A 72,089-nucleotide genomic window follows, 5' to 3' on the forward strand; every position below is an offset into this window, starting at 1 on the left:
TGAGAATTCACACTGTTCTGTCTGACAGTGTGGATTCCAGATTTTGGCCGGTTGCCGTCCATGGCCCTTGCTCACCATTGCTTGCCCATTCATTGTCCTTCTTCCTCTGGGTCCATGAGAGAAAGGTTTTGCAGAGTAGATGGGTGGCTTCTTCTTCTTGCTCCTGTGCCTACCTGTCCATTCAGCTAGGGCAGGTGAGCAGGTGAAGATGAGGAGCATGGCCCTCTGGGAATTGTCAATGGGCCCTGTGCTTGGACAGAGGTCCTAGGGGCTGCCCAGGGACACCAATCCCATCTGCTGCATCATGCTCGTTCTCCGCCATGACATTAAGCTCCAAAATGAAGAAGTGAAAAAGGTTGCCTGGCATTCTGATAGCTGAAGGGGATCTAAATTTGCCAGGTCTGTTGCCCTTTCTCTTCCGAATGCCCATGGTGGGTCTAGCAAAGGGCAGTGTGTTGTTCTATGAACATCTTAATCCAGACGGACGGCATATTTATTGCCCTGACCTTTCATTCTTGTTGCTTCCCATATCTGTCTTGTTTAGGAGATGCTCATGAAATTCTTCCAAGCCAAGGTTGGAGGACGAAAAGAGACAAGAAACTTGGGGAGCTTGTTTTGTTTCTAATCTATATCTCAATGGCTCGCAGAAGCTCAGGTTTCCCACTCCGCTAACTCCATCCTGCTGCTTTGGCCCATGGGGTGGGTGGGAGTTGGAGGCTTCAGGGACGGAACTGGATGAGGCAGGGGGAGAAGATCTGCTTCGGTGTCCATCTTTTCCCTGCCCCCCGAGAACTAATAGTGGTACTAATATTTTGGTGGGTAGGGGAAAGGCTCTCACCATCTTTGGAAACACCCCTAAATTATTCCGTTACCTTTTTGTCTGGAAGAACTTGGGTTATTCCCAGTTTAATTTGTGGGGGGATTTGTGGAGGCTGCTCATCTCTGAGCTTTTTATGGCATGAGCTCATTGGAAACCAGTTGTATCTTGAGTTTTCTTCTGCTGACCATCAATCCGCCAATAATTTGCAAAATACCAAACTCACTTCAAGCAGTACTAGTGACTACAGAACAACAAAAGGGCGTGTGTAGTTTTCAACTTTTCAGTTCTTTTTATGTCTCAGTAATCACAGTTCAGACTACTAAACAACCAACAAACACCCAAGACTCATGGGCAAGATATAGAAGACATACAACAGCATATACTACTACACAATAATAAAACTATTACCCTTAATGCAATCATGTTTGGCATGCTAAGAATTATGATTTCACTTCCATATATCCTTCAGTGGATTAACTTTCTGCCATCCTCTTTCAATTCAATTACAACCTTGTGATTTTATTAATGTTGATTAGCAGTGCAGCGCTATACATGCCAGCAATCCAAGATGAGTGGGAATAAGATTGCTACCTTAGTTCCTTCATGTTAATGAGTGTTCCTTTAATTTGGGCACCTCGATTTTCCAGTATCTTTTATTGACTATTTGCAAGGAATGCATATCAGATTTGACAAACCCTCTGCAGGATGTGGCTCCTCCAGACAGTTTCTGGAGCTTCCTAAGGGGAAGTGGGCTTCCTTTGAAAACCGCCAGAAAAGAAGCACCGTGCAAAAGCTTCCTGTCTGTTTCCTGCCCACAGAATACAGAGAGTTTTGTCTTCTCTCCAAATAGCACCTTTTGGCTCCAACTCCTTAAAAGACTGGGGTGGCTTGTGTGGAGAAGGAGGGATTGTGGCTGAATATAGACATGTCCACCTTCTAATGGTAGGGCATGTTTTACTAGGGGCTCTCCGATTGCTGTGATCTGGGGAGGGCAAAGATCGGATCATCAAGTGCCCTTTCTTTCAGTGTCACTGCATTCTGCTGTGAAAAAACAAACAAACTTTCCACTGGTTTTCATTAAGCATAATTCTCAGCCCTTTCATCTGTCATTCTGAAACTTTCCCATTTTTCTGCTTGGGGATGCTGTCTGTTATTTTATATGCTCCACTTAAGGCATGACTAGAGAAGCAAAGGGAAAGCAAATTACCTCCCCACTGCGCATTTGAGGACTCCCCTCCCACAAAAATGACTGCACTGATCCTTCAGAAACTGTTCAGGTCCCTTGCATAGGGTCACCTCCAGGCCGCCTGTCATATGCCAAAGAATAGTCCCCAGGGAACACTGGGAGATCAGTGTCTCCTCTTTGGGATATTTTCAAAATATAAAGGGTGCTCTTGCAAAAAATGCCTGGACCTGTTCTGAAATCTGGTTGGCTCCATCCCTTCAGAAAGGACAAAGATCACTGATAGCTCAGCCAATAATTTTAAAAAGTCCTTGGCAATTTCCAAAGCTACAGTGTAAATAAACAAAAATAAATGTCCACAAAACAAAGCAAAACAAAACACCAGGCCCTTTTTCTGGCATTAGTCAGGTGTAATCTCCTTTTTGACTATGATCATGGCACATGCCATTTACTTTTGACCAAGATAATTTTTTAATTCCCTCTGAAGTACTCTTGAATCTTGGTTTGCTACCATGTCAGATTGGATGGCCTCACAGACCAACTGAAGCAGAATAAAGCACTGAATCTCTGGCAGACTACCTTGTACGCATTTAATTCCATATGGGGTGTCTTTCTGGGGTCCCTATTTCTCTAATTCTTACATGATCAAAGTAGCTGGATTTCAAATAAATCTGCAGAAGGCCAAGTCTACATCCCCAAAACTCTAGATGCCTCTTGTCTGCCTTCCAAATAAATTTGGACCACCAAAGGGATGAATGGTTTTTTTTTCCATAATGCTACATTTCTGTTCTAATGTTATTTGTTCTTTGCAGTTTCTATTGCCTGTCCATCTACATCTATTATTACTGTTACAGGAAGGGACAAAATATTGAAGACTATGACTGCATCCACATGGCTTATTTCAATCAGTTCAGTAATCCCTACCCTCATTAATATAAACAAACCTGAACAAAAGGTACCTTCTCCACAGCATTTAAAGAGCACTATGTTCTACATATATGACAGTCAGAGAATTAAGATCAATATGCCGATCCCTCCAGTCCCTAAGAATGATTTACAATCAGTGAGTCACTTCTGAGATGGCTTCTTTGCAAGCCACCAAATTAACCTCAGTGCACATCGCTGTTTGGGGGGGTCACTGCAAATCTATCTCCAAGCGATGCAGATAGTCAATCAATCAATAAAGAAGAAGGAGAAACATACAGGTAGAAAGAGCAGGAATGAGCATTTCGGTCTTCCTGCCTCTTTTGCCATAGGGAAGAGACGTCAAGAGATGTGTTTTGCCCGCTGGCCTTGCACTGCTGTGTTACCCACTGAGTGCATCTCATTTCCCATGTCCTCAGGCGATGACTCACTGAACAGGAGATGGCCAGCTTTGCAGAACAAATGCAGAAAGGGAGGACAGAGGCCAAGGCTACCTTTTCAAGTTGACCAGCCGCTCAGTTGAGAACTTAATTAAATTAGACACCCGGAGTCTTGTCCCCCTGTATGGTTTGGGATTTTCCGTCTGGCAGGCAAAGGCAAGCTGAGGAGCTGCTCCGGAAGGCAAGAAGCAGGCGTGTGGTCGTGTGGAGTGAGGACCAGAGCACATACATAAGAGGAGGAGTTATTTTTCCTGTCCTCACTTTCTGCTTCATCTGCATGTATGTAAACCTTCATCCATCCATCCTCACCATCATCACAGGGAATGAAAAAGATACTGAAGCATTGTGACTGCATCAGAAATGCTTACATTGACCTTCTAACCTCAGCAGTAGAAGTGAAACAGAAAGCTTTTACTCCAAGATCTCAGGGCACCTCCTGCTCGTGTTCCTGAAGAGGCCTGAAGGATGGGAGGTCACATCCTGTCACGTGGATGCTGCATCTTCTGGTCTGGGCCTTGTCTTGGACTGATTCCCCTCCCTGATTTTGGTATCCCAGAGAGGTTTTGGGAAGGGGTTGCAGACTTCTTGGATGGAGCATTATGTAGAAGGAGATAACCCATCAGGAAAAGTTAGTGAACGCGCTGGTGCATGTTCTCCGGATTCATCATGTGCCCCCAGCCTACAGCCCCCAAGATGCAGCCTGATATTCTGAAAGTGCAAAATGGCCCAAAACGGCCTGTCCAGGCCAACAGGGGTCAATGATCTGAAGAACCAGCATGTTCCTTTGGGGATAAGTTTGCCCGCTGCCAGCCAGGACTGCTTTTGCAATGCGGTTCAGCTCACAGAGGCCATCTGCCACTCCTTAAAGTTTCCTTAAACATTATCTTTTCTTCTGTGAGCCGTTAGGAAAGGAGGCAATGTAGTTTGCAGAAATCAGAATAATCTGCACAAGGCAAATTGTTCGGCACTTTTTGGGAAGCTGGAAGGGGGGCATTGGCATTCTTTGTATGTGTAGCCTTTTTAAAAGGTGCCCTTGAGGAAAAGAAAGGCAACTGGTAAGCACAGAAATACTTGGGAGTAAATTCTTAGGATCTGCATCTCTCTCTGTGCCTCGATATAATCCATTAGGGTATTTTTCTCTGCAAGCCCCATGGAAAAGAATGGTAGATGCACAAGATGCTCAGTTAGAATATCTGCAGACAGAAAGACCATTTGACGCTGACAAGTGGCATTGAGGTTGTCTGAACTTCTCCTTCTAACCCCTGGGGGAGGGAGGCTTCTGCCCTGAAGACAAGTCCCTCCATCCATTGAACCAGACTACCCAGGCAAAGGAAAATCGGACTCCTCTTCTGTGGAGAAGACTTCCACAGAAGATATGACAGTACAACCCTTCGAACAAACCTTGGAAAGAACTTGCTAAGAATAAAAACTGCCCTGGGGAGCGCCCAGGCTTCCTTTGTAGGAGGCATGGTAATGAAAGGAGAGATTGGAACAGTTAGCCTTTCTGTGGTTGGATCCTGCACCACAGAGCCTGCAAGGAGGTTGGACTCCATGGTGCCTGGAGCGATCTCTAGGGCATGGATTCGGCTGCAGTAGCTCCCTTTAGACAGAATGCTTAGGAAGAAAGGTTTCCCGTGTCAAGGAGGATGTCCAGTTTCTTGAATACAATGATGAAATGCAGAGATAGAATATAAATGAATGGAGGAAGCCTTACATTTCCCTTCTTCGTAGCTGTGTTGGCTCCCTGAATAAGCTCTATGGGTTGCTTGGTGAGTGATGCATCAATTCCTCTCTCTAAACTGGGAGCTGCTGTGGTGCAGCGGTTAAGAGCATGGGTCTGGGACTCAGGCGACCTGAGTTCGAGTCCCTGCTCAGTCATGGAGTCAACAGGGTGGCTTTCAAACAGTCCCAGACTCTCAGCCCAACCTCTCTCACAGGGTTGTTGTTGGGATAAGACTGAGAGCAGGAGGAGGAAAAGGAGGTAGTAATCCACTTTGAGTTCTTTGAAAGAAAAAAGACAGGATATAAATCAAAGAAATAAATACATAAACAAACAAATGAACAACAGACAATGCCTCCTTCCATGGATTTTATGTGAGTCTCCTCCTCACTACCACAGGATCTAACATCCTTTCCTGGGAGTCAGGAGAGGGACAAAGCTGGTTCAGTCAAACAGTTTCATTCTCCCAGCGAAAGTGGCTCTTCTCTGCAGAATGATCGGGGAAGGCTGCACTGCTTCCTTCTCAGCTGCACATTTATGGTCAGTTGCTACGGTCTCCTCTTTTCCTCCAAACCTTTCTTCCCTCGCTGTCTGTTCTTCCTCTCCCCGGTACCCAGAGCCGCTTCTTTTAACTTGCATCCCACTCAGTCATCTTCTCATCTTGGGCTGTTCTTATGGGACAGCCCATTCACTATATTGTCTAAGGGTCCATTCAAATCTAAAATTCCATTCTCTACTTCTAGCCAATGCTCTTGTCAAGCCCGTCAAGGCGGAACGGTTAATATGTAGAATTCTCAGCTCCTGGCAGGCACCGGGAGCACCATCAGACAGCGATCGTACATCTCATTGATTTTCTGCAGAGAATTACTCAGCCTCAGTAATCTACCCATGTTGATTAATTAGTCCTGAGTTTGTACTTAACCACTTTCTGCAAGCCGTTTAATGTAAAATATAATTAATTTACATTTCATAAAATACAGATGCAGGGCCCTCGCATGGAATGCAATGAGATCAGCCTGCCTTGGAAACTGGCAATTGTTTCCAAGGAACTTAATTGTTAATTTGAAAGTCAGAGTGTGTAAGTGTGTGTGTGTGTGTGTGTGTGTGTGTGTGTGTGTGTGTGTGTGTGCTACTGCTCCAGTCAGAAGATATTAGTGGTATGCAGCATATGGGGGAGCCTAGCAGTATATTTGGTTAGATAACTGCAGTAAGATACAGGGGATTGCTTCTTTGTTATGCCCCATGGCATAGAAAGGATAGTAATTACTCAGTTTGTACAATTAAACATGTATATGGCTTTTGCAAGCCCTGGGCCTAATTCTGCATGAGTGGGGACCGCAGGCCTTTGTCCTTGGCTGAGTTCAGTGCTATAGCCCAGGAAAAGAAAAGGAAAAAAGAAAACACCACCAAGTCTCTTCTGTAAGTTCAGTAGATCTTGTCTGGATGCTAAAGCGGGTCTTGTCAGATATGATTTATCAGTTCAGTTCCTTGGGAAATCAAGGAAAGAGATCTTGTGTGTGCTGTTGCATAGCTCAGTGTGTCGCTTTCATTTAGCACCTGATCCACACTCCACTGAAGACATCACGGACTGGGTACTAAAGGAGGGATGAAACGAACCCAGAGCAGGGCTCTCTTATGGCCTGAATCAGCTTTGAAGACCTCATGAACATGGGCAGAACCTGCTGGCCCATCCAGCCCAGCATACTAGGGTGGCTGGCAAAGGGTTATGGGAAGCTCACAACCAGGTCAGGAGTGCAGGGGCAATCTCAGCAACCTGTTGATGTTCTTCAGCAACCAATATTGATAGCATCATGGAGGCAACATGTCCCCAATACTAGGGGTTGTACCACAGCTGGTAGTCATGGATAGCATTCTCCTCATGGATTTGACCAGTCTCCCTTTAAAGCCATCCAGGTATCTTAGGGAATGCCTTATTCCCTACATTCCTGTCCGTTGTTTCAGATCATCAATGGAGGCCCTCCTAGAGGTGCCTCTCCCTAGGGAGGCTAAGGGGAAGGTGGCAAAGACGAGGGCCTTTTCTGTGATGGCACTCACTGTGGAACTCCTTTCCACTGGAGATGCATCACTGAATTGACCACTTTACTGACTTTTAGGTGCCTGACAAATACCTTTCTCTTCCGACACACCTATAGCACTTCATAAACTATTTACTGATGGCACTGGTTTTAGCTTTAATTTTAATAATTATTTTTATTAATTTACATTTTGGTGTTTGTCTGTATTGTCTCATTGTGATTATTTATAAGTTTTTAACTGTAGTATTTTATAATGTTATTGATAGTTATTGTAATGGCCCCCCAGAGAGCATAATGCTATTGGGGTGACTTTTCTATAACTAACTAACTAACTAACTAACTAACTAACTAACTAAATACATACATAAAATTGGTGGTCATTACTACTGCTTCAGAGCAATTCCACAGTTCAACTATGCATAGTGAAGAATTACTTCCTTTTATTTTTCTGGAATTTCCTACCATTCTGCATCACTCCAAGTTCTCATATGATGAAAGAGGGAGACGGTTTCCCCCTACTCAGTTTCTCTTCTCATGAATTATTTTAGATGCATCCATCATGTCTTCAGCACAGATACGCTGCCTTATGTGCTGAAAAGGCATCAGGGTGGTGTCCAAGAATTTAAAGCAATGAAAGCTCCTATAACAGCAAAAATAATTGCATTTGTTAAAAGATCAGAATATATATGAATTTTAAATTGCTCATTTTAAAGGGCTGAATTGAGCAGATGCTTATGTACTGTCAGGGATAAATCTCAGGGGAGCAAGTCCATAGTTTGTGGGCCAGGCATGGGAGAAAGCCCCTGTATGTGTGCCCCCAAAATGGTTTTTTGAAGATGATAGTGCCCTCAAGAAGTCTTCTCTAGAAGATCTCAGCCAAGCTTTGCTCACCTTTTGTCTAAGCTAACTGGTTCCAGATACTGGGATACTAAATCAAGAGAGGTATTACTACCACTCTATACGACTCTGGTGCGCCTGCAACTGCAGTATTGTGCTCAGTTTTGGGCCCCTCCTTACAGAAAGGATATAGCCAGGTTGGAGTCAGTGCAGGGTAGGGCCACAAGGTTGGTAGCCGGTTTGCAGGGGATGCCGTATGAGGCGAGACTGAGGGAAATGGGCCTCTTCAGCCTGGAGAAGAGGAGACTCAGAGGGGATCTGTTGGCGACATACAGGTATGTGAGGGGGTGTCACACGGAGGTGGGTAGAGATCTGTTTTCCCCTGCAGAGGAAGGCAGGACGCACTCCAACGGAGAAAAGCTCAGGGAGCCAAGGTCCATTTGGATGCCAGGAAGCACTTCCTGCCAGTCAGGACCCTGAGGGTGTGGAATGGGCTTCCCCGGGAGGTGGTTGAGGCCCCATCGGTGCGGGTGTTCAAGGACAGGCTGGACGTGCACATGGTGGGCATGTTGTGAGCGGAGCTGGCTGGAGCCAGGGGTCAGACTAGATGGCCTGGGAGACCCCTTCTGACTTGCTCTGCTTCTATGTTTCTATGTGACTTTTCCTCCTTGGGCACGTTCCTTGAATGAAGTACTCCCAGTTGACCCCATTAGACCCCAGTGGCAGTAACGGCAGTGGCAGGCACCAGTGGCTAAGAATGAGTGAGAAGTTTACAACGGCTGAAGCTGAGCACAAAGGAGAATGCTGTGAGGCACCATTTATTTATGTATTAGATGCCTGTTCGGCATTTTTCTTTTTAAAGAACTCAAAGTGGCTTACATAATTCTCCTTATCTCCACAACAACAGCCCTGTGAGGTAGGTTGGGCTGAGGGTCTGTGGCTGCCCCAAGGTCACCCATCTGACTCCATGGCTGAGTGGGGACTAGAACCTGGATCGCCTGAGTCCCAGCCCCACCTTCTTAATCCTTGCATAACATTGACTCTCTTTTCTGGAATCTGCAATGTAATAGTTCCCCCATTCCTGCAAATCATGCCAAAATGTCTACTTCTGAAGGCATACACAAAAATGCATACTTTAAAAATGGTGTTCAGAAAAAGCATACAATTTGCAAAATGCAGCAAAACTGCGGGGCAATCTCATGACCTCCGTGCCACGGACAGCACCCACGGAGCCATCTGCTCGCAGGGATGGTGATGGAGCTTTGGGGCTTCTCTTCCAGTCCACCCCCATTTCTCACTGAAGGAAAAGCAGAGGTCTCTAAATTCCTATCCCAGGTCGCTGACTTGAAGACAGTGCTTTTTCTGAGGCTAGGAGTTATGAGAAATCCTGTCCTGTCATCCAGATCGGTCCATCTGTGGCCCAAGCCTGCTTATTCCCAAGGTGCATTTTTGTTCACAAAATGCATCTTTTAGAAAAAAATGAGTACTGGAAGAAGACACACGCTGGAGAAACGGAAAGCTTGTGTTTGGGTGCGCCCTCTAGAGGAATGTTGTCTCCCCCTTCTGTGGTCTCCATCCACAGGATGCCCTGCAAGGTGGGATTGTGCTGAAGGCGCTGGCTTCCTCAGTCTTCAGGGAAGGTGCTTGAAGGAAGGTGTTACTCCTCTAGCCTCTGGTTTTGGGACCTTCTGACCCCCACTCCAGTCTTTGCAGGTTCCTCATTACTGGCCTTAAACACCACCCTGAGAACCTGGTCTGGTTCTCTGGCCAAGGACTAGTTCTGAGCTTGAGGTTCAGAGGCATGTCAGCCATCCCGACTCCCCCACTCAGTTTAGGCACGCGTCCTCTTCACTAGAGGCAGGGCTAAAGGGTTACATAGAAACAGACACAGAAACAGCGTGAGTCAGAAGGGACCTCCTGGGCCATCTAGTCTGACCCCTGACTCTGCTCATGACATGCCTGCCATGGGCATGTCCACTTGCCCTTGTATAGTTTGCCAGTGTAACACTCTTCTCTTTCTTTATATTCCTCTTTCCCCTGATCTTTCTGTGTTCCACTCTCTCATACATCATGTATGGGGAACTCTTGGCCATACCAGCTGGGACTGATAGGAGCTGGAGTGCCACAACCCTGTTCCCTGGTGCCCATGCAAGGATATAATCTTTTCTGGGTCTTCTTCTTGGAACCTGACCTGGTGCAGGAGTGATGTAAAACCTTTTAATAATCCCACTTTTCAGTGCAAGCAAGAGCTGAGAGCATCATGAGGGATAACTCTTCTTGTTATTAAAAGCTTTCCTTCCTCCCTGAGATTTGGTGCCAGACAGATTTTCACACGTGTTGTCTTCTGACTTTGGTAAGAAGAAAGCAATCTTGAAGGAGGACGTGACCTGCAAATTCTTCCCCTCCAGATAAAATATATAGTTCTTTTTATTGCCCTTTTAATTTTGACTGGGCTCCAGCATGGCACAAGTTTCCCAAATGAGAAAAGAGAGATGATTCAATGGCTGGTTTGCTGACACAAGGGCTTCTGTCCTATTCCATTATGGCCCATTTTCAACTTGAATTAGCTACATCTAGGGATCAATGGATTTCTCACATATCACTGGTTTATTCTTTCTCTTGTTTGCTCCAGCCTGTAAATTTCTTTCCTCCTGGATTCAGATTTAATAAAGAGATTTTGCCTAAAATTTGAGAATTAAATTTATCCATCTATCTGAAATAAGTCTCTTGATTTTGAGGAATATACCTTGGGGAATATAATTTATTTCTTGGTACTCCAAATCTTGATAGAGATCACATGCTACTTTATGTATGTATATTTTAAATGTATTTCAGCTACTCCTACAGTGCTTGGTATCCTACAGTCTATGGGCAGTTTTCATACTATAAACCAGCTTTGAAACCAAATATTAAAATTATAATTACAATAACAGCAGCAGCAGCAAGAACATGTTCTCTTCATGGTGGTCCATGCAAAGACAGGGAAAGCTTATTGAGCCAGCTTGACCATCCCAAAGTCTTGCCCAATTTTCAGTACACTTTATAGTTATCAGCTGCCCCTCTTGAAGGTCTTAGGTACAGGATCCATCCTGTCCTGCTCGCTTGGGTCTCTCAACTAGTGATCCCAAAATCATCCTGGCAAGAGCTCTTTAAGAAATGCCCATCTCAATGTATGGGTCAACGTACATGGGTGTGTCAATGTATGGTCTTCTTGCTAGCTGCTTCAAAACCCACCAGTCAGTTGAGATTTGGATAGCTTTCCAAGGCCCCACGGGCACCATTTTGAAAGAGTCGCCTCGGATCTTTCCATTGTGCCAAATGTCTGCATCCACACCCTCCCCGGTCGCCTCCCTTCTATCTACCTGTGCCAAGAGTACAAGCCTGCATAAGATTATAATAGATGAAGAGACAGTGAGTGGTGACTGATGGTATCATTCAGGAAAGGGTCCTGGGGACTTCCAGCCATGCCTGTGGAGCTCTTGGCCCCCAGCTCCTACTCCAAAAATTATTTTGACTAGAAAAAGTAATGAACACTAGAGGACTGGGTTCTCTTGCCCATTCCTGCTGATCAGCTCTTCTGTAGGCAGGAAGAGAAGGGGGGAGTTGCTTCTTCCTCCTCGTCTTCCTCTTCTTCTCTTCTTCTTCAACCCACATGGAACTTCTCCCTTGGTACTTCTCGCCACTCGACTCCTTTCATCGCACTTTCTCTCCCTTCTGTGTCTCTAGCCTTCCTTCTTTCTCTCCCTTCCAGCCTCTGACCTTACTCTCTTTCCCTTTCCCAACTCTTTAGAATAGCTAGGCCCCCCCAGTAGCTGCACCCTGCATGGGAGCCATTTTGTAGCAGTGCCCACAGCAGTTTCAAATTTGCTCATAAGTCCAGAAAGGTGGAGGACCCTGCTTTAGAACAGCTTGAATATAGAGCCTAGCAGTGAGTGCCTGGGCAACAGTTAAGCACGAATGTTGTTCTCCCCCCTCTCTGGCCAGATAGTTCTGCTCGTGGATGAATGTCAAGTAGTGTTTCCATACCTTTTGATCCCTTTAATCTATGTTTGCTGCATTAAAGCTTGTTCTGCTTTGGAAGGCATTGCAACAACAGCCCTGTCATTATAAAATAAAGCCGAGAAGGGAATGGATTATGTTTCTTATTTATGAAACTGCTGCATTGTTGATGCGGATAATACAAGATATAATAGGAGAACATCTCTAGAAATCTGATACAAGGTTACATTAGTACATTAGTAATTACATTACATTTACAGATTATCACATATATTTATTTTAATGCCTATCATTACAGGGTTATTCTTCACTGTATGTTCTTCGTTATTTTTAATTGTTTATATTTCTTTTGATAAGATTTTAAGGCATTTTATTGTATTTCATCATATTGTTTTTATGTACTGTTGGAAACTACCCAGGCAGTTTTAGCTATTGGGGGTATAGAAATGAAACACCACCACCACCGAGAGAGAGGAGTAATTGAGAATTATTAATTATGTAAATGATTGTTTTAGGATGGAATCCTATGCTTGCTTACACAGAAAAACGTCCTACAACGTGAAGGGAACAAGGCCAGCAGCTGCATGAGGGCATGACTGGGATTTTTCCTTGCATCTAGAGATGAAATTGACCTCAATTCAAGGTGGGCAGAATCCTGTTTATTTCTGTCTTCTATGAAACCTTCCTATAGGGAAAATGATTGATTTCCTATACCATCTGCAGAGCCAGAAACAACTCTTTCTTGGATGTCTCTTTGATGCTGCGGTTGCTCACTCTCCTTGAGGAGAACTCACCGATCATATCAGCAAGTCACTTCACTGGGACCCAAGTTGTGGCTTGGAACTGGAGGTATTGACATCAGTGCTGTTATCTGTGGCCATTGGGCTATCTCTTCACCAGAAGTGGTGTCTCTGCAGACACCAGTTACTGGGGAGTTTGGACAAGGGGGGGGTCTTGCACCATCTTGCTCGAGGGTCCTGTGGGCAGCTGGTTTGCAATGTGTGTGCAGGCTGCTGGCCTGGATGGAGCTGGGGTCTGATCCAGCAGGGCTTTTCTTAGGTTCTTATATTCTTACGAGGTCCAAGAAGATAGATTTACGAAGAGTGGTGATGGCTGTGCCTGGATTTAAGTCAGAACTTCAAGCGAGCTGTGTCTGGTGCTGAACTGATATTAAGGATAGAGTTAAAGCAGATAGCTCTTGTAAAACTCAGGGGACATCGAGGGCAGGCCCACAGGCCTGCTGGCACTGGAGCACCAGCCGCTGCTGCCAAAACCAGCACTGGGCACACAGTTTCAGCAGGCTCTTTGTCTTCAGCTTATTTTCTTCCTAGGCCATGGGGACGGGGTGGGCCGTTTTACCCAGAATGAATGAATTCATTTCTCTGACAGCAAAGATCCTACTTAAAACCCATTTCTGCTTGCATTGAGTACACCTTTGTGACTGTATCGCTGAACTGGCATCGAGGAACATGACTCGACCATCCTATTCAGTAGCCACCATTTGTTAACTAAATTACCGTTAAAAGCCTTGCTTAATTAGGAGAGCTTTTGGAATAATTGGGTTCCAGCAAAAACATTTCAATGCACAGTGAATTGTTTTGCTCATGTCATTTCAATGTGTGTGCTCAGACTGTGTGGCTCTGCGAAGGTAGGGAGAATTTCTTCGATTATTTTTCAGAGGAGGCCGGGAAGCCTGGTCCTCTCCATGTCAGGGGGTGGTGTACCTACGCTGAGCCCCCAGATAAGATTGGCGGTGTGGGCAGTGGCTGTGAGACTCAGCCTGGAATCCAGAGCAGCTCCACTGCCCTGTTGGAGCTATGGGCCGGTAGCACCATGTGGTGCCTTCAAGGGACAACAGCTGCATTTGAGTGCCCTCTGCAACGACCCAGAGCCCAGGAGGCAACTGGGGGCAAATGGGAACTGCCCCAAGAAATTGGCGGCCATTATTCTTCAACGTGGCCTTTCCTTTCAGCATGATGGTGATGGTGGTGAGGCAAGGAAAAGAGAAATTCTAAGGCATTTTCTCTGGGGGGGAAAAAGCCTTCAGAGAAATTTCAGCTCAGCTCTAGTTTCAGCTCAAGATGCATCATGTTATTATTCCCATTTGCTGTTCTAGTGCATTTCATGGCAGAACTCTGGAAAGAAGAGCCAATATTATTGGAACTGACCCAGTTGGCATGAGGAAACGAGTTCTTACTACCATAGAAATGGAGAAAAATCAGAGCGTATTTAATGGACTAAGCACATCTCAGGAGGATTCTTGCACAAGGCTGTCATTTAGAACAACTTCTTCAAGTTGACTCTGGTAACAATCGGTGTTCATTTTAAAAGAACACGCCATTAGCAGTCAAGATAGATTCCGGGGAAAGGGATAACCAAAGCAGCCTGCCGCCCTTCCCAGGGCTGAGGTGAAATTCCTCAAGAGACTTTTCATTTTCCCGAAAACTGCTCTGAGATGTTTCTTTTTCCTGCCTCCATGGAAAGAGAGGGCCATCTGCAGGCCAATGCCAGCTCCCCTGGTGGTTCTTTGACTTTACACCAGACTTGGACCAGGGAGCTCTTCGAGCAGAGGGTGACCAGACTGGAGACTCTCTTCTTCAAGAGAGAGTGCTTCAAAATAGAGAACTGGACAAGCAAAGTGGGGTGGGCTGCAAACCTTCTGGATGATCCCCCTTTCCCCCCGTCCTCTTGCCTGCTGTGCTCTACCCTAAAACAGGCCTTGGCTTTGCCGCTCACTAAGATACTGTCTTCCTCAGACGGAGAGGGATACATCTACTTTTTCCACGCGCGCTGCTAATGCTTCCTTGTCAAAAAGCACAGATGGATGGCTTTTGCGCCAGTGTTTATGCTTGCTTGCCCTCCCTAACCCGCTTCTGAGGTACCGCAGTGGCCCTTCCCTTCCAGGGATTGTAAGCGATGCTCGCTTAATGCTCTTGGCACTGAGCTCGACATCAGCAGAAGGATTGCCAAGTAGCATCAGTCATGTTCCCTTAGGGGCCTCGGTGCCATTCATTATCTCTTCTCCAATATTCTCACAGCCTTTCTCGGGAGCAAGTGACTGCTGGATAAATAAGATGCTGAGCTTAATTAATATTTCGAAGCGTGAGGCCTTCATGGCCAGTCTCTCTCCATGCTCTGGTTGTCAGTGGTTCACCTGACATCCTCAGGAATGAGGCAATTAATGCGCTGTGTTTTGGAAAACAAAACAAAACAGAAATGGAAGCGCAAGAATTCCGAATCACCCGACAACAGTTCCCTCATTTTCTGACACGTACATTTCAGCTTACCTCAGCATTGCATGTTCTTCACCTTTTAAAAGTCACAACTTGCTCATAAATCCAGCAGCAACAACTTACCACACCAACGTTGAGGCGGCAGGAAAAGATTGCACTTCCAACTCAGCAGAACAAGCCCAATTACAACATATTTATGTGGAAGCAAGATCCAGACTGGGCCCAATCCAAATCCTCCAGAAAGCTACAGAAGCTGCAACCCAGCCAAGTCTGTTTATTAATATGCTCCACTGAGCTTTTCCTGAAGTTTCAGCTGTGGGATGGTATAGAAATAGAATAGTATAAATAAAAAGCAAGAGGGTATGTGTTCATCATGGCTACTTTCCCATATCTGGGGATCCAAACAAGAGCACAGAGTTTAAGGCTGTTCAGACACGGTTTTGTTTTAACAGGGATGGCAGACTAGAAGCGATTGCCAATGGAGAATTTTCAGTGCATGAGCCCAACTTCTTGAGGAGAAGTCGTGTTCATCGCATTGTCGTATAGAGTGATGTATGCAATTAATATACACGAAAGGTATACTTCCCAAAAACGGAGGACTGCTTTCTGCATCTCCATTCTTGGTATGTGAGGGGATGTCACATGGAGATGGGTAGAGATCTGTTCTCCCCTGCAGAGGAAGGCAGGATGCGCTCCAACGGAGCAAAGCTCAGGGAGCCAAGGTCCATTTGGATGCCAGGAAGCACTTCCTGCCAGTCAGGACCCCGAGGGTGTGGAATGGGCTTCCACGAGAGGTCGTTGAGGCCCCATCGGTGTGGGTGTTCAAGGATAGGCTGGACGTCCACATGGTGGGCATGTCATGAGCGGAGCTGGCTGGTGCCGGAGGTCAGACTAGATGGCCCAGGAGACCCCTTCTGACTCGCTCTGTTTCTATGTTTCTATGTATAAATCTGACACCATCATTGCTGTCATTGTTATTCTAGCTGATGAGACATGACCATATTTATTAATCTAATTCTTTATTTGGAATAGTTTTATCCCATCCTACACAATCCAATTGTCCTAAGACAGCTTACAATATAAATAGCAATAAATACATAAACAATTAAAATTTCAATATCAAAACAAAATCAAAACAAAATGTATTATACTGAGAACATAATAAAACCAGATTAAAATGATTTAAACCTTAAATTGTTGGGCAAATAAACAGGTTTTTACCTGGGGCCGAAAAGAATATAAAGTCGAACGTCTCTGATCCACCACCATCTGTGTATCTTGCACTGTGGAAGGGCGTTAGTGGAAACATGTATGTATACCTGACAATGAACCCATTGGCCATGGCCTTCCCAGCAACGGCACTTTCGGAGTTAATGAAGGCTCCCACATGCATAGAAAAGCAGAGATCTTTCCTTAATCAATTAATTAATTAATTAGCCTCTAAGCCTCACTGAAGCCTGGTTCAATTAGGAGACAGGTGATATTTGAACTTGCCGAGGTTCTCCGCTTTCTTTCTCAAAGCTCATTTGAGCTCAGTTGTATTCCTGAGCACAAGTACCTTTTTTCTGATTGCGTTGCTGGTGGGGAAACCCACGTTTTAAAAATGTGCATTTCCTGATCAGCACTGCATGCTTTCCGCAAAAATGTGGGCAAGAGGATTTGCGCATGAGAGCATCTGGCACAAATGGGCACATTTGAATGCAAAGGTGAGTTTGGGAAAGCGGGGCAAATTTGCACGAATTGCATTCTTGCTTCTGTTAAGGGTTGCAAATAAGACGGGTCCTCGGATTTGCGAACAGGAACAGAACCCTTGTACACCCCTAGTAGGGTCCTTGCTGTGCAGACAGAAGGTCCCGAGTAGGAACTTTGGCAACTGTGGGCTGGTGAGCAGGGGAATTAAACTCCTGCCTAAAACGCTGGAGAACTGTTGGCCTGCCAGGGGCAGACTACCTCATTGTCTATAATTCCCATCAACCCCAGCCAACGTGGCCAATGGTCAAGGATTATGGGTCTTGAAATCAGAAACACCTAGATGATACTTGACCTAGAAGGGACACTGGTCTATCTCAGGGGGGTCCAGCATGCAACCCCCAGGCATGTAGCCCCCGAGGCCTTGCTCCACTGCCTTCTTGCTGCTTGGAGCCCCCCATCCCCCCGAGTCCAGATCCCAGCAATGGCACAGGAATGATTGTGACAAGCTCTGCTAAGGTGGTCGAGGCTCAGGAAGGCAGTGGGGTGAGCTGGCAGCCTCCCGAGAGCTCGCCCAGCATTCCCCGTGCTGTCCCAGATGAGCAGCATGGACTAGTGCTTCTGCGCTTGATGGCAGGAGTGCGAGGGGCATGCCAGGGAGCCAAGGGCACAACAGGCTAATTGCAAGAAGGAAGGAGGGGGCGGGGGGGGTTGCATGGGAGGATTTCTGGTCAGGAGAAACTGGGAAGAGAGGGATGCAGGGACAACCTTGTTTTCTGCTTATGCATTATGGGAATACATGATTGATGCTGTAGGAACAACCTATTCTGAGAATAACCACACTGACTTCCATGCCTAGCCTGTCAAAATCAGAAGGACTAGAAACTTGAGATGACCAAGGTTACAGATTTGACCTTGCCCATCTTAGTATGACCCACCTTGATGTTAGATCATTCATTTCTAATTCCAGATGGGTCAAGCCAGCAGCAACAAAATTTTAGGAGTGTAAAAAGGTTTGCTGTTTTTGGTCAGCAGGGGTTTGTTTTGTGTGTGTGTGTGTGTGTGTGTTTTTTCATTAGGAGTTGATTTCTGTGGAAAAAGTAGACAAGTGAGTTGGGGATTTTTAATGGCTCCAAATGATTTGAACAAGAGTCATCAAATATTTACGCATGTAAATTAAGCACTGGAGCTAATTAAATTAATGCTGTTGTATTCATGGAAGAAACAGTTTGGTTAGAATTGTCAGTTAGTATATATTAAATAATCAGCATGCCAGAAACTATGGAAGCACAAGAGAGAAGGAGAAAGCACCTTGTTTTCATGATGGCTCTATGAATATTTTTCATGATCAGATCTCCAATGACTTCGTTTTTCTAAGCTGAACCATTTTGGAGGCTTTTTTCAATCCATGGTGCTGCTTGGATCAAACACTGTGAAGCGCTTGTCTGTTACTAGCCCCCAATTCAGTTCCCCTATAAAGTTTCTGTATAGCATGAGGTGCCAGATTCTGCCTACTCTTGGAAGCTAAGCAGTGTCTGGCCTGGTTGAAATCTGGATGGGAGACTTGGGTCCTTCACCGATCAGGGTGTTGGAGCTGATGGCCTCCTAGGCCTCTTCCATCTTCAGATTCTGTGATGCCCTTTCTTCAGTGTTTTTTGAAGTTCCACAACCATGAAGGAGGCCTGCCTTCCTCAGTTGGTGCCTTCCAGATCTGCCAGGTTTCAAGAAGGATGCAGGAACATCACCTTTGCCTCAAAAAAGCCTCTTTTGCAACCCCAACCAAGCATGCCAAAGAGAGTACATCTTCTCCCCAAAGGTGTGCTGCTTTCCAAACAGGTGTTCATGTTGCAAAATGTGGACTTTTGAAAACTGCTTGAAGTTTGAAAGTGCACACCTTTATAAAAATGTCCATCTTGGTTCTAGTCCCCACCTGGCCATGGAGCTCATGGGAGATCTTTGGATCTGTCACTGACTCTTAGCCTAGCTCCTGCTTTGGAGTGGTTTCTCGAAAAGTTTTTTTTCCTAAGGCGGTTGCACTTCTGCAAACTTCTCCAGTCAAGCATGCGGAGACCTCTGACTTGTTTCTCAGAGGCTTCAGCTTGACTCCATTTCTAGTGGCACAATCAGTTGGACTTAGAAAGAAGGAAGTGCTTCTCCCAGTCGAATGCCGGGAACTGGACCGCCTGTGTGGTTGGAGCACTGGGTGGATCAAGAGGTCCAGTTCTAGCCCTCTTGTGGCCATGAGTCTCACTATGTGGGTTAGGGCCAGCTCAGTCTGAGCTACCTTGCAGGGTTATTGTGATGAGAAAACAGAATGAAGGTGGATTATGTCAGGCACTGTGGGCCCCTTGCAGGAAGAAATGATGGGCTATAAACATGATGGATGCTGCTGCTGATGAAGCAAAGACAACCTGGCTGGATATGAAGCATGCCCGTCTGGACAATGGAGATTCTCTGTCCCTTGGCAACACCAATTTAAACACCAGCCAAATCTTCAGCTTCATTTGGCCTCACAGTTTGGGTCACAGAGCCAAAATTCAGTGGCTACATTACAGTGTGACTTCTATTTATTTTCTTAGATTGTTCGTCTCCCATCATTTTTTACCAAAGTGTACTCAAGGTGGCTCATCCTAAGCCAACAACTGCTGATAGCTACCAATAGACAAATACAGGCCAGCATTCCCATTATGAAAAAGGGCAGGAGCAAGAGTGTCTGCAGAGAGGACAAACGAATGGTGTTGGAATAAAACTGTGAGGACATCAGAAGAAACATGCTGGCTCTGATGAGTCCACGGATTCTGTTCGTGCAACAGCCAACCAGCTTTCCAAAGAAAACCCACAAGCAGAGGACAGGTGCCACAGCACTCTTCCACCCATGTTCCCCACCAACTGGCATACATAGGCTGCCTCTGATTCTATGGGAAGATGGAAGCTTCATGACTAATAGCCACTGATGATCCTCCATGAATTTCTCCAGTTCCCTTCTAAAGCTGTCCAAGTTGGTGGCCACCACTTGCAGTCATCATTCTGTAGGTGGTGCAGTACGTGAGGAATCTGTCCTGAATCTCCCGCCAGGCAGCTTCACGGGATGACCTGGGCTTCCAGTATCACAAGCAAGGAGAAAAAGTGAAAAGATGGGCAGGGCTCTGGCCACGTTCGCCTCCCCAGGCAAGTTATTTCCCAATCTAGCATTAGATCGTTTCCAAACTACCATTGTATTCCTCCATGCTCCCTGATTAGCTGGCATCACTTGCAGGAGAAGAAAGCGGGGTCCCTCCAAAATAGTGGCACAGGATTGCAGATGTAGGGATGGCTGGAAGAGATGAGAGTTGTAGGTCAAAACATCTGGAGGGAACACGAGAATTGCTCCCTCTGCTTTTCAAAACGCAAGGGAGGCATTGTCCCCTTTTTTCAATGCATGAGGAAAATGTCTGTTCAGAGCTCATCAGGAAGCATGGTAGCTTTCACTATGTGGCAGAAACACTGGGCCAGAAAAGAGCAGGCCCAGACTAGTGTATCAGCTGTTGCATTGCACTGCTAGTAAGTCACAGATGCTTTGTCTAATTAAAAGAGAATGGAAAATTCTTAACTAGCATCCTATGGGCATGGAGCATTTATCATAGGACCAATTTCAATCTAATTAATCAGGCAAAGGAGGGAGCTGGAAGAGGCTACTGTTCTGCTTAGCTATTAGATAGCAAGTATGAAACAGACTTGGTACTGACGAATGGTGTCACATAATCAGATAATTATTAGAGGTTCATGGCAGTGTAGCTGTTCTTCATTTGGAACTGTCTAAGCAATTACATTAGAAGCCAAAATGACAAAACTGAAGCTGTCATATTTTGGGCACATCATGAAAGGGAAGACTCCCTGGAGAAGACTATAAGGCTAGGGAAAGTCAAAGGCAGAAGAGGAAGACCAGTTAGGAGATGGATCAGTTCCACGAAAGAAGCCATAGTTTGAGTTGACAAGAGCTGGGCAGGGCCATGGAGGACAAGACCTTTTGGAGGGCAGTCCATCACCAGAAGTCAGAGACAACTGGATGCCATGTAACACCAACAACTCGCAATTACATGTTGGGTTTTATTTCAAAATGGCAGCCAGCAGTATTGGCTTGGATGTCGAGATGAAAGCAGACAACGTGGACATGCATGGGGTACAATGTTGGAGAAGATACTTGGAGAGAATGCTAAAGATGGCGTGGGGTTGAGCATGGCTTGTTTGTCTTACCTGCCATCAGTTATGATTTGCCCCTGATTTACTCAGATTACTGTGAAGTGTAGGGATGGACAGCAATGAATGGAAGGCCGCTAGGGACAAGGAATAAGCTGGGCACAGCTATGAGCGATGCTGACAAGTTATGTTGGTTAGATGGGGCAGGATGAGGCTACCAAGCTGGATGAGACCATAACTGGCTACTAGTCATGATGGCTATACCTTTCCTCCAGTATCAGAAGAGAGTGCCTTTAATACCAGTTGCTGGGGAACATATTCTCTTCCTTTCCATGCTTCTTAAGAACCAGTTGCTATGGAGAAGCTCCTTCTCTTTCCAGTGCCAGACCACCGGCTTCATTTCTTCCTGCTGATAGGGTCACGGAGCCAAATGTGATACTATGGTGGCTCCTGGACGATCTGAATCATTCCTATCTGGATTTCCTCTGCCAAACTATAGTCAAGGAGGCTTGCACAAAAAGGAAAACTATGGATCATCAAATGCAAACCAAATATGGTATAGTTTCAGAACAGCATTTCAAACATTGCCAGGGAGGCTGATGTAGGAAAATGTTATAGGAATACATTCATCTTTGTTGCCAGATAGTGATGGATAAATGAGCAATGTTTGGCAGAAAACAAACAGCTATTGAACATGCGAGTTGCATGCCGAATTCCCAAATTTCCACTGCTTTCCCCCATAGACTAAAGTGTGGATGACTAAAAATGTGTATCTTGAGAAAGCTGTGCATTTTTGCAAACTTGATGGCAAGTTCGGGAACAGGGGAACATTTTTTAGCAAAGCAATTTGTGAAGAGGAGGAACATTCAGATTCCAGCTGAACATTCAGATGAAAGCAGGGCAGGGATGGGCCTACATTCCACTGCACCTGTCCTGCTTCTGGACTTTGTATGGGCATCAGGTTAGCCACTGTGGGAGTGGAAAGCTGAATCAGAAAGGCCTTTGGCATGAATTGGTAGGGCTCCTCTTATGTTCTTAAAAGCAGTTGCCTCGGCAAGATCTCTAAGTTCAAAGCTAGAGCAAACATGGGTCTGATTCAGTATTCAAAGCACGGAATCAGTGCACCAGCACTAGCTGGACCTACCTCCAAATTCCAACTACCAACTAACCTACTACCTCCACACTGGCCAGAACATAAAATATGGACATACATTCCAGACTCAAGCACAATCCCCATTTAGCCACGGCATGCTCTGGGTGACCACAGGCCGTTTCTCTTAAACAAGAGACTCACAAGGCCGCTTAACACCAGTCCTGTATTAGCTTCACAGGCTACACACGGAACTCCAGGTCAATTTCAGGTGTTAACTTCTAAAAACCCTAAAAGGTTTAGGGCCTGGCTAGCTGAAGGAACATCTCCTCCATATACACTTGCCTGAACTTTGAGATCTTCCACTGAGGTCCTTCTCCGGAAGCCCTCTCTGAAAGAGTTTGAAGAGTGGCTACCCAGGGAAGGAACTTTTCTGTGGTAGCACCTCAGCTGTGGAACCTGCTCCTCAGAGAGGTGTGTCTGGTGCTGATGCTTTATTTTGGCTCCAGGTCAAGACCTTTTTATTTACCCAGTATTTTAAGGATTGAAAGATGTTTACACTTCAATACAGAATTGTTTATACTGCATGTTTTTATATTTTGGAATCAGGTTTTATCAAATGTGCTGTTACAGTTTTGGCTTTCCATAACCCATCCAGAGATCGATCCGGGATACAAGATGGGATAAACATGTTTTTAATAAGTAATAAATGAACCTAGCTCACACTGGTGAGGATCAAATGGGGTGGGGTGGGAGGAAGCGAGCCAGACTTTTCTTGGGAGGCCCTTGAAGGCAAAGCACAGTAGAAATGCACGCTGAATCCCAGGGTGTGATAGTTCTTGTGTAGCTGAAGAGGAGCCAAGAACACACTCCAAATGATCATCCGCTGAGTCAGCCATGCTAGGGCAGGAATGGCTTGTTATGGAGCCTTGCTGAGAATGAGCTGGCCTGGCCATGACTCAGCAGGTCCGGGGGCTAGACTGAGAGTCCAAAGTGATGCTTCCTTCTTCAGGTTGCAGGCAGAGCCTGCAGGTAGTAAAACGTGAGGGAAACTATCTGCTCCCCCTGCTGGTCAATGTCTGAACTTGACAAGATGAGAGACATTGGGCTGCAGCCAGGGCAGTGACTGGGCAGTAATCCAGAATCACACATCAAGCAAATGGTGCCCAGGTACATCGACTAGCTGTCTCCCACCAAACTACTCCATGCTTTATATGCCCCCTTGAGCACTGACCTCTTTGTCCGGATCTTTCTCGTTGAGGTGATGCCCTGACTGTCATTCCCCAGCTTCCTAGGCAGAGACGGCACTTCCCCCTCTTCCCATTAAATGCTCCAGCAGTAATCTGATTATGCATCGTGTTTGCATTCTTTAGCAATGTAGAAGCAAACACAAAGAGTTTAAGAAGATCCTGTATTGAACGCAATCTTCATAGCCTTGAGAAGCACTGTCAAAGATGTTCCAGGGCATTTGTGAGCTCTATTTTCTATTTGCCAATACATTTAACAGTGCCTTCCAATTGGGATCCTTTTAAGACTCTCAGAATCCCAGGGCTGAATCTACCGCACCACTCCTTCTAAGTGTGTTCTTTGACAATGTCCTGGTTTCCTTAGGACAAGAGGACTTTTCAGTGTTGATCTACTGTCCCCCAGTTGCTGTGGACAAGTATTCCAGGGACACCCCTCCCAAGAGTCTAGCTTCAAAGGTGGAGTAATTATTTGACTGTGTACCGGCCATCTTGTCTGTCTGGTAGTCCTCTGTTGCGCTGTCTGGACCACTGGTGTAGATATCTCTATGGGAGCTGTTAACCTTCTCAAGTTTCGGGTAAGGCCGAGGACGTATTTACTGGTTGTACCCAGTCGACCTCAGCAATATATCCAAAAGAGCTCCTGGCAGCTCAGTGGGCACTCGCACACGATGGCCCTGAGCGTCCTGTCCCCCGCTGCTCAGGTGAGCCGTGTGTGTAGGGAGTGGGATCTGGAAGCACGACTGGGTTTGGGGTGAGGTCAAAGGGGCTCTTGGAGAACTTGGGCAGGATCTTCAGGTTGCCGCATTCTGTAGGCTGTGCTAGTCTGCAGCAAGTGAGATTTGAAGAGGGACCAAACTTTTTTCCTCCTCCAAAGGGGAAGCACCTCAGCTTTGATCAACCAATGTATCCAAAGAAGAAGCCTCCGATGAATTTTTATCGAGTGCTAACTCCAAGCCCCCTCCTCTGGCCCTACTCCCTTTCCCCCATCGACTGCACATTTGGTAGTCACCAATTTTTCCCCACTATCCTCCACCCACATTCTGAAAGGCTGAAAGCCTCACTTAGTGCTCAGGTACTGCTAGTGAGAGCTAATTTCCTGTGATTTGGGGCAACACCCCTTTTGCTTTCCCCTTTCCCCCCAAGAGCGTCTCCAAAACAGAAAGACACTCGGGCTGAAAGACATTCAACCTTCAAGGACTAGACAGACCTTTTGTCTGATCCATCCAAGCTCCTCGTTATGTTTTGATGGTATCTGCATGCAATGAGATTGGGAAAAGCAGTCTGTGTTTGGCCCTGAGACAAGCCATATGAGAGGGGAAGGGGGAAAGCCAGGCACCACAAGGTATGTTGGGTAAACAGAGATAGAAAGATGCAATTAAGTCAAATTCATTTTCTCTATATTAATATACTATCTCCGACAAGGTCGCTGGGGCTTAATCACTTCTGCACAAAACGTTTGCCTAATCAGCCTTGCTTATTTGACATCTCTTATCTCTCCTACTATCATATGTAATTATAAATCATTAATGAAGAGCTCTGTCCCCATGGCTACCCCCAACACTGATGTGTATATTATCTCTCTCCCATATTTGGAACTTCCTCAGTCTTCTTGCATGTAAAGTTGAAGACTACTCTGAAGTCCGTTGCAGTTCGCTGAGTGTGTCTGGTAAAGCCACGTGGTACGGCGAGATTCTCCGAGGGCAACCTGTGTGAGCTTACATCACTGGTAGAGAATTCCTCAGTCCAGGCTTCCTGGGATTCCCAGATGGCCCCATCCCTTTCCCGCAGGCTTTGAGTGGTGTCCAGGCTCATGTGAAGCTTTTTTTTTTTTTAACCCCCATCCTGAAACGGAAAATGACCTATCCTGATGCTAACTTAAGCACATTAATTGAACATGTGCCATTTGATGACACAATCTTGCTTGTTTGCAGTGCCTTGACTGCACACCTTCACCTTGGTGTTGCCCGGCCCTGGAATGCATCTTGCAAGAGTGTTTCTGAAGCCAAGAGCCCTGGGTGGCAGGAGGGGTCCTGCTCCTGGAGTGCATTGTGCAACAGCCTCTTTCTCAGCAGGAAGGGAGCACCCTCAGGGCCCACTGGCCTCTGTTGCAGGGGGAGGACAGTCCTGTCCATACCAGAAACAGATGGCAGGGGATACCTCACTCAGGGCCATGAAAGTATTATGGAAAGGAAAGGTATCCCTGATGTCAGCCAGGGATCCTTTCCAGGCAGGAACCAGGCTTCATCCTGAAGAAGCCTTCCTCAACGTGGCCTCTTCCAGGTGTTGTGGATTATATAACTCTCAAGGTTGTGGATTATATAACTCTCGAGGTTCCTTGACCACTGGCCAGATGACTGAACAGAAGATGACTGTTAAACTGCAAAAAGCATGCAGGATGGATTTGCATGCTCTACATGTCTGCTGAGATCTAAAAGCAGCCATTCCCTTCCCCTCCTGCCACCACCCCAGAACGCTCAGCTAAGATGTCATTCCTGAACTGCTGGGTTGATCTGGGACTTCCGGCATTCACCACGAGGCATGTAGGTGACCTCCTGGGACCCTCAGGTACCATGCTATAAAATACTGCTTTTTGATTTTTGGAAATGATGTGTGGCAAGCTTCTTGCAGACTTCAGCGCAGGCCCAGTTCTCTCCCCCACCTCTCCCTCTGTAAAAGATTAAACAGCTTTAAAACTGGACCCTCCAGGCTGAATCATCCTCCCTTGGGCAAACCCCCGGTGAAAATGACAGAGACGTGCATGCAAACGGCCTCTTGAAATCCTTCATTCAATTCGTGGCTAGAGAAATTGGTGAGACCATCTCACCAGGTTTTGCTGGATGGAGGACAAATTTAAATCCACCCCACATCCAAGGACAATGAAAAAGACAGTGGTAAAGTCAATCAGAACCAAAACAGCTGTAATATATTCGCGTTCCCAGGTGTTTCCAGAGATATCATTTCTCACTTGTCTAAACATGCTTGGCATTGGTCCCGCAGTTCTTCACCGCATCCAAATGTCTCGGAACTCTCTGCTTCCTACATTCATGCTTGGAAGGTATTGAGCACCTCCAACATTTCCCTCATCAATGGGGTCCCACACCGTTTCTTTCTTTCCCTGTCTTAAAATGTGCAGCTTCGACATGCCATCTCTGTGTGATTAGTTCCTTCGCAATGACACAGATCTAATGCAATTCTGGGAGCGCGCTCTCTCTCTCTCCCTCCCTCCCTCCCTCCCTCCCTCTCTCTCTCTCTCTCTCTCTCTCTCTCTCTCTCTCTCTGGGACTGCCCCTCCACAAATTTGGAGAACATCCTGTAAACATTCTGCAAAGTGGGCTTCTTTTGCTAGGCAGAAGAGAGAGAGGGAAAAATTGAAAGGTTTTCTGGTCTAAATGTTTTGGCTCAGTCTGAAATGTAAAACTTAGATTTTTTGTTCCCCAAAAGGACTTTAGTACAAGAGTAATGGGATTTCAGTTTCTTGGGTATCCCTTTGAGCTGGGGGTGGGGTGGGGGGTGTGAATCCTGGGGAAAAGACACTCCTATCTTGCTGTTGGGATAAAGTTATTATTAGCACTGGGACCTTAATGTTGTCATTAAATGCTGAACATAATAGAAAAGACGTCTCGCCATGAACTGTGCGTCCTGGATGACATCCTAGAATTACAGTCCTGAAGGGTAATGCTTGGAGTTTAGCTGAGGTGGCAGCAAACGGAATTCATCTGACATTGCTGTCAAAGCAGCTACAAGAAAAAACAACCAACCAACCAAAAGAGCACCTCAGGTTACACTATACCTTTCCCTCTCTGGGAAATAACAATGAAACAAACCATCGGGGGGGGGGGGGTTCAAGTAGCAGCAGTGGCTTCACGTGGAAGGAAGACAAGGCAGACGCAGTGCGAACGCTCTGAGCCGAACTCATCTTCGGCACTTACGTTGCCGTTTGTCCTTGTGGCAGAGCAAGAAGGAAGAAGGGAATTGCTCATTTGCATGGCTGCAAAATTTGGGAGGTGAAGGGTGTAGTCCTGGGGTGGGGCCCTCAGTGCTTGTCAGCCCTCAAACTCAGAGGTTCATGGGTAGCCTTTGAAGAATAGGAGGAGTGGAAACTGCACCTCCAGTCACCTCTGGCTCTGCTTTTCTACCAGATGGCTGGGATGCTTCCCAGTGGGAGAGAAGAGGGCTGTGAAGGACACAGGGCCGCTCATGCCTTGCTCTCTTCGGCAAGGGCGGCATAGAAATGTTCTAATAATAATAATAATAATAATAATAATAATAATAATAATAATAATAATAGTAATGTCCTCCCCTCCCCTTCCTGCCTGCTGGAGCGGCCCCCTTACCCCCACGCCAAGGTCGATGCTCTGACCTTGGAGAAGCGCGCAGCATGGCTTTTCTGCAGCTGCTTCTGATCTGGGAATCTGCAGGGGCCACAGGGGGCAGGGGGCATCTAGACACTATAGGATCTCTTCTTTAAGGGTACAATCCTATGCATGTTCAGGCAGAAAAAAGTTCGACAAGTGCCAGCATCCCACAACCAGCTATGCAGCAGCTCCCTTTTTCTCGCTAAAGCATGAATAGGATTCTATCCAAAATGTATTCTTTAAGAAAAGGACTCTCACCGGCAGTTACAGTCTAACCTTTGCGAATGTCTTTTCATCTATGATGAATGTTTTTATTTTGAAGTTAGGATCATCTTTCCTAACCTGGCATCCTTTGAATGTCTTGCACTACAAGTCCCATCACCCCCAGTATTGGCCACCCTCGCTGGGGATGGTGGGAGTCACAACAGAACCCATCGAGAAGTCAAGGGCTTGGGGAGAAGGCTGAGCTTGCGTCATGAATCACTCTTCGATTTCATCAGGGCAATGAAAAGAGGCGCAAGGCCTCCGATCTCCGTTTCTTGTCACTGATTACATTTTTGCGGCCAAGCTTTCACAGGGGGTTACAAAATTAAAGCTTTTCAGAGGAGAATCCTAACACCCCAGTAGGGCATCCCAGAGATACTTAGGACTTTTGGAGGGGGAATGCACCGGCTGATCCCTCCCCTCATTGGCGCTGGAGAAAGAACCGTAGTGCCAGCTCCCCGAGGTCGCAAAAGAGCCTTGGAGAGTGCAGGGAGGGGAGATGCCAGGATGCAAAATGTTCGCTGATGCCTCCAGCGGGTCCCAATCATCAGCTGCCCATTTAGAGGAAGGTGCCAAGAACAAGGACGGGGAGGCAAAATTGCCATCCATAGCTCAGCAGGGCCAGGGATATTCCAAAGTCTCTCAGATCAAAGGCTTGCATCTAAGGCGATCTGTAGTCCATAAAATGGTGTTTTAAAATTACAAAGTAGCACAACATAAAACCAATGTACAGAAATGAAAGTGTGCAAGAGTGTTATGTCTGTTTTCTCACAAATAAACCTACATTTCACTCTGTCCAATGCAGCATACTGTCTAGCAGGTGCATTCAGGACTGCAGCCAGAGAAATCAGAGAGAAGATATGCCAAAATCTATATTTACATGTATTTCTGGTGAAGATTCCCCTTCCCCTTCCCACTGTAGATGTATCCAGGTTGAAGCAAGCAGGATTCCTCCTATGTGCAAGAGACCATTCCCTCGTTTTGGAATATCATTCTCAGAATTTTTCAGAGGCTTTGCCACACTCCTGCAGTTGGAAGGGATCTTGGAGATTGTCTAGACCAGCCCCAGCACCTCATCGACACAGGGTCTTCCGTGGGGATGTGCTGCAGACATCCCTCCCCTTGCCCATGGTCTTTGCTTCAGAGGAGGACCAAGCCACCCCTCCTGGATTCCACTCGCCACCCTATTGCTCTTCCCAGGCTCTTCAGGGGGACTCCGCATTGGCCCATTTAGGTGCGATCCTATAGGTGGCAGCCTCGACGACCCTATCGGCATGGAAGCTGATGCTGGTGAGGCAACCGTCCACTCCTGCCCTCCCCTCCGTCTGCCATTTAGCTGAGCTGTGTTGGAGTGGAAGGAAAGCAGGCTGAAGAGCCCTCAGCATCTCAGCATCGCCACTCCAAGCTTTCCCTTTCCTACTCGCCAAAATCATCCCCTTCCCCCTCTCCAAGGCACGTGGGCTACTAGTGAGAGTAGGAGGGGGCTGGGCCTCTGATCCCCCCCTTTCCCAGGTCAAAGTGCTGCCTCTAGCCTTGGATTGGAGCCCCATGGGATGGGGGCAAGCTCTCATACTCCCCGTTGCTATTGCACATAACGATTTTCACCCAGGTGTTCCCTGGAGAGCTTTGCAGGAATGGAGTTCAGCCCTTGGGCTGACAGAGCTTCCACATCCCTCCCATAACTCCAGATTCCACAATCAACACTACCTATCACATGAGGAGTGTCTCTCCTTTCAGACAAAACAGTTCCTGAATGTGCTGAATTCCTCATCAACAGAAAGTTGCTTCTGAAGGATCAGGCGATCCTGAATCCCCACCCTTTGCTACTTCACCCTGAATCTTCTCTTCCAATTATTAACATGGAAATACCTTTGGGAATGGCCATGAAAAGTCCCCTCCATCCATGCAGATTCTTCTGTCGAATTAACACCACTCCATGTGTTCATCCAAGTAACCCAGCATGGAGATAAAGCAAAGCTATAATATACTCATTTATTTTCATTAGAATACATTAAATTGCTATCAAGGCCCTGGCGGTATAGAGTGTGGGTGGGAGGAGGGTAAATATGCACCGTTTGACCCGATGGAAATTGGCCTGGGTTGAGGTCCTGAGAGGTGACAGGCCTGGGGTGTGCTTGTGTGGGTGGCGGAAGGGAGGACCGGGCAAACGGAGAGCATCTGTGTAGCTGGAGATGTTCTGCTAAGAGAAAGACGCACTTTAAAATGGCCACAACGTAGGTTGGGGTTGGGGGATACTTTGGTGGAAAGAGTGACGACGAGGCTGCTAAGCTCCGACTTGCCGAGAGGCACTTCGTGAGGAAGGAGCTGCACGGCATCCGCGGTTTCCTCGCCCTGCAGTCAGAGGATGCGACGTACAAATAAAAGCAAGGGGGGCCGGATGCAGCCAGCCAGCTCTCGGAGGGTCCCGTTCCCGCAAAGTGCTGATTCGAGGCTTTCCTTGCTTTACTGAGTGTAGTTCTAATTAAAAGGACGGGGCGCTCTTAATCGTCATTAAACATAAATTGGGCTGGAGCTAATTGTGTTTGCATTGCTGTGCACCTGCCGTTAGCGGCGGCATGGACACAACGGCTGCTTTCCATGGCGGGATGCTGAGCGTGGCCCTCGCAGTGCCAGAAGGCCATGTCTCTCCGAGCTGCCTTGGTCTGAGCTGGACCCTTGGTCCTTTGAGCCCAGCATTGCCAACACTGACTGGCAGGGGCGCTCCTGGTTTGAGGTAGGATTCCCCCTTCCCCCAGCTTCACTTAGAGAGGCAGAGGAGGCTGGTCACGGCGATACCAGTGGGGCAGTGCATCCACTCAGGGTCGCAGCCTGAATGTCTAAGGATCTATCCATGGTGCTGAAGCAGCGTTCCACACCATTAATGCACAGAGTATGCACTGCCTCTCTGGCAATGAGGACACCAACCTCCACCAACCTCCACAGCAGTGTCCTGTGCTCATTGCTGCTGAAGTATGAGGAGCAAAGGGGTGGGTAGATTTCCCCTGGGTTTGCACCCCCTCCCATCCTCAAGGATTCCAAAATCTGAATGTATCATTTTAATCCTCCTGTAACTATACCACCTCCAATGCAATCAGCAGCTCTTCCTCATTTCTGAGCCCCAGCTGGAGTTTGCAGGAACTGCACCCGGGATTTCTGTGTTCTAAGTTCACTCATTTGTTACATTTATTTCTGTCACAGACCAGGAAAATTAAGAACCAAATAAAAATAATAATAAAATTAAAACACAGTTAAAAGAAATGCAGTTTGTACAATACCTTCACTCAGAAAGATGGCCACACTTTCCCCTAATCTGCATTGCAGTCATAAAAAATTTGGCAACCTTTCCAGTGGCAGAAGAGACATTCCTTAAACCAATTAATACTAATGGGGAAGGATTGTTCCCATAAAGATCTTGTTATTAGTGGTATATATAAAAGCTGCAGTTTAGGAGAGCATGTTTCATTGATTCTATTATTCCAGCACTACAAAAAAATATCCAGCTACATGCAAAATGTGGGCTCAGCCTCTTGCCATCCTTTATCCATAGTGTGGTGGGGAAAGTGTAGCCCTTGAGTTGCCATTAGGCAACTGCTGGCATCATACCTGACCACTGGCCTTGTGGGCTGGGTCTGATGGGAAGAATTGTAGTCCCAAACCCCTGGAGAAGACTATGATCGGCAACAAGTTGTATGATGTTTTTCAGCAAGCAATGCCTGTTGTTGCTGTAGCTAGTCAGAAAGTCGCGTCCGACCCATCATGACCCCGTGGACAACCTTCCTCCAGGCCTTCCTGTCCTCCACCATCCCCCAGAGTCCACTTAAGCTCAGGCTGGCGGCTTCCATGACTCCATCCAGCCACCTCATCCTCTGCCGTCCCCTTCTTCTTTTGCCATCTATTGTTCCCAGCATTAGGCTCTTCTTCAGGGAGTTCTTCCTTCTCATCAGGTAGCCAAAGTATTTGAGCTTCATCTTCAGTATCTGGCCTTCTAAAGAGCAGTCGGGGTGCATTAATCTAGACTGTAACTTCCCTCCACTTGGGGAGGAGCTGGACTGGGCTTGTTTCAGTGTGCACAGGGCAGGCGAGGGAGTGATTCTGAAATTTTGTCTCAAATGCCATTAGAGCAGAAAAGTGGGTTGCTATCATGATTTGTCAAGCCCAAGTCAAACAATGATGCCCTTTGACAAGGCAGTTCCTTACAGACCGAATTCTCTTGATAATGAAAAGAGCAATTAGTGTCTTCTCTACACTGCTTGTGCAGGTCTTGCTAACAAGCTGTGATTCCACTTGTCAATGCGCATAAAGTACCAGGAGCATCACTTTGTCTTTACATGAATGCGAACCGAACAGCACGGACAGATCCATGGCAGGGCCGCATCACGGCGATTTGACATGCCAACTCCTGGCCAGAAGCGTGGAACAAATGGCCAGACATCTTTCCAAGCAGAGCGAGTCAACCCCCGACCAGCGGAAGCCAAGATCGAATGCGTTGCGTGATGCAAAAGCAACATACAGCCCCAACTGGCAGAGGTATACTCATCATTTCCTGCAATCTTCTCAAGAAGTATGGGGGAAATTATGACTATAAATGCAGATGGGAAACAGGGATGGGACTGTAGGGAACAACAAGCTTGGAGAACAAGGACATTGTGTTTCAAATTTATTTCAAGTGCGTCTCCTCATCTCCTCTTGTCGAACTTCAGGGGTTCTTCATAATTACGTTCCATTCACAGGAAATGGTTGCACAATAGCATCCATCGCCATGCATCCTACCCAACCTGACACACATGCCTGTGTTTTCAACTGGGACAGGATGAGAGCATAATAAGCAGCTCCGACATTTTAAAATTATACATGGGACATGCAAATCTGCCCTCCATTGTCCCAGCTCAAATCATAGCTCTGTGACATGTCCATCATTTAGGTCAGGATAAGATGAGCCTGGGTTAAGTCACCTTCGTGGGTTGTTTTGCTTAATAAATGAAAGATGTAGGGTGCTAAGGATCAACCCCCAGCCCCCTAAAATGTCCCTGTTTTCACATCCCAGGGACATTGTGGGAGGCAGGGAAACAGCATAGGAAGATGGGAAGCTTCCTTAGATTAGAAAGGCCCAGTGCAATTAGCCCAGTATTGTCAGCACTGATTGTAGACACCTTTCTGAGGATTCAGGCAAGGTTTTTACCTGCTCCACCTGGAGATGCAGGAGACCAAACCTGGGACTAATTTCAAGCAAACCAGGTGCTCTAACAAGAAGAGAATTTTATTGGAGAGTAGCAAACAACTTCCATCATGGAAGTGGGTGAGTGAAAGCCAAACCAAGGGTAGATTTTGCTCACTCTTGTTCCCTTCCTGGCACCCTGTCATCTGAATGAGTGAACGAGATTAATTCGTGGATTAAACCCTTTAGACATTGTGTAAAAAATCAAGAGAGAATTTGTCAGGTCATCCAAGCTCTCTCTCTAGCTCTTTTGCTCTCTCGCTCTCTTGCTCCCTCTCGCTCTCTCTCATTCCCCAAGGATGGATTTCCATATTCCTGGATTTTACCTTTTTGTCAAATATAGTTTTACCTTCTCTCAGAAAAGTTCCCCCTCCAATTGTTTTCTTGTCAGCCATTTCTGTTGTGTAACATTCATTTTAGGATTTGAATGATGGTATGACGTTACTGTTCAGCAGCTCAGACAATCTGTTGGACGTGAATGCATTTGTCACCTTAAATCTCTCCAAGGATGTCGCATGGAAGACCCACATTTGCAATGTTGCTATGAAAACAAAGCCAAAGGATGCTCTTGTTGTCTGGGCCAGATTCTGTGTCCTCCAGAGCCTCTGAGAAGGTTTTTCTCGTTCTCTTCCTGCTCCACCTCTTCCTGTTCCCCACACATTTTTGGTATTGTTTGACTTCTGTTTCCAGGCGTCATTGGAAGTTTGGCATCTTCCCTGGAGGAGGTCACACTCCTCCAGATGGATGGGCTCTCTCACATATTCATGCCCGTTCTTTAGTCTATGGGGAAAATTGGTTCATAAAATGGAATTTCTATGGAATGTTCAATGTTCTAAGGCTGTTTGCACTGCAAAATTTTCCGGTTCATGCAACGTGAATTGCAAAGACAAATATGAGGCCCAGACTATGGAAGGCTGAGCAGTGAGCTGATATTCCAAGCATCCTGGAGAGCCTGAATGTGGATTAGCCACCAATTCTCGGTTCCCCTTGGATATCCCTGTGCATTGCTCAGGTTACAAAGCAGAAAGTACTCTTGCTCCTCTCCCACTCCACTGCCTCTCCAACAAACAAGCCCCAAACAGTTTATCAGTCCTGATTAGGAAATCCATGTCCTTGAACATGTGCATTTCTGTATGACATCACCGTCACGATTGCAAGAGTAAAATGGAGGCCCTCCCACACCCTGAATTTGACGCAAAAAGGTGTAAACCAAAATATTCAAAGAAAATGCATTCTAATCATATGTGGACATTTATGTATTCACATATATTTATAGGCTGCCTATAATTGCCGAGGCCTTCCTAGGTGGCTTACAACGTTCTCTGACATCGTAGAATGTATATACATTCTCTGACATCATAGAATACAGAATATATGACATCATCATAGTCATGGGATCCAACACAAACCAGCAAAGAGATGTGTGTGATTCCATCCTCTTATTTTACTCTTTTTTATTTATGCAGTCACTGCCTGCTGGGTTTTATTTCTCCATCTGCCCCAGGGGTACATGGAAAATTCATTTCAGTCTATTTTAACTCTAGAGGTATCTAGTTTGTACCTGGACCAAACAAAGACCTAAGCACAATCTACAATCAGTGTCTGTACATTTCTGAGCTTGAAATGTGATTCATAAGCAACAACAAAAAGGCGTTTGAGAGTCTAAAGCAGAAAAATATGCATAAAACATGCACATGAAAAATGTGCAGAAATACTATTTCTGTGAGAGAAAAATGGATGTGGACAACTGAGAGAAATAGGCACCAGGTTTCATAGCAAAAGAAAAACCAAGTGCTCTCTTAGGGATACAAGATGGTGGGATCTTTGAGGTGGAATTTGGTGAACTTCAGCAAACTCCACCTTTGCTTGCAGTCAGGTCCCTCATCTGCTTGGATGTCTTTCATGCAAGACATCCAGGTCTTGCGTAGGCGAGAATCACACTCCCATTGCAGTAGCAGCAAGACAGTGTCTTTTGGATGATCCATTGCATGGGCGACTTAGGCAAAAAAGGGGAAGAAGGGCCCGGTCCTTTGCAAGCTGGGGCAGAAAAAAAGGCCCCCAGCCACCTACCAGACTGGCCGGGGCATGCTGGGAGTCATAGGCCTTTTCTCCACTTGCACAGGTTTGCGGCTTCAATGGCTTGTCCTGCTGGAATAGCACAGGTCTGGGAGCTCCAGATGATCATCGGTGGAGGTCCAGGCAGAGCTCCCAGACAATTTCATCATTCTCCCAGGATGGCTATGCATATGTAAACTTTCCCTCCCTTTCCATGGCTGCAAGGAAGCACACAGCTCCAGTGAATCACAAGTTAACACCTTTTGGCATTCTGTAGTTGGCAGGGCTGTAACAATGACTTATGAGCTGAGCAATGCAGACAATGTTCTTAGCTAGGGAAGGGCAGCCAGACAAAATTAGGGCACTCCTCATCCTTTGAAAGCTGCACAGATGAGCTAAACAAAAGGATATTTGAAGGTTCCATTCAAGAACTAGAAGGGTGCATCTTCCTGTCTCCCTCCACAAACATACACACACAGGAACAAGCTGCCAGATCCTATTCTAGATGTTTCCCTTCTGGGTGATGCAAGCAAGCTGGAGCTATGCACAAAGAGAATGATTTCAGGGGAGCCTCCGAAGCCAAGATGAAATGACTAACATCTTGTTCCCCACGAAGGTTCACTCTCAAAAGAAAACCACTTTCTGTCCTCCTCCATTCAGACAGTGGCAGATCTTGATGGTTCAGAAAACATGGCTAGGATTTAGGTCACAGTCCTTAAAGGAAATTCACATTCTACTCAAAGATAATTGGGAGAACAGCACTTAAAAAACACAACAACTTTGCAAGACCTCTATACAGAAATGCCAGATGAAGGACTTCACAAACACATACTACTCATGAATGAAAACAAAAGGATACAAATTAGAATTTCACAGATCTTTGCTTCTACTCTGTCCTCCTGCCAGAAGAAGTTTTATGATCATTTTTATTAAGTCTGTAGCACGCAAGCACTTGACAGAGGCATTTTGCTGGCTCTCATCTGGAGAATGGCTTATCTCAGCGGACAGGCCTTGTCCCGGAGAGACACCCTGAGCAGCCTGGGCTGCCCGGGAGAACTGAAGAGGAGTCCTTTCGGATCATAGCAAAGACCTACCTGGTTCTGCATCCAGTTTCTCACGGTAGCCAACCAGAGGCCTTTGCCAAGCCAGCAGGCAGCACATGAGGTCCATGCCATCCCTCAGACCATCGAGGAAGCAAATCAGCTACCAGGGCCCGTAGCTGAGCATGAGTTTGTCTCAAGCCATTTAAGTCAGTGGTCGGAGAATGCTTGCTTTGGAAAGAAAGGAGACCCAATAGAACTGCACACTTTGAGCATCACCCGTTCTAACCTGCTGCTCTTAACGAACATCAGCAGAGACCAAAGGCATGACCAGTCCAGCATTTTTCCAGCACAGTGGTCAACCAGTGTCCACCCAGACACCTATGGGAAACCTATAGGTGTCATGAGCGCAATAGCACCCTCCCGCCCATGTTCCTCAGGAGCAACTGGCACACAGAAGCATAGTCCCTGTCATGCTGGGGGAAAATTTATGGCCATCATGAATATTAGCCACGGCAAGTGTTCTCCTCCATGAATTCATCCAGCACTCGTTTAGAGGTGTCCGACTTCCTGGCCATCACTGCTTTCTGTGTTAGCACATTCCATAGAGAGGACTGTGATGTTCCTGGGAATGAAAAATAAGGGAGGAAGCGCCTGGAGAAGTCCTAGCCCATGGACTCGATGACAACTTCCAATAGCTCCAGCCAGCATGAGAAATGGCCAGTGCTTAGGGGAGTTGTAGTTCCAAACTTCTAGGAGGCCCCAGATTGGCTGACTCTGTCCTAGACAACAGACTCTTTCCATATGAATAGTTTGTACTAAAGCACTAGTAGGACTTGGTAGGGACCACGGACAGAGCATTTTGGGTTTGGTCGCAGCATCAGAGTGGTTGCACTTCTCCCCATTGCCGTTATTTCTGGCAGGCATGGCAATTCTTATTATTTATTTATTTATTTATTTAAAACATTTCTGTGCCGCCCCCATCACAACAAAGGCTTGGGGTGGCTCACAACATAATTAAAACATATAAATAACAAGTAGTACAATTCATTAAAAACTTGGTAACATCTCGGCATAAAATTTAAAATCCTAAAAATGCATAATAAATTAACAATTAAATAAAAAGGTCTTAGCCTGGCACCAAAAAACAAATAACGACAGCACCAGGCTGACCTCTCTGGGGAGCGGGTTCCATAGATGGGGTGCCACCACAGAGAAGGCCCTCCTCCGGGTACTCTGCCTCCTGATGTCTTTCATGGAGGGTAGCCGGAGGAGAGCCTCTGCTGCCGATCTCAAGGGGAGGGAAGACAAATATGGAAGAAGGCGTTCCTTCAGGTCTCAAGCTGTTAAGGGCTTTATAGGTCATGACCAACACCTAGACAACATCTAGATGGCAACAGGATTCTCACATGTCCAGTTACACTGCCGGAAAGCCATTCCAGTGCAGGGGATATGTAACATAGAAACAGAGCGAGTCAGAAGGGGCCTCCTGGGCCATCTAGTCTGACCCCTGGCTCATGTACTCAGGAGCCCCCTCCCCATTGGCAGACAGCATGGAAATTGCCTTGGCTAGTGTCCTCCTGGATCTTCCCAGAAAACCAACCTTGGAGAAGGGCTTTGAGGCATTCTGGGGGCCACAGAGGGGAGGAGGTTGCTCTTGCCAAGTCCTGCCATGAAGTGCCACATGTCAAGGCCTGGAGTTGGCTGCCTAAGTGAGGTTGGAGAGTGAAAGGACCCCTTGTCCCTTTCCAACCCCCAAATTCAGAGGCTTATGAGCATCTCAATCAGATACATCCAAAATATATCTAATTTGGCTTTCTTGAGGTCCATTTCGATGCTTTCAAAACATCTATGCTTGCAAAATAAAATAAAAAAACTGCAAATAAATAAGGGCTGTGTGTATTCACACACCAAGAAACAATTAATTGAAATAAATGTATAAAATCCAGGCCTTGGAGTTTAACCTAGAGCTAGAAGGGACTCATGCAAATAGCACCTGAATCCTATGCACATTGTCTGTGAGATAAATTCATGCTAGGGCAATCAAGGTTAGAGGCATCCCAATGAGGACAAGAAACCTCCCCTGCCAAAGTTTGAGCCGGATACCTTTTATGCTACAAAGGTTGTAATATATTATGCACTGGGGTAGAAGCGCATCTGTCTATTTTACCCATAAATAATTAACCTAATTTACATAAAACTTGCATGAATGTGTTGGATCTTGAACCACAGCAGTCAAATATATAACATCGCTTTCAGCGTGCTATTTATGAAGCTGTCGGAGCAGAAATCAAAGGGATTGTTCTTAGGGTGCTATGAGGGCAGATACCAATTAACTGATGAGCTTTAATTCTTAACCTGTTGTGCCTGCCAACTCCTTGGATCTTAAGATACCAGAGCCCCTACAGGGAAGCAGCTATAGAAGCACACGTCTAGCTGCAGCTTGGAGACTACAAAACCCATGATGGAGAACGACACATATGGATATGAACCTGCACCAAAGTCCTACCAAGCAGAGATGCCCAGAGTAGCATGCCCAGGATGCTTGGAGACTCAAATAAGTGCAGGATTAGCTCCACTGGGATGGGGGAACCCATATTCACACGATGCTTTCAACGGGTATCTAATGTGAGGGGGTATTGAGATCTGGCTTCTCTGCAGACGGTCAGAGACTGTGCAAGACCCAGGGCCCATGGAAGTATCCGGCTGGTGAGATGCTGGCTTTGCTAAAGCTTCTGCTCAAAACACAGAAGCTGAGTTAGGGCTAGCTGGTGGAAGCCCATTCGCTCTTCTGCATTTTGACCGACATGGATCTGCCATGTGAATGCTGCACCAAGTTGATAAAGCCAGGCATGAAAAGCAAACAAATACCCGGAGCCTGAATACGGAGAGGAAAGGGTGAAGGGGTTGGCTGTATTTAGCCTGGAAAAGAGACGTCAGAACGTCAGCTGGAAGTTTACATGTGTGGGCTCTTCAGAATGGACTGGCATTGCTTCGGTTTCTTCAGCTGCCCATTCATTTCTCCACTCACTGCAATGCAGAGAAGGGCAGATGAGTGAACACGATTGCTAGGAGTTCCCAAACATGATTTCATCACTCATCTCATGCCTGGTTCCTATTCATGCTTGCCGTCCCACTTCCCTCCATGCAAATAGGAAGTGTGCATAAATCAGACCAGGAGCAAATGAGAGATCTGCACAAATCTTTCCGAATGGACTGCAGTGTGTCTGATTCAGTCTAATGAGGAAGCTTGCAGAAAACACACTGAGAATAGTAGAACTGGAAGGGGCCATGAAGGTCATCTAGTCCAGCCCCCTGCTGTTGCAGGACACCAAGTCAGACCATCCCACTCAGATGGCCGTCCAGCCTCTTTATGGGCCCGTGTTGGCCATTTTGTGGGTATTTTCAGCAGATGCAGGCTTGGAGCCTTGAGTGGGATCGCTTCCTATGTAGATTTAGTTATTTATTATTATTTATTTATTACAGGCATTTATATCCTGTCCTATTGCCAAGTGCTCAGGACAGCTTACAAGATAAAAGTACACTATAAAATAAAAAAGTACAATATAAAACCTCAATTATTAAAACAATATAAAACACATCACAAACTTAAGAAAAAGGAGATAAAAATAGAAAGTGTGACTGTGAAGGGAGAAATCCTAAAACATTTAGAACCGTTGGTTATTAAAATAATGGTCGAATAAAAAGGTCTTTACCTGGCACTGGAAAGGGTATAATGTCGGCACCAGGCGGACCTCCCTGGGGAGCAGATTCCATAGCCTAGTTGGAATCCATAGTTTAGTTGGGAGAAGAAATTAATAAGTCGTAATACAATAAATACAATAACCATCTTGAAATATTTGAACAGCTCCCATGTAAATGATGAAGCCAAAGAGTTTCAGAGAGTAGGAAACAATCCAATGGGTTCAAAGAGCTACTTGGATTTCTTTGTGAGGAAGGGTGGGATAGTAAACGATCCATTAAATGAATTGCAAAAAGGGGAATTTCAACAAAATGTTGGAAGAATTTCCTGACATCATAAGCTGTTCCGCTCTGGAACAACATGCCTTGGAAAGTGATGTCCCTTTCTTCATTTGAGGCTGGACGGTCCTCGATCAACTACATTTATCTTCTGCTGTGAGGAATATTTTATTATTAACTACTTAACAATTAAGATTGTACTTTTTGAAAGAAGAACTAGGGAGCCCAAATGGGCAATTGTTGGTTGCTCCAGCAGTGGCTGTCCTCCAGATATCCGGGGATACATTTCCATGAAAGACTCTGTTGGAAAACCCATTCTGAAGCTATAGCAACAAGATCTATTTAGCAGAGTATTTGGAAGATTCAGTTGTTCCAAATGAGGACAGTTAGTAGAACCCATCCTAAAAATATTTGCAGGGAAAGCAGCTGTCTCAGTGTGGGGCAGCCTGAGATTTGCAGGGAGAACAATGCAGCCTCCATGGAGAGTGGTGAAGAAACCTCTTGCATGAATTCCGGGGCCACCAGCAGCCCTGGTGACATCAGAAACAGGCCTAGCCTTCATTGGATCAAGCATTAGCAGCATGGTGATTCAGTATTGGTGCAGACGAAATGAAATAGCAAATTCCAGATTTCCAAAGAAATGTTAGTACTATGAGCAAATGCAGTCAGGTGGTTACGCACATCTTTGTCTGAACAGAATGTGGCGATGCAGCGCTTGATAGCTGTAATTATATAGCGGTATGTGACCTACAACTTGTATTTGGTGAACAGACTTCATATTTTCACACAGTTAGAGATGGGGAAGTGGTTGATAATAATCACTCTTCTCAACACTTCACCCTCCTTCCCAAAATATGACAGTCACATTGCCAAGTAACTAGAAAACGCTACTTTGCCACAGCTGAGAAAAGACTTGCCCCCATTTGAAAAGATGAATTTTAGAATCTGTGGAAGAGATGCTGATCATCATGCAGCTCTGGAATGAGTTTTCCAGTTGAGCCTTTCTAAAAGTGTATCCGCGGATACTGGAAGGAGCAGTGTAACCATCCCTTGTCCATTTAGGTTCCAGCAAATTTCAGCCACTTACCTGGAAGGTTTGTACCTTCATATTGTTTTGAGGGAAAGATCAGAGATCTCTGGTTACATGGAAGATCCAATTCAGTATTTGCTCTTCTTTTCATTCTCTGACTTGCCCAGAACAAAATTCCCATCTTCTTATCTCAATAAACAGGGTGGCCAGCAAACGATACTTTGCCAAAATCACTTTCAGATACGTGTATTTGTACCTCCTATCGCGTTGCATGATTTGCTACAGCAGCTAAGAAAATGTGAGCAAACATTGTGAAAAACACATCAGTGCACTCTAGAGGTGCTGCTCTAACAGGAACAAGTCACGTCAAATTAATTACTGGAAGTTTTACTAGCAAATGCACATCATTTGTGGTTTTCATGCTTTTGCATTCAATAAGCATCAGCAAGCCTGATGACTCATGCGCTAGGTCTCTGATATCACAGTCTGGTGGCCCCAGTGTTCGTGGGGTGGTGTACCCATGCCGGGCTTTCATCTGAACTTTAAAGAGCCAAACTAGGTTCATCACCATGGGCAGCTCCTTTGATGTTCAAACTAAAGCCCACCTGGTTACACACTCCATTGGCATTGGAGCTGTTAGCAGAAGTGCCCTTTGTTTGAGACAGTTTTCATTTTGGTGCCGTCTGCAATGGCCTCTATCCTTAAGCAAAAAAAAAAAAAAAAGTTCTTGCATTCCACTTAATATTTGACAATCCAAAAATGGTCCGCAATAAAGAGCAGAAGTACACAAGAAACCTGCAGAAGCAAAAGTACTAACGGCACCATTTTACAGGCAAGATTCCATCTAGTTGGCCCCAGGCTAGGTTGGAATCGCAATCCACCACCAGGGTTTGGACTCCATCCTTGGAAAGCTCTTGCCGATCGCTGGCATGCAACGAGGGCAGCCCTTTCCATGCACGCACGATTTCAGAGCCGGTCCTGCAGAAGGGATGCTGTGGAGTGTGAGGAGGGGAGGAGTAAAACTCCTCCCAGAAACGAGGCACTCCCGGGGTGCCTGAGCCCTCCTCCTCAGAAGCAGCCTGGTGGGCCATACTGCCGAAGATCCACACCACATCTGGATGAATGCCAATGGCATTGCTTGAGAGAAGGGAGGCCGCGATTTCTATTAATGCTCTCTGGCTGTCTTAGGCAGGGGTTTCTCCTCCCCACCCCACAAGATTCATAACCAGTTAACTCCCCCAGAATCTGAGTGAAATGCTGTGACAAGATGAGTGGCCTTTAATCAGAACCCCTGCATGTATTTTAATTTGAGGTTAGTATTAAATTGCCAACTCTTTGCATCCCTGCACTTCCTTCTCTTCTTCTTCATTCGCTACGAACAAAAATCCATCGCTTTAATGGCTACCCTGAATGGGATGAAGGTCCCCACAAATGTGCAGCGAATTGCGCTAAGGGGCTCTTCTGTGAGATCAAAGGTTTATCGAGCGGCTGATTAACAGCGCCTTTGAAGTTTGGATTTCTTCAAATTGGAGCTCTTAAGAAAAAAAAATACTGAAGACAAATAACAGTCTTTGACAAACCATTGGTAGATGTTTGTGAACATAAGCGCTTTTATAGCATAAGCTATTGGGGTTGGGGTGATGCAGGTCAAAAGGCGGAACTACTTTAGGGGAGTCAACCTGCCCTTCCTCACTATGGGCTCGGTCCAGATGGAGCTCCCTCACAGGGATTACTGACTTGGTTACGTCTATGTCGTCTCCGTGTCGTGGATTGCCGGGGTCTTTTGGTCTCTCTTCTCATGGATGGAATCAGAGGCATCTTGGGAGTGTAGGAGAACAGCATTCCATGCACGCAAGTGAGCTTTAGCACTAATGCGCTCTTGTGAAACATGAAAATAGCCAAACTGGGTAAATAGCCAAACAGCCCCTCCCTTTCAGTTAAGCTTCTGGATCCACCTCTGGGTGGCTTTTGCTGCTGGAGAGCAAGACGGCACAAATGGTGATGCTTCTCCAACTGAGCAGCTCATTTTTCCTGATGCCTCCCCACTGGGGCAAGAACTGGGCCGTGCACAGTTCTCTTTTCACAGTTCACAGTTCCTTCTCTTCCCCCACTTGCAAGACAGGCTGATTCTTGCTCCTGGCTGGAGAAACATCACTAGGAGCAGTTGACGGTGCTTCAAAGGCTTCGTCCCTCCCACCACTCTTCCTCTTCCTCACCCTCTGCAGGCATAAGGGCAAGTTGACTCTTGCGCAAATCCTCCCCTGAAATGAAAAACTGTTTCTGGAGGAATTAACAGGACTTGGAAAAAACCATTCTGATGTGGTACCCACTGGCCAGATTCATAGGATTTCAAACTCTTGCGAATCTGTGGCCCATTTCTCCAACTTCCCCACTCTCATACCTGTAATTTCTCTCATACAACATTAATCTGTTGGCTTTATGGATCACTGTTTTATCATAGAAGTTGCAAATATAGGAATCCTTCGATCTGGATGAGCCCATAGCCGAAGGAAGTTAAGTCAACCCTTTCTCCATAGTAGGTTCCCCCTCCCAAATCAACCATTGTACCTCTTGGAGAGTATAAATGGGAGGTACCATCCCTTTTGGCCCTGAAATTTCACCAGGCATTCTGAAAGAGAATCCAAGTGGTGGGGAGAAAGACAGCCATGCCTGCAGCCTCCAGTCCTAAAATTCATGTGTTGAAAATTCGCTGGTCGTGAATCCTACCCATGCATGATTTAAAGAGGCTCTGTGCATGGAGGGTAGGAGAAATCCTGCCTCTGAGAGCTGATCAGGTCTGTCTGAATTCGAGTTACAGGAGCACCCTGATGAAAAGCCATAAAAGGTCTCTTCCCCGAAGCATCCTTCACGCCGAGGGTCAGCAGAGAAGCTGTGGAGGCAGCCCTGGAGATCGCGGGGGGTGGGGCGGGGGCTCACACCATGCTATTGTGCACGGCTTTCATTGCTGAGAACCACCCAGAAAGCTTCAACTCTCCGTTGGGAAAGAAATGCCATAAAATAGATGAATAAATAGGAGTGGTTCCACCAGAGCGTGACCAGTCAAGGATGCCCTTCAAGCTGGCCCTGCAGCCTCTAACGAAGGTCTCAGGAAAATGCCCGACATTCCACAGGGAAGCTCAGAAAGGGATGTGTGAACAGGCGAGGCTTTGCTCTGCACTCCAGGACTTCACAGAGACTTTTGCCGGCAGCCTCAGAGCAGATCTGAATGTTAGCGAGCTTAAAGGACCGGTAGAAGAAGCCGTCGCCTGATACCGCTGGGTTTTGTGACATTTCGAATAACACTGCATTTCACTCTCAGGGATACCCTGTCAGCCGTTTTTGATTCTCCTTGTACCTGTTCCTGGCTTTCCAAAGAAATCCTGTGCTAACAGAACCAGAGTTGTCGAATGAGAAATGTGCCGGGGTTGCAGGCACCTGAGAGAGACGTTTTCCCCAGCTTGCCATGTTCCCCTCACCCCCAAGCCCAAGCAAGGTTTTGTTCTAAATGTCCATTGTTCATTCCAACTATTTGATCATCAAGGCTTTCTCCAGGTGATCACATTAGAGTGCAATAAAATTGGATAGCTATTCATTCAATTGTAGCACACGCTCCAGATCTCTGAATTAGAGATGACTGAGGAATAAGACGGAGTCCCCCAAATGCTAGCGTGTTATTCCTGAATTTGTGTTGACTTGCTGTGGTGCAAGTCAAGCCAGCTCCCAGATGGACCATGATGTATGCATTTTAAACTGTTAATACATTTGTACAAATATGCACTCCTAGGGCAATATATGCAGAATCAGATAATTTGTGCAAACTGTGGTTTATGCAAGCTAAGGTTTGCTCCATCCATGCTGAAGTCATGTGGTTTTTCTGGTGATTCTGGGGCAAAGACTGGCCACTTTTGGACAAATAGCACTAGATCCACATGGGTTTTGGGGTGCTTATTTATGGAAATTCTATCCATGGTTAAAATGGTGGCCCATTGTAGAAGTGGAAGGACACAACCTCCTGCCCTGGAAGATGGCAGGTAATCCATCAAACTCAAACTAACTGGATTTCCCTGCTGCGGCACATCCCAACTTTAATACAAGGGAACCCAAGATGTGTTTTCCTGGCATCCAGCCTATGATATATATTTCATTGTCACTAGGAAAACCAATTTTAGACTGCATTAATAGAACCATTACTTTCCAAGTCACAGGAAGTAATAGCTACACTTTATTCTGCGCTAGGCAGGCACTAGCTGGAGTGCTGTGTCCAGTTCTGGGTGCTGCTGCAGTTGCAGAAAAATATTGATGAATCGGAGCAAGTTCAAATGAGGGCAATAAAGATGTTCAACAGCATGGGAAGCAAGTCATAGGAGGAGCGACAGAAGGAACTGGGTAGCTGGAATGTGACAGGCACGGCTGCCCGGGGTTTCAGTCAGCAGGACTTCTGAGTTCTACCAAGAGATGTATCCACTCTGTCACTGAGCATGTGTGAATCAGCAAAAATCAGCTCAGCATGTGTGAATCAGCAAAAATCAGCTCAGCATGTGTGAATCAGCAAAAAATCAGCTCAGCATGTGTGAATCAGCAAAAATCAGCTCAGCATATGTGAATCAGCAAAAATCAGCTCAGCATGTGTGAATCAGCAAAAATCAAGCTCATGGTAGACCTCTGAATTCCACCCTAAAGCTCATTCTAGGTCAGATTGTGAGCTATGAGCTAGCTTGCTTCCTCTTCCTCTTCCTCTTTTCCTTTCTTTTCACCCAGAAATCTAGGTAAATTTCTGTGCTTCCCCCCTCCCCACAAATCTCAGCATCAATTGTGCATGTATTTGCAACATATGCCTTTCAAAATATGTGCTCAGTTTGAAACATGTATGCAAAAGGTGTACAGGCTGCCAAATATATTCTCATTCTGGGGAGCTGCAAATCACATTGCAGGGTCTGGAATCGATGGTCTGTGACCACAAATTGCACCCAGGGCCATGTTTGGTCCAGAAGTGGATAGCATCCTGATCAAAATGAACTGAACCAAACCTCTCCTGCTTCTCTAGCTGCAGCCCATGCTGAGCAAGCTCAAGGTCTCATCAGGTAATTCACCCCAGGGGGCTTTTATGGATCAAGAAGTGTGGGCAGCTTGATGCAGAACAGGGAAGAGATCTGTAATAGATAAATCACACACAGTTATTAGGTGAGTTCAAAAGAATAAAACTAAAGTATGAACTGCCCTACGAATGAGGTGGAAGAATGAAGGAACGTGCAGGAAACGGGAGAATGGACCGTGGCTCAGCACTCACTCCACCTCTTCCCTAGAGAAGAGAGTTCAGAGCACTGCTACACTTGGCACTGGACTGTGGTGGACGCAAAACCAGGTTCCTGACCCTGCCAGGCAGCACTGCCAATAATGTCATCACCATTTGCAATGGCAGGACCCTTAGGAGACAAGAAACAGCTCTGGGCCAGCCAGAGCTAAGAATGAATCCCACACCTGCACGAGAAAGTGTTGAGAACTCTTCCTTCAGCTGGAGAAATCTGGGGAATTTCTCCCCCTGCTGCACAGCTTCTCTGCCCACAAACAGGGTGGAGAATTTTGAGAGGCTGTTTATCAACAGCTCTGCAGAGAACCAATCCGGGCTGCCATCTGATTCAAGAAATCTTAGATGATAATCACATCACGTTGGCTGGCTGCTTGCATTTACACATGAATAAAAGACGTGTTCAGAAGTATCTATATAATTCTGTATTGTTAGGTCAGGTGTGGAGGACCATGAATTGCCCTCCCTTGACCCGAATGATTCATTAATTAAGAGAGCAATCCCATGCATGTTTAGACAGAAATAAAGTCTTGCAATTCTCAGCATGTGCCTGCTAGCATCGCTAAGAATTGCAGGACCCCTTTTCTGTCTAAACTTGCATGAGGTTACATCCTATAGACGGCAATCCAAAAACCAATTCCCAAATGTAAACTCCCAAGGACAATTTTGATCTACTTCTTCTGGAATCATTGTTTAGCATACTCTCTTATCCCCTAGTCTGTCTGTCTGTCTGTCTGTCTGTCTGTCTGTCTGTCTCTCTCTCTCTCTCAAGAAATGTCATATTTGGTGATTTGCAATGCAATTGTGAAGTAAGGCAAGTTTAAAGATTTTTCTTCAGCGTTTTTGTCAGCTCTGGTTGAAGCAACTGCAAGGCCCTGGTTGAGAGATGAAATGATTATATGGCATGATGAGATGATAGCTTCAGATGAAGATTCCCAGTGAATGATTAAATGATTTTCAATGCAGTTTCCGTTCTGTCCCGGGGATGCACCTTGTGCTGGTCCTTTCAGGCTTTGGATGGGCAATTTGCTCAGCCGGTGGTGACAGTTGGTGGCTCTGCTTTGAATCAATAGACTTGCAAGCAGTACTGCAAGGAACGTGAGGATGTAAGCACAGGACAGCTTGGCAGGTTCTGTGAAAGGTGCCCCTTGGTGCCCCTGCTGAAGGCCATTCTGGGCTAGACGGATTGATCGCTGGTCACTTGCTTGCACATGCCTATGAAGGCTGTTTCACTTGGGCTGGATGAGAGCCACAGTGAATAGAAACAAATCATTATTTTTCCAGCTAGAAAATGAAGCCAACTTCTAAACAAGGACAGGGAGCGGGCTAGACAGTCTAAATGCTTTCGTTATTTAATCGTGTTGCCCTCTTTTTTGTAAAAGGATGAGACAGTATACAAATTTTCTTCTTAGTCACCATCATTTTACCTGAACGCAGAGGCATTAAAAAACAACAACAACTTAAAACAAAATGAACAAGAGGAAGTCTTTTTGCAGCAGCTTAGAGAAAATCACTCATTCCATTTCTTCGAGTAGATGTGTTTTCCCAAGGGTCAGTACATTCATTAGATAATTTTACTCCAGGGTGAATCTTGTAACAGCCGCATGCAATTGGATTTTACAGGAGAAAAATTTTACATTTTTCAGTTGCAGGCTGTTCTGTTTCCAGTGCTTTTATTTAGGGGCACAACATCACATTCTTCATCTACGGAGCTGAAAGGTTAGGGAATTCTCAGAGGTTTACCTGTTTGTACTGAAGACTAACCCCTGGATGTGGCCTCTGCACTTTGAATAGCCCATCAGTGGATGCCCGGACTTTTCGAGCAAACTTGGACAACTCCCATTGTTGTGTGTGGCCCATCTGAAGAAAGCAGCTCCAGCCATTGTCTCTGTCATGATGCACCCCTGCAGTTGCCTGATGGAGGGGTCAGTTCCCCCTTTCCTCTGGGGGAAGCTGGCCCACGGCAGCTGGGAAGGACGGGGTACAACTCTGCCCTGTGGGTTACCGATCTCCCCAGTGGCTTCACACTGAATGGGTTGCAAAGCTTGGTGCTGAAGTCTTCCCCTAACAGCTGCTGATATTATTCCAGACTGCAACCATATGGAAGCATTTAGATTCATTTAAATTCATTGATGCATTAAGACAGTGTGAGATGCATACTGCCAGGATCTCCTTAGTGAGAATCAGGCATGTAGGTTTTGCCACCTTTGCCTTTTTGTGTCGATGGGTGAATAAACACAGACCCACACATCTGTTGGGCCAAACTATTGTGCCTGGGTGAGCTGCTTCATTCCCACCATACAAGAAACGGTCTGCATGCTTACCATGGGGTGTGTGTGTGTGTGAGAGAGAGTGTATTTTACCAAGATCTACCTGATAGAGGATCCTATATCATGGTTTCCTTCCTCCTTGCTCTGTCCTCCCACTGTTGGTATACATCCCATCAGCCACTGCACCTGAAGTTCAATCCCAAGGTGCATCATGTCATATGCTTGCTTGCTTGCTTTATTTATTTAAAGCTTTTATAGACTGTTTTGTTACTGGCATTTTGGGACAGTTTACAATAAGCACAAACAAAATAAAAATGGTACTGTATCCAGTGATTAGATATTAAAACCACACTTAAAACCAATTAACAATTAAGATAACAGGAAAATAAAAAGGGTTTTGCCTGGCGCTGAAAAGAAAAAAAGCATTGGCAACAGCTGAACCTCTCTGGGGAGTGAATTCCACAGTCGAGGTGCCACCACAGAGAAGGCCCTTCTCTGGGTAGCCACCCTCTTAATCTCTTTCAAGGAGGGCTCCCTTCCTCATTGATCTATAAAGGCACATGGCTAGAGTGGCTCCTACAGTACAGAGAAACTATGGAACAAACTCTAGTTTCTTATCATGGTATCTCACAAACAAACTTACCATGGTGAAATACCATGACTGAATGCAGACAAACAACACCACAGACAAACAATGGTAAACAAACAAACCACCATGGGTTGTTATGTGGTGAGGACGCAGCCACGGTGGGTGTTTTGTTAAAAAAAGGAAAACTTCTACAACAGCAAGTCCAGTTTCACCTGGGATCTTTCTGTAGAGTCAGGAGGCTCACGCCTTTGGTTTCCCCCACCTGCTTTTTGGACTGGAAAGAAAATGTCCATCAGTAGGAAAGCGGATGCTTTCCTTTCAGGTGAAACGCTCCCAGTGCAAGCGGCAGCCATGGACTGGGATCACAGCAGGGGTGGGAAGGAAGGTGAAAGTCTTCTATCTCTCACTCACCAGATCACAACATACCCGCTGTGGGGAAAACCTCATGCTTCATACAAATTGTGTTCTACCTACCCAGTGTTACAAATCCAAAGATTTCTCTCTGTTCTTCAGTACACATAAAGTTTGCTAGTAGAAGGTCAAGGTGTGAGGGACGTGGTCCAGCCAGACTCCTTTGCATGGGGATTCATACACGCTTCTCATAACACATGCATTGGCTGTGCTAGTTTGCCTGATTGATACACTTTTGCAAGCAGTTTTTCTAACACAACACAGTCTAACACTCCTACCCAGTAACATATATATGCCCATTTCCTCAACATATGCATTTCTGCTATGGAGAACTCCATTCCAGAATCCAAGGCAGTGCAGATTTTAAAAGACTTCTGAGTTTTAGTTCCCATGTTAGATTTGCTTAAGCTAGAGAATATCTTCAACCATTCCCACTACTTGATACTCTTCTGGCTGTGGCTGTAGAACTTCTTACAAGGCAGATGGTCCTGGATTCCTTGCCTGGCACCTTCTCTTCAGGCTAGGAAGAGCCCTTTCCAAAACCCTGGATAGCTGTTGCCTGACCAGCTTGAGAATGCTGGGCAAGTGGACCATCCATCTGACTAGTCTCTCAGCCCATCATGGAACCCGCTGGGCTTTCAGGGACTGAAGTCGTTGGAATTCTGCCCAGTCACTCTCCTTCTAGAAACCTGTTCCTGCTAGGAGCAACATGTGTACACAGGCAATGGAATCTGGTGGCTCCATCTCCTCCTCCTCCTCCTCCCCCCCCCCATTCCCATTCCCATTCCTCTTCCTCACATCACATTTCTATACTCTCTGGGCAGTTCACAACATGTAAGCCACTCACACAAACAGTGTGAATTTGAAACAGCAACACCACACTAGCAATTCCAATTGAATCAGCATAGAACCATAGCAGTGGTATAGAATAAAAAGCAATATTAAAAATAATAAATTTTAAAAGTTAAATTGTTAAAATGTTGGGGGAATAATCAAATATCAGTGATATAATGAAATACAAATGCAATAAAACACGGGATAACATTCCAATGTGCGAACTGAAAACAGCTAAAAATGCCACTTTGCAAAAATATAAGACAGTTTAGCATCTAAACAATTTCCATTAAAAAAACAGGCTTAATTAAAACTGCAGACCAGACCTATCACATGCCATTAAACAGCTGGGGATAGAGTGCAGTTTTAACCTGAAGTTGAAAAGATGCTTGATGAAGCCTCAGGAGGGCAAAATGCCCAAAGTGAGCCCCGTAGTCTAGTTAGATTCACAAAAACCTCTCTGTCTGGGCTGCAGCAGTAGAAAATTGTCCAGGTCTTTAGCAAGCAAGCTTTATGCATGTCTATGGATGACTAGGGAAGAAATCAATACTCAGACTTTGGCAGACGCTAATTCTATTATGCCCTCACGGATACATTTTTCTTTCTTCTAGAATTAGATTTCCAGTGTCGTGTGGCATCAAACACCAGTTTACTAATGGCTTTGTTTCTTGCATTTGACTATCAGTGGAGGAAAATAATCCCTGGGAGAGTTTGCATTTCCTTTTTAGAAGGGGGAGCGTGTGCTTCCGACAGTCAGTAATCGCACACATTGGCTTCAATTTCAAGCACCAGGTCCCAAAGCAGGAAACCTATAATAAGTTTACATCAGGCTCAGAGCAATATATTAGGACTTTGAAATCACTCTGTCGCCCAAATGTCTTTGAAATTTGGGCAAAGGAATTTGTTGGGGTGGGGGTGCAGAGCAGAGACTACTCAGTGACAGAATAGCAGTATTTGGTGGATTAAACCTTGAAACAGCTAATTAGCTTTGTTTGAATGTTTGCAATACTGCATTTTAAATCCAGGAAAAGGGAAAATTCCACAGTATTTCCTTGCATTGAGCTACAGTGTGACTTGCTATTTTAACTCTCAGAGTATGCTCCTGCAGTGATTGGTAATGTTCAAAAGGTGTCTGAACATCATTTTACCTTTGTCCAATATTCTTATTTCTGAAGCATTTTGATTCTGATGCTCTCCTTTCCCCTCTTTGTCCGTCTGCCATTCTTTATAGATTTCCAGAAATAGGTGGGTGAATTTTAGTGGGGAACTGAAACAATGACAGGCAAAGGTGCATCAGAGAGAGCACAGAACCATCATCCTGGCACTGATACTGGGCAAAACTCTAGAATGGCTTATTAAGTAGTCAAGCTGGGAGCACCTGGACAAGAAGGCATCGATTACTGGGAGCGAAGTCATGCCAGAGTGACCTTCTTTTCATGATAGAGTTGCAAGTCAAGGAGATTCTGGAAACAACGTAGACACGGTACATCTTGATTTCTGCAAAGCATTGTCTGGTTATTTTTTTCTTCCTCTGCCGAAAGCATTTGTATCTCTCGTTGCATCCAAAAGAGGCTCCAAACGTGGCTTAGACTCAATCAGCGAAAGAGACACTCGGAGCCCACAGGCTTAGCATTGAAAAAGGTATGGCAGATGAGGAAAAAGCAATGAGGAGGGAAGAGGGGGAAATGAGACACCGACGGCTAGAAGGGTTGGTGGAATGCTCTGCCTCCCTTGCTCATCCCCCTTTCCCATGGAGCAAAATTGGCCTGGTTGGGGTGGTCAAGGGTGGAGGAGATGGTTAAATGCAGACCGGGCATTATTCCTGGTAGGCTGAGTGTCTATACTTGAGATGCTCATTAATGGCTCTGTGCAAACTGGAGCAAAATCTTGGGTGAGAATCCACAATTCTCTGTCCTAAGCCCTGCACTCCTGTGCAATCTCTCATTTATTTTTTTTTAAATCTGTTATTCCATGTACATCCCACCTTCTTCCCTCTTGCAAGGCACAGAAGACCCAATCCTCTTCCTCTTCAGTTTATCCTCACAACATCCCTGTGAGGTAGGTTAGGCTTAGAGTCAACGACTGGCTCAAAGTCACCCAGTGAGGTTTGTAGTCTGAACAAGGGACGAGGGCCTAGAGTCCCAGCGTTCTGCTCTAACCACTATGCTGACTCTTTTGCAGATAACAGAGCTGGGTGGGATAGATAATTCTCTCAAAATATTTTCACGTCTTCAGACTGGCATTTGTGTTTGCAAGGTGCACAATTCTTGGGGGAAAAGGCATTTCTCGAACTTGAAGAAACAGAAAAAGCAGGTCGTGGACAAGAACGGATGTGAACATGGATCGAGTTTTAAAGTATAGTTCAGAGAATTTCAGCATCCCCAGTTCTTCAGGCCCTGGTTGTGATCAGTAGGCGGCATCCATGCTCAGTCATGCTTCGAGTATTACTGTTATTGCTATCATCATCATCATCATCATCATCATCCCCCTCTGGACTGTTCACAATGTTTAAATCACCCATCCAGATTTCAAACAGGCCCAACTCTGCTTAGCATCCAAGATTAGGCAGGATCAGGCACATGGAATCAGTAGAGCTGGTTTTACTGTCTGGCTCACATCAGTAAGTGGTGGGGGGTGGGGTGTCTTCAGCCTTGAAAATGGAAATGACTAGACATGCAAGGGAAGGAATGGAGGGGAAAGGATGGGAAAGAAAGGCTAGTCCGTCAGGGCCAGTGGGGATTTTGAAGGTGCTTCCAGTCAGGCTGAGCTCCCTTGGCCTGAACGAAGCTTTGTTTGTGCTCACTTTTTACTTCTTCAGCTTATGGATGGATCTAGACTAGGGATGTGGGAGGGATCCGCTTGGGGATGGGAATCCGTCCGATTCCCCGGCTCGGCTTCCTGGACTCCAGTCCACTCTGCAGCAGCCCAGGCGCTGAACTCCTGGTGAGCACGCTGGACACTCACCCATGCCCAGCATCCCTTTTTCACACCCTGTAGCTGCTCCTGGTGGGGAAGGTTGCTGGTTCCCCAACTGGGGGTCTGCCGAGCGTTCGTGGGCCCCCTCTTGGTTCACCTTGCTTTGCGGACTGGCGGAGCACAAGAGGAAGTGAGCCTGCAGACAGCAGGGAGAGTTTGTCTCCACCCTTCTCTAGCCCTTCCTTCCTTTCCTTCTGCAGTCCCAGGGGCAACCGCCCGTGGGAAGCGGTGTGTCTGGATTTGCATGAGTCCAGCCTGTGGACCACACAGTGGTCTGACTTTTCCAGGTCCCAGAGCCATGTGAACTTTCCCCTCTTCATTTTCAGGGGAATTTGCACAAGTTCTCATTGGCAATAATCTGTTTGACTGCAAGTGTGCACTTGCACTGGTGCACATCAGAGCTAATGCACAGTTGTGCAAATGCCCTTTGGTGTGAATTCACACTTGCAGTAATACATATGGATGCTAATGCACATTTAATGCTAATGTGACTTTGTGCGCAAACAGATCAAAATTCTTGTATATCCCTAAAGCCATCTGATCCTTTCCCTGAGTGGATGATGGAACGAAAGACATCCGACAAGCCACAGAATGCAGAAGGGGTAGATTTAGCAAAATTCACAGACCCCTACTCTGAGATCAATGTTTTTTCTAGCAGAGAGAAGGAAGTTAGCTCCTTCCAATTGCTTATTCTCTGGCTGAAGGATGAACAAAGTTAGTCTCCCCTCTGGCATGATGCCCCTCCTGGGGACCAGGTGGTGCAGCCTCTGGGAAGATTTCGGTGGGTCACCCGAAACACACGGATCGGGGCGCTGCAGTTCTGCCTGCCCCTTCATGCCACATGCTTCTCTCGGGCAGGTCTTGCCCCCTTTCAAATGTATGCACGCATCTCTACACACAGTTGCGTCCGATTCTGGGCTCCGTTCAGCTCTTCATCTAGGCATGATGAACAGAGCAGAATGAAGCGCAATGAGATACATGGCTGCTGAAAGATAAATTAAAATAACGCAATAAGGGAGGACAAAGGAACATGCATTGCTGCCTGCCGAGAGGCCGAGGCCGAGTAAATACATCAGACTAATTTCGGAACGTTTAGCGGCTGGGTCTCCTGGTCGACTGAAGCTCCTTTAGTGATGAAGTGGATTTAAGCTACCATGCAAGATGGAGTGAATGTCAGCGACAGTTCCTCGTTCCATTGAGATAAATGGCACAAGATGCCTAATTACTCTTGCTGGATGGAACTTTTCAATATGCCTGGAGAAGGGGAAAAAAAAAATTTACAATTTTCTCTTGAGAGCTCACAGACGCAAGACAGATGGGTGCTTTCAACATACTTGTTATTTTAAAAGCGAGGAATAATTCAAATATAATTGAATCATCCAGGGAATAACTGAGCAATTGGGCAGTCGGGGGGAAGCTGAGGAGGTGCAACCAACACAGCTATGGCCGTGACTTCTTGCTTTGGCTGGAGGTGCTGGTGTGGTGGAGTGGTGAGGGAGTTGTTGTTGTTGTTGTTATTGTTGTTGTTGTTGTTATTATTATTATAACATTTCTATGCCACCCCTTGCCGAAGCCTCGGGGCGGCTTACAACACAATAAAATACATTGAAATACAATAGAACATAATAAATTACCATTAAATACAAAAATACACTGAGTTACAAACATAATAATATAAAATTAAAATTATCAGTATAAAATAAGTAAATAAATAATATAGGAGGAGAAAAGAGAAGGAAGAAGAAGTTGCCCTGGCCAGATCATATGTTTTAACAATTAAAATGATGTTTAAATAAAAAGGTCTTTACCTGGCGCCGAAAAACCAGTAACCAGTTGGATTGGGATGCAGGAGATCCAGGTTCTAGTCCCCACGCAGCCAGGGAACCACTGGGAGATTTTTGGCCAGTCAGTGACTCACAGCCTGGCCTCCCTGGCAGGGTTGTTGTGAGGATAAACTGAGAGCTGGGGAGAGCCAGTGCGGTGCAGCGCGTAGAGCGGTGGACTGAGATCTGAGTGCACATGTTCCAGTCCCCACTCACTGGGCAACTTTGGGCCAGCCCCTCTCTCAGAGCCTGATCTACCTCGCAGGGTTGTTGTGAGGGTCAAATGGAGAGGAGGAATGTGCAGACTGGCTTGGGTTCTGGGCAGGATGAATATGGCTGGAATAAAAGATTGTGAGGTGTGGCGGGGGGGGGGGGGGCTGTGGCTTAAAAAAAACAACCTATTTCTATTTCCCCTCTATGCTGGCCACAGTGAGGATTGCAAACCCTGATTTGCCAAAAATGTCCAGACTCCATCTCAAAATGCATACGATCTCACTCCCCCTTTCAACGTTACTCTGCCTTTCCTTTCATTTGAAAGGAAGTAAAAGGTCTCAAAAGTATTTTTGAAACGGTGCCCACAAATATGCATGTTTCAAGACATAGATCAAAGCATGGAAGGCAAACTTTTAAAAGTGCTCCTCTTTTTTTAGAGCCTATACGTATCTATATATTTAAACATGAGTGTAAGTTTGGGAACATGAACCCCCCCACACACACCAAATTACATTTGGAGGTAAAAATAAAGAAAACGCAAGCTAGAAATTAAGCCAGGCAGGGTCCTCCTAGGTCTCTAGAAGAGGAGGGAATGAATTATGGCGGTTGCGGGATTGGTGCAGGGTTGGAGCTGCTTCGGTGCCTGCAGAGCCACAGCTTCCCCCAGTGTGCCCCCAAACTCCTCTCGGAGGCCACAGCTTTGCCTCCTGTGGAAAAATGCACACGAGCCCGTGATGAAGGCAGACCTTTCTCACCACTGCACTGGCACCTCCGTGAAGTTGTGTTCTCCCACCCCCAGGACCCTTTCTCGACCAGCGGAGTGATGCTTCTCCGCCTGCTACAGCCCTCTTGCTGTCTTGTTCAGGAGCACAGGGCCTCTCCCTAAACCCAGGGACAGCGTAGGATTGGGGGCAGGTGGGTTTAAAGATGCTTTGCCCACCTTATGCCAGGTCCAGAATGGATTCAGCACCATGGACAGCAGCTTAAAGTCGAGACTGAAACCCAGAGGAGAAGTATCACCTCACTGACTCGGGAGGCCCCAAACCACTGCATATCACGTAGCAGCCCCCCCCCCCCCGCCCACCCCCAAAGCTGTGGGCCTGATCCCTCTGGGGAACTGAACAGACCGAAACCCCATCCCAGAGTCCAGGCATCTACAGACCAACATTGCCTTTGATTAATTTGGATTCAACCTCATCCTCAGCTTGTTTATCCTCACCCAGACCATTCCTGGTTGCAACAAACAAGGGTTTCACCCTTCGTGTTAGGTGCCAAAGATCAACAGAGCTGGGTCTCATCAGCAAATTGGGGGCCCTTTACTCCAGGTGATCTCATGTTTTCATGTAAATGTTAAGCAGCAGGCAGGACAAGGTAGAACTGGTGGGAAGCCACAGGCCAGGAGTTACACAATCATACTCCTGAACCCCCAGAACCACTTTCAGATCCAGACTGAGATTCTGCTTACCTGTCTTTTAGGCAATCCAGGCATTGCTTGGGCAAGGAAGACATTTTCTGAAACTTGATATCAAGCCATAATTGATAGATATCTCAAAGTAGCAAAACAGAGTTACAGAAAAGCCATCCGTCAAACCTCGCTTCCCTGAGCATCCAGGTGGCAAATCGAATATGTGAAGCATTTCTTTATGATGGTATATTACAGAGTTTGGCAAGGGCATCTCCAAAAGGATTCCTATCAGAGTTTCCTCTTCATCAAACTTCAGAAGCATGTTAGAGTGCTGGACATAAACCTTGGTATCTTGTTCAAATATCCCCTCCTTTGGTCTCAGAGCCTTTGAAATTTCAAGTTATCTTTCCCAAACTTACAGGAGTTTTCAAAGAGCTGCCATATGATTTTTATTGACCATCTGTTCAAAGTCTCCTGTCTAACAGAATCTGGGAAATGTGCAATATTTATGAGCCATCTTTTCTCCTCATTGCAAACTCCATTGTTCAGTGACAACAACTAGAAAGTCTACTTTTTTCTTTGTGTGTGTGAGGGGAGGGGTGAAGTGGGGGAGACACAAAGAACAGAAGAAAACTCTAAAGGCCTGAATTAATGGCATACCATATTTTGGAAGAAAATTAAAGGATGTTGCAGCCACTACAATATGTCGCATGATTACTGTCCGTCAGTTTATTGCCTTTAGCCATAGGCCATTGCAAGTTAACAGGTGAAACACTGAATTAACTAATAAAATCATAAATCAAATGTATTAAAACATAGTACTAAAAGACAGACCAGGTGAAATTCAGGACAGTGCCCCCTCCAAAGCATACCTAGCTCTTATCTTTTTAGCTGAAGAGCAAAAAGAAATACTCGATAAGACAAGTGTGCATCTGACAACGAAAACACTAACGTCTCTGAATCAGAGTAGGCATTAAAGGCAGGCAGTGTACTAGACAAAAATTTTCCCCAGGTTCACAATATAAAGAACAGTGAAGAATATAACGCACGAGGTCCTCTACTTCAGGTGATCCACGGATGCAGACACGCTGCTCCATTGGAATATGGGAATAGCAACCAGTTAGTAAAGCTGTATACGCGGTTTGGAAGGGAAGGGCTGTAAAGGCCACCCTAAGGCTGTAATTAGGGATGGAAACTAAGTAATCAGCATGCTTACTGAATTATGACATGCATGCAGTGCTGAGCATTTTTATGGTTCTAGACAGCATCACTTCACCTTGCGACCTCTCACTGCAGCTTCCTTCCAGGTACCATATGTGTGCCACACTTTAGTTCATTGTAAAAGCCTTCCAGCCACTTAGAGAGGTGAGTTTGGTGATGGCCCCAGGAACACAATCCTAGAAAGCTCTAGCTGGAGCAACCTCTCTTCTCGGAGAGAAACCTGGCCTTTTGCCCAAACCCATCCATCCTCCGGCAAGCCAAATGTCTGTTTTCTCATGAAAACTGTTTTTTGATGTTTGGCTCCTCGAACCAGATCGGTGTTCTTGGTTATGCCAATAAATGTCCCTGACTGCCTCTTGTTTTGAGCCTTTTCAAAAAGATTGTTTGGGGCAGGATATGACCTGGTTTGTGCATGCATGCAAGCACATTCACACACAGCGACCAGCAAGGGCCCAGCACATCAAAATAATGAAGAAATAATTGAAAAGTGACCCCACACTTGTGGGTCGTGCTTGTCTAGATGGGCTGTGATGCCTTCTCAGTGGAAGGCGATGCCGTCTGAATCCCCGGCCACCTGAATCAAAAAGCTTGAGCTCTGACTCATAACCCATGCAGGGCCCTCGCACAAGGCCGTGTGATGCATTTGGGCAGGAGGGCGATGGCAATTTCCAATTCAGGACGCCATTTGTCTTTGCACTGAATGCTTCCCCCAGGTCACAGTTTGTTGGTAAAGTCAGTTCGGTTTCATGTTTAATTCGCCCCTTCCTTTTCTTGAAGCTCCCCTCCCGGCCTTCTTGCACGGCACCACAGCTGTCAGAGAGCAGTCATTCCACCGACCCTCTCCAGGGAATAAATACCTTGATGCAGCATAATCTGGGAGCTTTTTGGAGAAAATTGCAGTGAGTGGGCCAGGTGCTCGCTCTTTGCCAACTTGCCCAGCACCTTCCTTACCGGTGTGGCCGAGGTGAGAAAATAAGCCCATGTTTGAACTTCACCAAAACCTTTCAGACTTGTTCGTGACACTCGCCTCACACCCAATTCACATTCCCATTCGCAGCTCGTTTTGCATGAACAAACCAAGCAGTGTCCTAATGGTGATTTGCTCAAATTTCCCACATTTCCTGTGACACACAATTGTCCTCCACAGACTGCTTCAGTCACAAAGGGTAAGTGTGCAAAATCTGCTCAGACTGAGCTAGAAATCAGGAATGAGATGAAGGTGGGCAAGTGCTTGACAACTGTGAATATTTTTGTCAGGTGCATGTTTGGGTTCCCATTTAGAGCTTCAGATGAGAGAGGCTGGTAAGTTTTTCAAGCCAAGTCAACATTCCCCTCCACCCTGAGTGCGGTTTTCAACAATGTTTTGGCTCTTCCATCTTAAATGAAATACACCTGTGTGATTGATTCTATTTTCTTGAACCTGGACTCACCCTGGACACCTATACAAAATTTCCCTGATTAAGACAGATGGAACACAGCAGAACACCGTTTTTGCAGAGACATGCATGGGGTTGTTCTGTAAATTGCATGTGCTTATACCTCCATTAAGGGATGCGGTGATGCAGTGGGTTAAACCGCTGAGCCGCTGGGCTGGTTGATCGTTAGGTGGGCAGTTCGAAGCCGTGGATGGGGTGAGCTCCTGTACTCTGTCCCAACTTCTGCCAACTTTGCAGTTCGAAAACATACAAATGCAAGTAAAGAAAAAGGTATCACTTCAGTGGGAAGGTAACAGCGTTCCGTGCACTTCGATGCTTAGTCATGCTGGCCACATGACCGCGGAGACTGTCTGCGGACAAATGCTGACTCCCTCGGCCAGGAAAAAGAGATGAGCACCGCCCCTAGAGTCAGGCATGACTGGACGTAACGTCAAGGGGAAACCTTTACCTTTAGCTTATACCTCCATTGCAGTCAATGGGACCTAAGTCATGCTCAGCTTGTCCTGCTGACTTCAGATGGACTTGACTGAAAGTCACAATATTTGGATCCAACCCTTAGCATGAAAATAATTGCTAGGTCGCTGAAACCTGTGAAGTTGGCTCTGTAAGCCAGGACTCCTGGTTATGCTTATATAAGCAACCGTCTCGTTAGAACCAACAAGAGGCTGGTACTTATTTGGAACATGTTTAATGGCCCACTCACCTTCTTTACCCCCTCCAAGCATAGACAGATAATTACATCGATCCTTTTAATCTGGCTGCTGCGTTCATCACAGGGCACTCAGAGCCAGTCTCTGTCTTGATGCATATTTTTGGAGCTAAGTGGTGAGAAAAATAAGCCTGAGCCAGTTCTGTTTGAGAAGGAAAACATTTTATTCATGGTCAGAGTGGCAGCTGGTGGGGGTCATTTGCTGTCAGCGAGGACTCTGGCTCTCTGAAAAACCCATTCCCTGCCTGGGGCAAACGGTTGCAGCAGTGCCTTCAGAATTCTAGAATGTGACCATCTGAGAAACCCCAAAGGGACAGTTTGAGTTCCCAGGAGGCCATGGGAAAAGGATCCTCACTGTCAGAGTGATATGACAGTGGAACCAGTTGCCTAGAGAGGTCATGGGGTCTCCCACACTTGAGGCATTGAAGAATCAACTGGACAGTCATCTGAGTGGGATGGTGTAAATTAGTGATCTGTAACAGCAGGGGATTGGACTCAAGGGCCTTCTTGGCCCCTTCCAACTCTGCTATTCTACTATTCTATGATTTGGCCCTTAAACTGAAAGTTCTCTGCAGTAGTCCAAACAAACAAACACACTAGAGTTGGAAGGGGCCATGAAGGCCATCTAGTCCAACCCCCTGCTGTTGCAGGACACCATGTTACACCATCCCACTCAGATCACATCTTGATGTGATCATATCCATGGTTTTGTTGAGATGGCTCCTACTTTCCCTTTCTGTTTTGCACAGGGGGTGCAAAGCTTCGCTCAAATACCCAGGTGTATTTTTTCATGCATGCAATGGGGTGGGGGAGATGAGGCCATGCACTGAAGGAACTGATAGCTGCACTGTGGTCTCCCAACCCCTCCTTTCCAGTTTGGGACCTTCTGGAATCCAAGCTCCGGGGAAACATAGATGAGTAGAACTCTGGAATCCTATGGCTGGAGGGTGCCTTGTGCAGACTTCCTAGTCCAACACACCGGCTTCATTCAGGACATCTAAAGGCAGTCCATCCATGAGAGAGACTTCCTCCACTTGCAGACCTTCAGCAAAAGAAATTCTCATTCCCTTGCTGATAGTGGGTTCTACTGCAGCGCTGCTGGTACCACTGAGATGTTTCCCTTAATCTTCACCCAAGCTCAACCCTCTTGTCACTTCTACCCACTGAAACTAGTCCTGCTCTCTGGGAGCAGCAAAGTCTTTGCCTTCTATGTGAAAGCCGATCATTGGAAAAATGCTACTTCTACCCGATCTTCTCTTTTCCAGGCCAAACATGTCCTCCGATTCCTTGATTATTTCCACGGAGCAGTGCTTTTCTGTACTGCTGACCATCTCCACTGCTTTCCTTTGAACTTATTCCAAGTTGTCTATTCTCTTCTTAATAGCATCCGGAACTGGGCATCTCTATGCAGATGCATCCCACATTTTCAATCGACACCTTGCACAGTGCAAATTGAAATTTCTGGTAAGACCAGAAGCCAATTTGGGTTTTTGAAAATGGTTAATTTTTCAAGGGGTTTAGCATGATGGATTGCACCAAGAAGGGAAACCTCCTCACACTTTACATAAAGGTAACCGAGCCTCCTTGGCCAAATGACACCACCAGATCAGCTTGCTCGCCCTGCAAGTGAAAACTGAATAGATGGGGATGTTTCTTACCCAAACTAGTGCTATTCCTTGCAGAAAAATCACAGTTCATCTCTCTCTCTGTCACCTTGCCATGTTGTCTCCCTTTAAATGCTGTAGGACTTTTGGGATGCCATAAAGTTTTCATAAAGTCGTGGTGTCTTACTGACATTAATTATAGAGCAAGCGCCACAGAGTACATGGCAAAAGCAAAACAGAACTTGGGAGAACTGTATTTACTTATCTTCGCATTCCCGCTCTCACCTCCTCTCCAACTGCAGGGCAGGTGCAGTACCTTTCCAGTCCCAAACGAGGGTGGTCAGAGCCTTTCTCCCATCATCCCTTTTGAACATTCCAAGCTGTTTTTCTCCTAAATAGGGAGAACTTTGAAAGGGTTGTTAGATCCTTTCAAAAAGGAGCTGAGGCAAAGTGATCACCTGTTTGCACCAGCCAGATTCAATAGGCACGGTGAGGACCACCACAAAGAGGGACATGTCTGCTATATTCTTTCTATTGCATTAAAACCCTGTCCCTTTTCCCCCAGCAAGGAACCCAAGGCAGCTCACACGATCCACCTCTTCATTTTATCCTCACAACAACCCTGTGCTGTGGGTGAGGCTGAGACTGGGTGACTCACCCAAAGCTCCCCGAGGGACAAGTGGGGACCAGAGGCCAGATTGCCTCAGACTCAGCCTGGCACTTCCTCACCAAACCTCACTGGCTGCCAGTGCCGCATCAAATAACTGCTAGGGATGAGGAACCAATCAGGTAGCAACTCAAGGCACTAACATGCTGGAATATGGATGGCTTCACACTCGGCATTTTAAGGAAAAATCTTCAGATCTCTGGCCTGCATGGACAAATCTGTACATTTCAGTTTCTCCTATTTTTGATTTTTTAAAAACTTCTAGTTCTTTTTGTCCCAAACATGGAGAATCTGTTCAGTCTGTACCAAAATTGAGCTAATCTGAAATGCTCGTCCATCTCCAGTTGCAGATGAGTTTTGTTTTTCTTCAACACTCTTACACACACACAAACACACACACACACAACTGAAGGTGTATGAAATTGCTTTGAAATGCAATTCTGTATGTATCCTTCCTAAGCATCATGCTTTTGCATGCATTCTTCCTAAAAACACACATTTTCTGCACATTTCCCATGTAAAATACTTATTTCTGAGTACATTCCTGTCGTGCTGGTCTTGGGACTAAAGTCTATTTTTATGTATTTATTTACTTATTAAGACTTTTATATGATGTCCATAATTATGCTGGAAGGCATGCAGAGTTGGTGCCAGGCGCACCTCTCTGAGAAGCTGCTTCCACGGTTGGGGCACCATGGCTGAGAAGGCCCTTCTGCTGGTGGGAGCCACCTTCCTTGCCTCTTTCAGAGGTGGCTCCCAGAGAAGAACCTCAGTGAAGGAGCTTCAGGTCCTCATAGGCATTGTCATGTGATCACCCCCAAAGTGCAAGGGACAACATGCCTGCAGCTAAACAAAATTGTGTGCTTTTGAAAAATGGATTTGAGTGTCCTTTCATTAGTGGGAAAAGAACGTGCATCTGATGTTGACTGGAGATGTGACAAGGTTTGAGATGGAACATGGAGAACTTTGGCAAACTCAGATTTTCATGATTCACATCCTTAATCCATTTGTGGGTATATCCCCTGATAGAATTCTAAGCTTAGGGGTTGTTTGTTTTTTTGTGTTTGTGTGTGCACCTTCCAGCTACAATTGCTGTTTGGGTAAGATAAAACACCACAAAGCATGTTGTCGTCGTTGTTGTTGTCGTCGTTGTCATCATCATCATCATCATTTTTGCGAAGGATGCCTTGACGCACTTCTGTTGCTATCCAGGTGTTCTCAGAGAAGCTATCTGACTACTTCAGGTTGTTGCACTCACATCTTGAGCTGGTGACTAAGGGTTTTGTTTTTTTTACAGTTTTTTAAAAGCAGGAAGGCCTGCAAACCTTCATCTGGTGCTTGAAAAACTCTTCAGCTGCTCCCACTGTGCTCCCCATTTTTAATACCCCCATAATTGTATTTTCATGGGCCTCATAATCTTATAAGCCTTTATCTAAGGGCAGTGCATCCTGAAAAGTGGGTTAAATAAATGGATAAATACATCTCACTGTGTATCAGTTCCGGTTTGAAATCTAAATCAAGCTCTTCCGAAATCCATGTTCCAGGAAGGAATTCTGATGAGAAGAGCTGTTTGAAAGCATCCTGAATATTTCAACCTTTTAGAGAGAATTCCCTGTGATGGAGTATGTGTGTGCATGCGTATGCATGTGTGCTTGGCTTTAATCCTCTGTCTAACTCCACTCTCCAACTGTCTTATTGGTGGAATCTGATCTTGGACCCTTCTGGTGCATTCTGGCAGCTTCCAGCACCATTCCGCCCACTCAGTTCTCCAAAGGGAAGCATAAACAAACTCTTAATGCTGACAGGTCATGTTGCAAATTAAAGGAGCAAAACATGAGAGAGGCAGAGGAAAAGATTCCTTCTCCCAAGTTGGAAAGGCTTCCAACTCATCCCACTCTTATCTTTTCCTCTCCAGTTTCAATCCTGCATTCACACCGCATTCCACACAGATGAATTTGGCCACATTACACAGGAGAAAAATCAGAGGGTAACCTTCACAGCGTCTGTAGACCTCTGCCTCTGTCGGCTGTGTGTGTTCATGAGCGTGTGTGCGAGATGTTCCAAGTGAGAATCCCTCATGGGTAGTTGTTGCAGGAGGTGAGGGCCCTGGTCAACTCCTGGCTGAGCATTGTTGGCATATACTGCAGGAGCCAAAACTGTTGCTCAGAATGAACCGACCATGCGCTCAAGGAGCGTACGCAAGTCTTCTCCCAGCTGGTGCCTTCCAGATGTGTTGGACAGCAAAGCCCATCACTCCCAGGCAGCAGGTGATGGGGGATGGTGGGAGTTGTGGTCTTTGAAGGTGCCACTTTGAAGGTGCCAAATGGAGGAAGGCTGGTCTAGAGAATAGGCTAGGCTAGTGAATACGGTCTTCTCCCCAGTGCAAAGAAAGCGATTGTACTTGAAGGAGTTGTGCCCTATTTCCGAAATGTTGTCTCAGCGGGGCAGGGAAGCCTCATGCTGGCTCTGACAGTTGGCTGGCAGCCATAGAGCCACCCTATTGTAACCCAGGCAAAAGGAGAAGGGAAGGCAGAAGTTGGGGTGGCTGGATGGGGTCACTGGAGAGGTGGGTGTGGGCTTGGATAGACTCTGACAGGAGAGCCTGGAGGAATGTTGTCCATGGGGTTACGAAGAGAAAGGCATGACTTCATGACTGAACAGCAAATTGTAAGCCCAGTCTTTGCATTTTAAAGGGAAGTTCTTCATGGCTTTGAACATGCAAAGTGCACTGGAGTGCTGCACCTGCGTGTTGGGAAGTAAAGAGGCCATTGTACTTGGCATGAATTTCAGGGCCACAGAGATGAGACCTCATCAGTTGGGAAGGAGGGGCCCAGGGAACCCAGATATCCAAACGGAAGAAGAGGAAGGACTTATCTCAAGGCTGCCCTCTCCGTGTGTTCAGGAGGACCCCAAGAATAGCCAGAATCTGCAAAGGTCGAGAAGGCGGGCAGGGCAGGAGGTCCAGGTCCCAGATGACCCTGATATGATCCTTGACCCTGTGATGTGGTATCAGGAAGGAAGGGCTAGCCAACTAGAAGGGGCTTGCACATCTCCGAAAGGGCCCCCCAGAGGGGTGGGGCCCAGGGGTCCCCAAAGGAGGGCTTGCAGAGCTCGTGATTAATTTGGGATCAACACTCTGCTCTGTGCATGCTCAGATACTCTTCGTTCTGGCAGTACATTGGAGAATAAAGAGCCTTTGCCAAAGAATGCTCTGTTCTTCGAAAGCGTGAAGGGGGAAGCCTGGCTCCGAACACTGCATGGGCCAGGATGGAGCTCCTTTGAGATTGGACTTCTTGAAGGCAAGGAGTTGTGCGACTGCCGTGATCTCTGCTCAACAGCCAGAGGGAATTCTCTGTGTTGCCGCATGCAACATTAGCCACATTTCTCTGGGCTTCACTGTTCACTTGAAAAATCTCGCAGGCAGGAACGACCACCTGAATTATTCACAATGTCCAAAAAGACACCACGGATGCTCTTGCTCCAGCTGGTCCGTGAGAAGATAGTGGGCCCATGCTCTGCACCCAAGCTGGGCATGAACCTCAGCAGTTGCACCGTTGTGCTCTGACTGAATTTTGTGCAAACGTGCAACTGATTGAGTGTGAGGCTGTATTTGACCTCTTAAGTCATCTACTTGCCTCTGCTTAATGTACGGCCCATGTAAATTGATTTTCTGTGACCTTTTGACAGCTGAAGACTAATATTATGACACTGGAAGGACAGATGCTCACTTCCTATAATGCAATGGATTGAAGGCCTAGTGATGCATTCAGTCTTTGAAAGGATGGCATAGAGGAATGCCTCACACAGATCCTTTCGTTTTCCTTTTCTGATTTTCTTTCACTGCCTGAATTGTCCTCAAGGAATGGTGATCCACTTCCCAAGCTGAGCATGTACTTCTGAGCTTGTATTTTTGTCCTCTGGCCAGGCATGTGCGTGTGTGAAACTGACTGGGTTTAAGTTGACTCTCAGGTAATATGTTTTTCTCGGTTGTCAAATGTATGTTGCATCTGTATTTTTAAAAAGTAGAATTAGGATGTGAAGGGAAGTGCTAGAGGTGCCAGAGTGAGGGCAAGAAGCGTGTTTTCTTTCATCTGCCCTCACTCGGATTTGGCTTGGGCAAATGCTCAAAGCCTCCAACAAACAGGATGAAACTACTTGTGTGTCATGCTACACAACAGGGCCTTCCTTCATTTCAGTGATTGTGTCTCACAAACCATTTCTTCTACAATGAATTGTTTGGATTGTGCTTACACCATTCAGCCTCTGTTAGAGCTTCTGTTTCTGTTTAAGGAGATCATATTTTACCTGTATATAGGGATGTAGGAGAAATTAATTTTGGGATAGTTTTGATCAGCATTCACTCAATTTGCCCTTTCTGAATGGAACATGAGCTTGGATACAATCTGCAATCAATGTCCGTACATTTCCAAGCTTGAAAGGTAATTTATGATTAAAAATGAATTTGTGAGAGCAAGTATACATTCAAAAAGTGTGCAAAAAAGTGTATAGTTTTGAAACATGCATACAAATATGCACAGTTAATGATTTGGAGAAGAAAGCATATGTTTCAAAGACTTGCACAGTTACTGCATACATTTGAAAAAATATGCAGAAAGAAAACACATGAAATAAAACGTGGAAAAGCATATTGCAAAAAAGTGTAAGTTTAAAAAAGAATACAAAAAGGGTAAAAGCAGCACTAATGCAGGGATCTAAAACCACAATCATATTTGCAGAAAGAGCCCTGGAGGACCAAAGAATCTGGGAAAATATTAAGAAGTCTTCACCTGGCTCTAGAAATGTCACAATATAAGTGCAATGCAAACCTCTCTGGAGTCATTCCTCAACCCGGATTGTGGAACTCAGAAAAGCCATTCAATGGCATGTATCCATCCGATGTGGCCCTTGGGCTAGAACAACCTGCCCCAACCTGTGTGGGACTTCTCTATGCATCCACTTTCCATCTCTCAGCAAAGGTTTGCAAGTCATTCCTCACCTTTACAAGATGCATTGCACCAAAGCTTCCATTTCTTCAGCAATTACAATGTTGATGACTTTACCAAAGCTCAGCAAAAGAAGTTTCCCCTATCTTTTGTGACCAGCATGATGGCAAACTGTGCCTCTAGTCAAAGATAGTCACAAAAGCACAGTCGTGAAGAAAAGAACTGTAGCCCTACACTGATCTCTAGGAGTATAATCCACCTCTTCACCTCCCAATAAATAAGTTATTGGAAGCCAGAGGTGATCCAAGCATGAACTGCTTTGGAGTGTGAACACTAACACAAAACAGAAGCTTGTCTGTACTCCATTTGAAGTGTGATATAGGGATAACCAGGGATGCTGGGCACCTCGTTTCAGTCCCCATTTGCAACTGGCTCTCATTTTTATTCGAACGGGTGCAAACTTCTTTCACACATTCATATAAATGTGCTCTTCCCATTTGGTTCAAGTGTGAACATGAATAATTTTGGGGCAAAGTGCATTTAAAAGTGCACATGGGGGAGCAATGACTTTTTCTCTCTTAACTGCAGGTTAAGTTAAGATAAAAGGACAGGCTAGAGAGTTGTGAATAGTTTTTCATTTTTTAAAAGACAGAACATGGGTTGGATGGGGGATTGGAGAGAAAGCAAGCAAGCAACCATCTGCAAGAGGAAGGGTTTTGTTCATGCCCAAGTTTTTCTGAAAATTACATCCAAGTTCTTTTCAGCCCACTCCTACTTTCTATTTTGACCTGTCATTTGACGCATTTGTATTTCCAAATGTGAGCCAACTCCCCACCCTTGTTGTCTAGTTTGTGAATACAGCGTTTGGGGGAAATGCACCCTTGCAAGTCCATATTGAACACATGCACGCACGCATTGTTCAAATGGATTTGCAAATTCAGGAATTTGCGAATTTTCTCCAAAGGTGGGGGAAAGCATTCCTGCTTGCATTTGCAAATGGGAGAGGTTTGCATGATTTGCAAGCAGGAAGCTTCCTTAATCCCCTACTGTAATCTGGACCATAGTGCAGGAATCTTTTTGTTGTTTTATTTAATACCTATTGGATTTTAATCAAGTGCTTTCTGTGGGGTACCTCGGGGAACCCTCCTTCCCCATATTCCTGATTGTTTCCCTTTCACATCCATCCAGGCAGCATGTTTAAATTTTGTACCAAGATCTTTGTCTTTCCTTGCTGTACAAATGTAGAAGGGTATGGAAGAGAAATGGAAAGAGAGTCTGAATTAACCCCCTGAAAGAACTCCAGCTATTTTTACCCTCTCATGAATCTTTCATTCCTCCTTCCCACAAGTCACCTCCTGTTGTTCTCCAACTGTTCCATAAAAAAGCTTCCATGGCTGATGGCGAAGTGGTGCTGAAATGGAAGTACCGAAGGCTCTGGTTTTGCATTGAGAGGGACGGGGGCTTTCTCAGCCTATTGCCAGCACACAAAACCTACTCAAAGCTTAAGATAAGCAACCCAGTCATTGTTCATGCAAGGGTGGGTGGGTACTGACCAGTGGTCACCTCCCGAAAGCTGCCATTTCTCCTCCCCAGAATCCCCTGGCATATCCAGAGCATTCTGGGAAAAAATCACTGCAGGAAGTAAGTGCCATTGGAGGAAAGGAAACCCCACACATCTCTGATATAAGCTTCGAAATAGCCCAGAGCGCCTGATTCTGCCTAATTGCGGAAGCTAAGTGGGGTCAGCCCTGGTTACTATTTGGATGGGAGATCTGAGTCCTGCTGTAAGCAGGAGGTTGGGCTGGATGGCCTCCTAGGCCCCTTCCAACCGTATGATTCTATGAACACATGAAGAAAAGAGTTGTGGAAATGAACCTTTATTTTACCAGGCAATGACACAACTTGGTGCTTATTCAGCTCAATGTTCATTTGTTATGGAATGAATGCACACCGTCATTTATTACATGGAGTAGGTGGGTGGGGAAATTCCTTTATATGTGCCAGACCTTAGTAATTAGGGAGACTTTTAAAAATAATAATTGGGAAGACTTAAAAAAAAGCTGTCATGTACTGGAATATCTTTCATTTGTGTGTAAAAATGCACGAGGGCAGGAAAAAAGCAAAAAGCACGCCACTTTGATAGCATTTCCAAATGCTTCTACTATTTCATGGGTGAAAATCTGGGGGATCTAATACTGCCTGCAACCACTGCTGAACGCTTTTGGGGACAGGGGAGAAAGGAGAGGCTTCAGCACTGTGGAGAGCTCCTTGGAAGTTCATACAGAAACTTGGCTGCGCCACTGACCTCGGAGTGACTACCTGCCATTGCTTGCAGCCAGATGGATCGGCAAAGAGAGGCCTTCTGCCTCCCGGTCTTGCACATCAGCTCTTGCACTCATACCAAGGGCAGGCAATGCGTGGCCACAGACTGTATGCACGCCGCTGGGTGCTTCCGCTACCTTCGACGTCTTCTCTTTTGCCAGCACTGCCACAACTGCTACTTTTTACATACTGCAAAAATTCCACCCGTTGGCTTCCGGAGTGGAATTGCACTGCTAGAAATGCAGATCTGCTTGGGAATGAACTGTTCCTTGTTTTCGAGATAAACGATCTCCATGGTTGCCATCACGGACAGATTACGTGCCCCTCCAGTGGGTTTGGGGGAGGAAGGAGAGGTCTCCCACCACCCCAACTTTTAGAGTGTCCATCCCTCATTCATCTTAGAGCATCACAGAAATGAAAGGGCCTTTAAGGGACATGGCTCCATCCCGCAAATCAGTGCAGAGCCAGAGTGGCGTAGTGGTGAAGAGCGTGGGACTGGGACTCAGCGGATCTGGGTTTGAGTCCCGCTCAGCCATGGAGCCAACTGGGTGACTTTGGGCCAGTCACAGCCTCTCAGCCCAACCTCCCTCACAGGGCTGTTGTTCTGGGGATAAGATTGAGAGCAAGAGAAGGAGAATGGTTTGCCACTTGGAGTTCTTTAAAAACAGAAAAAAAGGGTGATACAACACAAATAAATAAGTGGGAGCTCTACAGAGCAGGATACAGCTGTGAGGTCCCTGGGAGAAGAGCCTCTGCTGGAACACCTCCCGAGAATAAAAGCCCAGGTTTATTTGACTTGAAGACATCTTTTCTCGTGTTTCACCAAGATGTGCTCCCCTGCAATTTCTCACAGTTGGTTCTTTAAAATCTCCACAGCAGTCACAGAAAATAAATTTATTTCATATTCTTCATGACAGCCTTTCAGATATTTGAAGACAACAATTATCTTCTCTTTCCCAGGCTAATTCAGCCTTTTAAAATACATCCTTGCACTGTTTTAAAAACTGCTTTAATATTTCTGGGTAGCTTATTCTGCTAATGCTTTGTTGTTTTAAATTGTTGCACTAGTGTTGCACTATCTTTACAGCTTTTTAGTGGTGAAGGGGGCTGACAGCCAGTGTGGTGCAGTGGTTAGAGTGTTGGAATGGGACACAGGAGATCCAGGTTCTAGTCTCCACATAGCCATGAGGCTGACTGGATGACTTTGGGCCAGTCATGTGCTTTCAGCCTGACCTCCCTCGTAGGGCTGTTGTGTGGATGAAATGGAGCAGAGCAGGATCATGGGAGCTGTGCTGGGTTCCTTGAAAGAGGGGAAAAGGCAGTTTAATTGCAATCACCAGCATTACCCACATGCATATATGCTCTGACGAAAATTAATGAATACACCTACCCATTTCTATCAGCTGCACCTCCAAGCTCCTCATCTTAGAATCATTGAATCATGGGATAGTAGAGTTGGAAGGGGCCATGAAGGCCATCGAGTCCAACCCCCTGCTGTTAGGACACCATGAGAAACATGAGATAGAAAGTTTATTCTCAGTACTGATCAGCTTGCACTTGAGTTGTGGAACTCAGAGAAGGTCAGGAACAGAAGAACCTGAGAAGAGCTCAGCTGGATCGAATGGCCTGCCTAGTCCAGTGAGTGCTGTGTTGAAGTTCTTCATACTATTTATAGGCCAAGAAATGCAGGCAGGTACAGAGGAAGCAATCCCACAGATTTTGCCTTGGGAAAGGAGAAGGTTTCTTTCCTTCCCCTCACCTGTTTGCTTTTCTGCCCAGTCTTAGGAATGAACAAGCTTAGAGGGTGCCTCACTTTTTCTGCATTTGTTGGATGCTTGAGGCATTCATTGTGAGGGTGGGAATCCATCTGATTCCCTGGGCTTGGGTCCCAAGACTCCACCTTCTTTCTTGCAGCCCATGAGCCCAACTTCCCAGTGAGTGGGCTGAGCATTGCACCCACACTAACCAGGAACTGAGCGCGGTGCAAGCCCTGTCCCTCTTCTGTGCACCACACTTGCAGACCTGGA

Source organism: Varanus komodoensis, unplaced genomic scaffold (assembly GCF_004798865.1).
Source record: "Varanus komodoensis strain SLA01 unplaced genomic scaffold, ASM479886v1 scaffold26, whole genome shotgun sequence".
NCBI lineage: Eukaryota > Metazoa > Chordata > Lepidosauria > Squamata > Varanidae > Varanus > Varanus komodoensis.